The following is a 72,089-nucleotide window of genomic DNA, read 5'->3' on the forward strand; positions in this document are numbered from 1 at the left end:
CCATATCAATGTTTCGACTATAATTAATAGACTGTTAACTGAATGTTTCAACTACTAACTACTAACTCGTTAACTGAATGATGTTTTTAACTTCCAATTAATGACTTGTTAACTGAATGATGTTTGCACTGCTAATTAATAACTATAAATGAATGATGTTTTTCACTACTAATTAATAAATCGTTAACTGAATGATGTTTCGACCACTAATAACCCATATCAATGTTTTGACTACTAATTAATACATGTTAACTGAATGTTTCCACTACTAATTAATAACTCGTTAACTGAATGATGTTTTCCACTACCAATTGATGACTTGTTAACTGAATGATTTTTGCAGTACTACTTAATAACTTGTTAACTTAATTGTCTTCTATTAAATAATAACTCGTTAATTGATGTTTTCCACAACTAATTAATAACTCGTTAACTGAATGATGTTTGCACTGCTAATTAATAACTCTATAAATGAATGATGTTTTTCACTACTAATTAATAAATTGCTAACTAAATGATGTTTGCACAACTAATTAATAACTCGTCAACTGAATGATGTTTTCCACAACTAATTAATAACTGAATGATTTTTGCACTGCTCATTAATAACTCTATAAATGATGTTTTTCACTACTAATTAATAAATCGTTAACTGAATGATGTCTTCCACAACTAATTAATAACTTGTTAAATGAATGATGTTTGCACTACTAATTAATAACTCGTTAACTTAATTGTCTGCAACTAATTAGTAACTCGTTAACTGATGTTTTCCACAACTAATTAATAATTCGTTAACTGAATGATGTTTGCACTGCTCATTAATAACTCTATAAATGAATGATGTTTTTCACTATTAATTGATAAATCGTTAACTGAATGATGTTTCGACCACTAATAACCCATATCAATGTTTCGACTACTAATTAATACACTGTTAACTGAATGTTTCCACTAACTACTAACTCGTTAACTGAATGATCTTTTCCACAAATAATTAATAACTCGTTAACCGAATGATGTTTGCACTGCTAATTAATAGGGATGTAGCGAACTGTTCGCCGGCGAACTAGTTCGCGCGAACTTCGACTGTTCGCGTCCGCCGCAAGTTCGCGAACGTCGCGCGACGTTCGCCAATAGGCGTTCGCGTCAAAATCGGTCGCCCATTCGACCATTCGATCGCTAAAATCGAACGATTTTCGTTCGATTCGAACGAAAATCGTTCGATCGAACGATTAAAATCCTTCGATCGTTCGAATCGAACGATTTTCGGATGATCGAAGTTCGCGAACAGTTCGCGAACAGTTCGCAAATTATGCCGGTGTTCGCGAACGGCGTTCGCGAACACATCGGCGGCGGTTCGCTACATCCCTACTAATTAATAGCTCTATAAATGAATGATGTTTTTCACTACTAATTAATAAATCGTTAACTGAATGATGTTTCGACCACTTATAACCCATATCAATGTTTCAAATACTAATTAATACACTGTTAACTGAATGTTTCTACTACTAACTACTAACTCGTTAACTGAATGATGTTTTTAGCTTCCAATTAATGACTTGTTAACTGAATGATTTTTGCACTGCTCATTAATAACTCTATAAATGAATGATGTTTTTCACTATTAATTGATAAATCTTTAACTGAATGATGTTTCGACCACTAATAACCCATATCAATGTTTCGACTACTAATTGATGCACTGTTAACTGAATGTTTCCACTAACTACTATCTCGTTAACTGAATGATGTTTTCCACAACTAATTAATAACTCGTTTACTGAATGATGTTTGCACTGCTAATTAATAACTCTATAAATGAATGATGTTTTTCAATACTAATTAATAAATCGTTAACTGAATGATGTTTCGACCACTAATAACCCATATCAATGTTTCGACTACTAATTAATAGACTGTTAACTGAATGTTTCCACTACTAACTCGTTAACTGAATGATGTTTTTAGCTTCCAATTAATGACTTGTTAACTGAATGATGTTTGCACTGCTAATTAATAACTATAAAGGAATGATGTTTTTCACTACTAATTAATAAATCGTTAACTGAACGATGTTTTGACCGCTAATAACCCATATCAATGTTTCGACTACTAATTAATACATTGTTAACTGAATCTTTCCACTACTAATTAATAACTCGTTAACTGAATGATGTTTTTCACTGCCAATTAATGACTTGTTAATTGAATGATGTTTGCAGTCTAATGAATAACTCGTTAACTTAATTGTCTATTAATAACTTGTTAACTGAATGTTTCCACTAGTAATTAATAACTCGTTAACTGAATGATGCTTTTCACTACTAATTAATAAATCGTTAACTGAATGATGTTTCGACCGCTAATAACCCATATTAATTTTTTGACTACTAATTAATAACTCGTTAACTGAATGATGTTTGCATTAATTATGAATATCTCATAACTTAATTGTCTACTACTAATTAATAACTCGTTAACTGAATGATGTCTTACATCACAAATTAATAACTCGTTAACTGAATGATGTTTGCACTACTAATTAATAACTCGGTAACTGAATGTTTTTCACTACTAATTAATAACTCGTTAACTGAATGATGTTTCGTCCACTAATAACCGATAAGAATGTTTTGGCTACTAATTAAAAATTTGTTAACTGAATGTTTCCACTACTAATTAATAACTTGTAAACTGAATGATATCCATTTTAATTAATAACTCGTTAACTGAATGATGTTTGCAGTACTAATTATTAACTTGTAAACTGAATGATATCCATTTTAATTAATAACTCGTTAACTGAATGATGTTTGCAGTACTAACTGTCTACTAATAATTAATAACTCGTTAACTGAATGTTTCCACTACTAATTAATAACTCGTTAACTGAATGATGTTTTCAACAACTAATTTTTCATGTTTTCAACAACTAATTAATAACTCGATAGATGAATGATGCTTTTCACTACTAATTAATAACTCGTTAACTGAATGATGTTTGCAGTAATAATTAATAACTCTTAACTTAATTGTATACTAATAATTAATGACTCATTAACTGAATGTTTCTACTACTAATTAATAACTCGTTAACTGAATGTTTCCACTACTAATTAATAACTTGTTAACTGAATGTTTCCACTACTATTTAATAACCTGTTAACTGAATGATGTTTTCCACAACTAATAACTCTTTAACTGTTATGTTACCACTACTAATTATTAACTTTTAACTTAATAATGTTTGCACTACTAATTAATAACTCGATAACTGAATGTTTTTCACTACTAATTAATAACTCGTTAACTGAATGATGTTTCGTCCACTAATAACCGATCAGAATGTTTTGGCTACTAATTAATAACTTGTTAACTGAATGTTTCCACTACTAATTAATAACTTGTTAACTTAATGTTTCCACTTCCAATTTATAACTCATTAACTTAATGATATTTGCAGTACTAATTAAAAACTCGTTAACTTAATTGTCTACTACTAATTAATAACTCGTTAACTGAATGATGTTTGCACTGCTAATTAATAACTATAAATGAATGATGTTTTTCACTACTAATTAATAAATCGTTAACTGAATGTTTCGACCACTAATAACCCATATCAATGTTTCGACTACTAATTAATACACTGTTAACTGAATGTTTCCACTACTAACTCGTTAACTGAATGATGTTTTTAAATTCCAATTAATGACTTGTTAACTGAATGATGTTTGCACTGCTAATTATTAACTATAAATGAATGATGTTTTTCACTACTAATTAATAAATCGTTTACTGAATGATGTTTCGACCACTTATAACCCATATCAATGTTTCGACTACTAATCAATACACTGTTAACTGAATGTTTCCACTACTAATGAATAACTCGTTAACTGAATGATGTTTTTCACTGCCAATTAATGACTTGTTAACTGAATGATGTTTGCAGTCTAATTAATAACTTGTTAACTGAATGTTTCCACTACTAATTAATACCTCGATAAATGAAGGATGCTTTTCACTACTTATTAATAAATCGTTTTTTGACTATTAATTAATAACTCGTTAACTGAATGATGTTTGCACTACTAATTAATAACTCGTTAACTTAATTGTCTGCTACTAATTAATAACTTGTTAACTGATTGATGTTTTCCACAATTTATTAATAACTTGATAAATGAATGATGTTTTTCATTACTAGGGATGCACCGAATCCAGGATTCGGTTCGGGATTCGGCCTTTTTCAGCAGGATTCAGATTCGGCCGAATCCTTATACCCGGCCGAACCGAATCCGAATCCTAAATTGCATATGCAAATTAGGGGCGGGGAGGGAAATTGCGTGAATTTTTGTCAGAAAACAAGGAAGTCCCTTCCGTCCCTAATTTGCATATGCAAATTAGGGTTCGGATTCGGTTCAGTATTCGGCCGAATCTTTCACCAAGGATTCGGGGGTTCGGCCGAATCCAAAAAAGTGGATTCGGTGCATCCCTATTCATTACTAATTAATAAATCGTTAACTGAACGATGTTTCAAACGCTAATAACCCATATCAAATTTTCGACTACTAATAACTCGTTAACTGAATATTTCCACTACTAATTAATAACTCATCACTGAATGATGTTTTCCACATCTAATTAATAACTCTTAAACCGAATAATGTTTGCACTGGTAATTAATAACTCTATAAATGAATGATGTTTTTCATTACTAATTAATAAATCGTTAACTGAATGATGTCTTCCACATCTAATTAGACTCGTTAACTGAATGATGTTTGCACTACTAATTAATAACTCGTTAACTGAATGATGTTTTCCACATCTAATTAATAACTCGTTAACTGAATGATGTTTGCACTGCTAATTAATAACGCTATAAATGAATGATGGTTTTCACTACTAATTAATAAATCATTAACTGAATGAAGTTTTGACCACTAATAACCCATATCAATGTTTTGACTACTAATTAATACATTGTTAACTGAATGTTTCCACTACTAATAAACAACTTTAACTGAATGATGTTTTTCATTACCAATTAATGACTTGTTAACGGAATGATGTTTGCAGTACTAATTAATAACTTGTTAACTGAATGTTTCCACTACTAATTAACTCGTCAACTAAATGATGTTTTCAACAACTAATAACTCGTTAACTGAATGATGTTTGCACTGCTAATTAATAACTTGATAACTTAATTGTCTGCTACTAATTAACTTGTTAACTGAATGATGTTTGCACTACTAATTAACTCGTTAACTGAATGATGTTTTCCACAACTAATTAATAACTCGTAAACTGAATGTTTGCACTAATTAATAACTTGTTAACTTAATTGTCTGCTAATTAATAACTCGTTAACTGAATGATGTTTGCACTGCTAATAACTCTATAAATGAATGATGTTTTTCCACTACTAATTAATAAATCGTTAACTGAATGATGTTTGACCACTAATAACCCATATCAATGTTTCGACTACTAAATAATAACTCGTTAACTGAATGATGTTTTTCACTACCAATTAATGACTTGTTAACTGAATGATGTTTGCAGTCTAAATAATAACTTGTTAACTTAATTGTCTATTAATAACTTGTTAACTAAATGTTTCCACTACTAATTAATAACTCGTTAACTGAATGATGTTTTCCACAACTAATTAATAACTCGACAAATGATGCTTTTCACTACTAATTAATAAATCGTTAACTGAATGATGTTTTGACCGCTAATAACCCATATCAAGTTTTTCCACTACTAAGTAATAACTCGCTAACTGAATGATGTTTGCACTGATTCATAACTCAATAAATGAATGATGTTTTCCACTAATTAATAAATCGTTAACTGAATGATGTTTCGACCACTAATAACCCATATCAATGTTTTGACTTCTAATTAATAACTTGTTAACTGAATGTTTCCACTAATAATTAATAATCAACTCGTTTACTGAATGATGTTTTCCATAACTAATTAATAACTCGTTAACTGTGATGTTTCCACTACTAATTATTAACTTTTTAACTTAATGATGTTTGCACTACTAATAACTCGTTAACTGAATGATGTTTTCCACTACCAATTAATAACTTGTAAACTGAATGATGTTTTCAATTTTAATTAATAACTCATTAACTGAATGATGTTTGCACTGCTAATTAATGACTCGATAAATGAATGGTTTTTCTCTACTAAATAAAAAATCTGAATGATGTTTCGACCACTAATAACCCATAAGAACGTTTCAACTACTAATTAACTTGTTAATTGACTGTTTCCACTACTAATTAATAACTCGTTAAATGAATGATGTTTTCCACTACTAATTAATGACTTGTAAACTGAATAATGTTTTCCATTTTAATTAATAACTCTAACGGAATGATGTTTACACTGCTAATTAATAACTCGATAAATGAATGATGTTTTTCACTACTAATTAATAAATTGCTAACTGATGTTTTGACAACTAATAACCCATATCAATGTTTCGACTGCTAATTAACTTTTTAACTGAATGTTTTCACTGCTAATTAATAACTCGTTAACTGAATGCTGTTTTCCACTACTAATTAATAATTTGTAAACTGAATGATGTTTCCGATAACTCATTAACTGAATGATGTTTCCACTACTAATTAATGACTTGTTAACTTAATTATGTTTTCCAATACTAATTAATAACTCGTTAAATGAATGATGTTTCCCCTACTAATTAACTCATTTACTGAATGATGTTTTCCACTACTAATTAATAACTTAGTAACTTAATTATGATTCCACTACTGATGAATAACTTGATAATTGAATGATGTGTCCACTACTAATTAATAACGCATAAGCTGAATAATGTTTCCATGGCTAATTAATAAATTGTTAATTTAATGATGTTTCGACTACTAATTAATAACTCATTAACTTAATTATGTTTCCACTACTAATTACTAACTCCTTAAATGAATGATGTCTCCACTATTAATTAATAACTCAACTGAATGTTTTCACAACTAATTAAAACTCGTTAATTTTATTGTTTCCATTGCTAATTAATAACTCGCTAACTGAATGATGTTTTCCAATACTAATTAATAACTCCTTAACTGAATGATGTTGCCAGAAATAATTAACTCGTTAAATTAATTTTGTTTGCACTACAAATTAATAACTCGGTAACTGAATGATGTTTCCCTTACTAATTAATAACTCATTTACTGAAGGATGTTTTCCACTACTAATTAATGACTTGGTAACCTAATTAAGTTTCCACTACTAATGAATAACTTGATAATTGAATGATGTGTCCCCTACTAATTAATTACTTGTTAGCTGAATCTTTCTATGACTAATTAGTTTGTTAATTTAATGTTTCGACTACTAATTAATAACCAATAACAATGTTTCAACTACTAATTAATAACTCGTTAACTGAATGATGTTTCCACTACTAATTAATAACTCGTTAACTTAATGATGTTTCCACAACTAATTATTAACTTGGTAACTTAATTATGTTTCTACTAATTAATAACTCTTTAACTCTGATGTTTTGACTATTAATTAATAACTTGTTAACTGTAGGTTTCCAATACTAATTAATAACTTATTAATTGAATGATGTTTCCACTACTAATTAATAACTCCTTAACTGAATAACGTTTCCACGACTAATTAATAAATCGCTAATTTAATGATGTTTCGATTAATTCATAACCGAGCCACTGCATCTTAAAGATATAGCTGTCTGATGTGCTGGACTCTGGGTTTTACACAGCCGGGCTAGAGATTAGTTATGGTCAGCTTTTGATTTATTTTATTTTGGACTGAGCTGCACTTAAATTGTTTTATGTATAGGATCCGGTTATGTATAGGTTTAACTATAGACAATGATACTGTTGGACAAAGACAGTGGAGTCTAAGCTGCTGGTTTGTAGTAACAGGGTTTGCAAGTCTCTTTTCTATGTTAGTCCAACGTTTTTCATGTATGACTTTGCTTGGGGAATTTAGTTTTATTGGATTATGACGACTCCCACTGCTGCTGTCTTTGTGTTCATTTCACAGCTTGTGTGTTTCTGCAGCCAAATAAAGAGTGTTTTATGCAAGTTACAAGATGTCTGTTTTGTATTATTTGGACTTCTTAAAAACCTTTCCTTAAAAAAAATCTTTCAAAAAATCTATAATGTTGTTATGCTGACAGACAGATGGGAAAATGGGGAAACATGAATTCATTCAGTTGGGCTTATGTAGAAAAGCTGCATAAATAAGAATAATAGAACTACCTATTTTTTTATGTAGATATGAATGTATCCACAAACTGAGAGCAAATCATTATACATTGCCTCCGGCTTGCACCATTTCTCTGCCCCATTAGGCTGGCCGACTCAATTAACCCCTCCCTCGCCTTGTTTTAAACTGAAGTGAACAGAATTGCTGTCAACTGTATAGGGAGAAGGAAAGGTAAAAACCAATGGGGGGCATCCCCCAGGAATTCTATTTGCTTATCTGCTACGTTAGGCTGCCATTCCTCTTCTTCAAAACTGCCAACATCTCAAGCCCAACTAATTCCTTATCTTGACAAATAGAAGAAATCCTCTGCACTCAACCCTATAGTCTATATAATAACGACATTGAGATGTTTTCTCTGTTTTAAGCTACTAAAATTGCTCTCCCCGGATATTCCAAACATCAGGATGATTTTAATAAACTGACACAATTATTAAAGCAGGTTCTTGTGCCAGTTTGTCAGGGGGTTCCTATTGCTACAAGGTGATACAGTATATAGATATACATATATATACAGTACGTGAAAAAACAAACACTATACGGTGTTGAAAAAATATGTTTTATAGCACTATCCTTTGAAACAAGATTCAAGTACAAGTTACATTTGGGCTGTCTGTGGTACCCAACTCCCTTGAAGATTCTGATTGTACAAGACTGTGAGCCGTACTGGAGATGCACAATGTCACATCAGGGAAATGCAGGATCTTTCATGCCTCTTTGAACTGGGAATCTGCTTGCAAATCTTTGTCACTTGGAAGAACGGATTTTAATTCCCGGGTCACTGGAGTTGGGTCACCTTAATGGCTAATGCGGTGTTGAAGTCTAAAAAGAAGGGTCCCTCCTGGGCAGGCAGAAATGTAGTAGTTATAATGTTATAGACACCAGCCGGGATATTCTCCAGTTCCATGTAGCAGAAACCACACCTGGAAGAGAGACATGAAAATAACAGTAAATAACCCCCAAAATAATGGCTGTATTATATGGTGGATTTTTAACCCTAAAAAAACATTTAAAGGATAACCTATTTAACTTTAATATTTGCGAACAAACATGATTTCTCTTGCCTAAATTGGGGGACACAGGCACCATGGGATGAAGATCCTGCAGCTGGAGATTGGACACTAAACAGTTAAACCTTTGACTCCTCCTCCTGCTCTGGGCTTCATCCCCTGCCTCCTCCTACTAACTCCAGTTTCGTTTAGTGTCCTCAGAAGGAGAAGACATAACTTTTGGTGGCTGGAGCAACTGATCACAACTACTTGTTAAGATCACGCCACACTAAGGGGCCATTGATACTTTTCAGGTGCCTCTCCAGCTTTACTTCTTTTTTCCTATGCCCTACAGCCTTCCCGCTCTACGGAGGTCTGCAGGCTTGCTCCTCTCTCCCTGCGCTGCTTCCCGCTCTTCGGAGGCCTGCAGCAGCGCTATACACCCTACTGGATGTATTTTCTAATACAGATACAGATATATGTGGTTCATTCATATATATTTTTATTTGTGTTTGTACAGGGAGAATTTACAAACGGGCTTGGATTAGCTGGCATCGGATGGTGAGTACTATCACCTTTACCCCCTTCCAACTTGCTTCCCTGCTATGCATTCCTTCAACTACCCTCTCTGCATACGCACCGGATTAGGCCTCCCCTCCTACCGCCGCCTTATTGCGCACCTAAATAACCGCGATCTCTCCTTCGCGCCCAAACCTGCGTCTCACGCTGACACGCACTTCCGCATCCGCCCTTCCTCTCTCCGCAGCAGGGATTCCCGCGCTACCTAGGGGAAGCAGACGGCTCCGGTCCCTTGCCTCATCCACCTCGCGCTCCTGCTGCACACAGACGGCTCTCACCAGCTTATTGATCTCAGGGGGAGTATCTTCCCTATCGGAACGCACTCACCTCCACTACACATAGCGGTCAGGCAAGTAATGCGTTCTCTCAATCTCTGCCTGTTCTTTTTAGTGCATAGGCCAGGACATAGGTTTCCTTACCTCCTTGTGCCTATCTTGTCTCTACAGGTTCTCATACCACAGAGACAACAGCTGCCATCTACCCTGCTTCGGCGGGGGTCCCCTGCCTCCTTCTTTTAAATTAATAAACAAATTAAAAAAAAAAAAAAAAAAAAAAAAAAAAAAAAAGATTTTTTATTCTCAAGTAAGGAGCATTATGGCAGACAAAACGGAAGAGCCCAGGACATCCAAGTCCTCAGCTCATACCCGTTCACATACCCAGGTTTCTTTTCTGGCTTGCACAAATTGTAAGACAAAATTCAGTTCGGCCTCGACTGATTCTGTGTGTGTGGCCTGTAGACCATCAGATACCTCGCCACCCCCTCTGGCTAGCACTTCTGATTCTGAATTGGTTAAGGCCTTATCCCTCTCACTTGCAGGCATCCAACATCTAGCCCGCATCCCTGAGACTTTAGACAAGGTACTTGAACGCTTATCTCAACCTTCCAGGCTAGACGATCGCCCCACGGGCACCAAACGCCTTGCACCTCCACCCCCTGACTCCCCAGAGGAACAATTTACCCCCTCTGACGAGGAAGGTCTAGCCCTTTCCGAAGAGGACTCTGACCAGGAACACATTGATCCAGATCTAGACACTCCTAGAACCCAAAAGGAAGTTGAAGGTCTCATACAGGCGGTCCTCAGTACTCTTAATATCGAAGATACCGTTACTGAAGTGGAACCTGCTAAAAATATCTTCAAGAGACACAAGAAGTGCTCCTATGTGTTCCCAGCATACGATCAGCTTGACGAACTCATCAAAGCCCAATGGAAACACCCGGACCATAGAGTGCAGGTTTCAAGGCGATTCTCACAGACTTATCCCTTTCCACAAGAGTGCACTGAACTCTGGGCCTCACCCCCGGCAGTAGACCCACCTGTCTCCAGACTATCCAGAAATACCACTATCCCAGTGGCGGACGCTGCAGCTTTCAAAGACCCTATAGACAAACGACTTGAGGGGTTTTGCAAATCTGCCTTCACTGCATCGGGTTCAGCCTTTCGACCTATCTTCGCTATCGCTTGGGTAGCTAAGGCCATGGAGGTATGGGTGGAACAAGCAGCTCAGCTTATTGGATCGGAGGAGCCTACTACAGACAACCTCCTTTCCCAGATCGCGGACGCAACCTCTTATATTGGCGATGCAGCAATGGATGCAGCGAAGATGGTGGCTCGGGCTTCAGCACAATCTGTGGCCGCCCGGAGGTTCCTGTGGCTAAAAACTTGGTCCGCCGACCTTATGTCAAAAAGATCTTTAGTTAGCCTACCTTTTCAGGGCAAACTACTTTTTGGAGCCGAACTTGACAAAATAATCTCCCAGGCAACGGGTGGCAAAAGCACCCTTCTTCCACAGACGAGATCCAAGAGACCACCTTTCAAACGACGCCCATTTTTTCGTCCCTTTCGGCAGACCCAACGGTCAAAGCCGCAAGCGGATAAAACCAGCTCCAGCTTTCGTTCCCGCTACCAAAACAAGCAGAGATCTTCTTGGTCATCCTCTAAAGCCCCAACAAAGCCTACTCCTGACAAGTCCAATTCTGCATGAAGGGGTGCCCACCCCCGAGGGGATTCCTTTAGGGGGCCGCCTCAAATCCTTTCGGGAGGTGTGGACCAGAAAAATACGGGACCAATGGGTACTTCGGGTCGTCTCACAAGGACTATTGATAGACTTTACCCAACTCCCCCCCCACCGATTCTTCATCTCACGTCTCACATCTCGCACTCACAGCAGAACTCTGTTCCTCTCGGTCCTCCAGGACCTAGCCAAGGCCGGCACGATTCAACCAGTTCCACCGGCGGACAGAGGAAGAGGATACTATTCCAACCTCTTTATGGTACCCAAAAAGGACGGGTCTCTCAGGCCGGTCCTAGACCTCAAGGACCTCAATCCCTTCGTAAAAAAGCTCCACTTCAAGATGGAATCAATTCAATCAGTTTTGGCGTCCATGGAAGAAGGCGAGTTTATGTCTGTCATCGACATCAAAGACGCCTACCTCCACATACCCATTCACCCAGCCCACCACCGGTTCCTCAGATTCTTTGTCAACGGTCAACATTGGCAGTTTGTGGCGCTCCCCTTCGGACTATCGTCTGCCCCTCGCACATTCACCAAGGTGATGGCGGCAGCATTGGAGGAGTTACGTCTCCAGGGAATTCCCGTCATCCCCTATTTGGACGATCTTCTCGTCAAAGGTCCATCCGAAGCCGTTGCACAGCATCATACAACCTTGGTGCTGCAGGCATTGACCGACTTGGGGTGGTTGATCAACTTCAAGAAGTCCACTCTATCTCCTCTGCAAAGGACGGAATACCTGGGACTCATACTAGACTCCAGGAACGGGAAAGCCTTTCTCCCGCGAGACAAGTCAACCACCCTACAACACAGGGTGAGAACCCTCCTTCACGCACCTACCGTGACCCTTCGGACGGCTATGCAAACCCTGGGAACGATGGTGGCATCCTTTCCTGCGATTCCCTATGCTCAGTTTCATACCAGACCTCTCCAACACGCCATCCTGCGTCAACAACGCAAGGATCGGCACGATCTCGATCGCCCGATTGTCCTCCAACACCAAGTGAAGCTGTCCCTCGGCTGGTGGCTGCAGCCTCTCCGCACCGCCGCAGGCAGACCCTTCCCTCCCCACCACTGGCTAGTCCTCACAACAGACGCCAGTCTCAGGGGTGGGGAGGCGTCCTAGAACAAACCACAATCCAAGGACTTTGGGACCAGGAGGAGAGACAGCTACCCATCAATCTCCTGGAACTGAGAGCGATTCGTTACTCTCTAGAACATCTGACGTCCCTGCTCCACGGCCGAGCGGTTCGGGTCCAGTCCGACAACGTTACAGCAGTGGCGTACATCAACCACCAGGGCGGCACCAGAAGCCTGGCGGCCCTTCGGGAAGCAAACAGCATCCTCCAGTGGGCAGAGAACAACGTACCGGCCATCTCGGCGGTCCACATACCTGGGATAGACAACTGGATGGCGGACTACCTGAGCAGGGAAACCCTAGATCAGGGGGAGTGGAGCCTTCACCAGGACGTTTTTCAACTTCTCGTGGCCAAATGGGGCCTACCTGCAATCGATCTGATGGCGTCCCGGAACAACAGAAAGGTTCAAAGATTCGTGGCACGAAGTCTAGATCCACTCGCACACGCAGTGGACGCTCTGGTGATCCCGTGGCCGTTCCCCTTGGCCTACATCTTTCCTCCACTGGCGCTTCTGCCAAAGGTCGTCAAGAAGGTCAAACGGGAAGGAGCTCCAACCATCCTGGTAGCACCATACTGGCCCAGGAGGGCTTGGTTTGCGGACATAGTAGCGTTGGCCGCAGACGCTCCCTTCCACCTTCCACAGCGGAAGGACCTCCTCACTCAGGGGCCCATTCCTCACCCGAATTCTCATCAGTTGGCTTTAACGGCGTGGCTCTTGAAGCCCTAGTCCTCCGAAGAGCGGGCGCTCCTTCGACGGCCTTGCCCACCATGCTCAGGGCACGGAAACCTGTTTCTGCCAAGATATACCACAGGGTGTGGAAGACATTCATCGCTTGGTGCGAACATTTGGGCAAGGACCCTCAGCGGGCAAAGGAGAGGGAGGTCCTCTCCTTCTTACAGGATGGCCTATCTAAGGGTCTGGCAGTTAGCTCTTTGAAGGTTCAAGTCTCGGCGTTGTCCGTTCTACTCCAACAAAAGCTGGCCTTGAGGAGTAACATCAAGACGTTCATTCAGGGAGCGACTCGTCTGCATCCTCCGTATCGTTATCCGGTACCACCATGGGACCTTAACCTGGTCCTTTCCGTCCTACAGGAGGATCCTTACGAACCTATTGACAACCTTCCTTTGTCCACACTTACTGAAAAGGTGGTCTTCCTCTTGGCCATCACTTCCGCCAGGAGGGTTTCGGAACTTGCTGCTTTGTCGTGCAGGTCACCATTCACCATCATACACGCGGACAAGGTGGTTCTCCGACCTACTCCGGACTTTCTCCCTAAGGTCGTTTCTGAATTTCACCTTAACCAGGACATTGTGGTCCCTTCCTTGTGCCCAACTCCCAAGAATCCAGCAGAGTGCAAGCTACACAACCTTGATGTGGTTCGAGCTATCACGTCTTACTTAGCAGCTACTCAGACAGTCCGGAAGACGGATGCACTGTTTATTATTCCGCATGGACCCAGACGTGGCTCTAAGGCAGCCAAGACGACATTGGCTAAGTGGATTCGTGCCACCATCATCAGAGCATATGCGGTTAGGGGGAAGCCGCCCCCTCTCACTGTGAGAGCCCATTCTACTCGTTCCCTCAGCACATCTTGGGCGATTCGACACCAAGCTTCAGCAGAACAAGTTTGCAGAGCGGCGACCTGGGCATCCCTTCACACTTTCACGCGCTTCTACAGGCTTCACACACAGGCCTCAGCCGAAGCGGTGTTCGGGAGGAAGGTGTTGCAAACTGTTGTTGGTTGAACACCTTAGGGGATCACCAGTGTCCCACCCTCATGGTTGCTTTGGGACGTCCCCATGGTGCCTGTGTCCCCCAATTTAGGCAAGAGAAAGAGAGATTTTGTACTTACCGTTAAATCTTTTTCTCTTGTCCTATATTGGGGGACACAGGCCTTCCCTCCCTAATTGACACTGTTTTTTCATTGCTGATTTCATCAGTTTTGGTTGGAAGTTTAATCTTCTATGGTTCATGTTTTTGGATTGTTAGTATTCACCTATGTTAGGGGGTTTGAGGTACTCCTCTTCTGTTTTGTGGGTCATTCTGCTCCTTCTTCGGTCGAAACTGGAGTTAGTAGGAGGAGGCAGGGGATGAAGCCCAGAGCAGGAGGAGGAGTCAAAGGTTTAACTGTTTAGTGTCCAATCTCCAGCTGCAGGATCTTCATCCCATGGTGCCTGTGTCCCCCAATATAGGACAAGAGAAAAAGATTTAACGGTAAGTACAAAATCTCTCTTTCCTACATCAGTGTTTGATTTATAGTGTACTAGTGGCTCAGTCTTACACAGGATCATAAGCTTGGCAGGAGCACACTGTTCACTAGTACAGGTATGGGACCTGTTATCCAGAAAACCGCAGGTCCGAAGCATTCTGGATAGCACATCTTTCCATAATTTGGATCTCCGTGCCTTAAGTCTACTAGAAAATCATTAAACATTATAAACACAGTAGGATTGCTTTGCCCCATTAAGGATTACTTATCTCTTAAGCTGGCCATAGATGTTGAGATTTTTAAAAGATCAGATCCTGATCGTGAGACCACTATCTTCTCAGAACGATCGTACGATCTTACGAATTTACCATCAACTAAAAAGACCAATTTGCCAGGAAAACAAAGGGGAGCTGCCTGCTTGGCCCTGCAAACATAAATAGATTGCACTGGGACCGACAAAGATTTTAATGCATGGAACACTTAAGGTATTGAAAATATGTTGCAAAACTTCCCCCCAGAATCCCTGGATAAGTGGGCAGGTCCAGAACACATGCATATATGAGCCAACCTCCTGATTACATTTCACACATTGGTCTGGGGTCGTTGGGTATATTTTTCCAGGCTATACGGAGAAAGATACACTCTATTCAAAAATTTTGCTTGTATGTATCTATCTCTAATTGACATTGTAATGTCAGGAATCTGTTTAAGTGCATCTTCCCACATTTCCTCCTCCAGTTCCGGGAGGCCCGGATTTGTGGAAAGGCCACCTAGGCCCAGGCCTAGGGCGGCAGGATTTTAGGGGGGCCGCATGCTGCCCAACCACACCCACATTGGTTCAAAAACACTGGGGATACACTGGTGATATAATAATTTTTTAAATTTCCCGTGCGCCAATCCCTATTACTACTGTCCCCCTGGAGGGGGCCATGCAGTATGGCATCTATTTGTTTAAACCACTGACTCCGCTGTGCTATAGGTGAATTATGTAAGACATACAAAAATTACGGTAACAACACCATTTTAAACAGGTTAATCCTTCCCGGGGGGGGGAGGGGGGGAGAGGCAGCTGCTGCCAGACATCTGTCTTAGCTTAGCTATTAAAGCTTTAACTATAGGGGTCATATTATGATCCTCAAGTTTCTTGAAGACTAAATGGATCGTCATCCCTAAATATTTGAAGGTCTAGGTAACTTGTAGGCAGCTGATTTGTGGTGATGATCCCACACGTAGTGGATCGGTTGGACATATGACCGACTTGGTACGATTTATGCAGAGGCCAGAGAATTCCCCAAATTCCTCTACTCTCAAGGCTGCCTCAAGAGCACTGTGGGAGTCAGCTAGATACAGGAGCACATCGTCTGCATACAGAGATATCTTTTCTATGATCCTTCCGACTACAAGACCCTCCACCTCCTGGGATTCTCTAATCTTATTAGCTACGGGTTCTATGGCTAGGGCAAAAAGCATTGGGGAGAGAGGACAACCCTGTCTCATCCCTCTCTCAAGTTGAATGACCTCTGTGAGCATTCCATTAACCAGAACTCTAGCCTTGGGGTTGTGATATAGTGCCTGTACCCATCCTAGGAACCGTGGAGCAAATCCAAATCTGTTTAAAATTTCCCATAGGTAAGTCCAAGAGACCGTATTGAATGCCTTAGCAGTGTCCAGCGACCCCACTATCCTATTCCCACTATTAGTGTTTTCTAAGGCCAAGTTATTAAACAATCTACGAACATTTATATCTGTGGCTTTGTTTGGCATAAATCCAGTCTGGTCTGGATGTACCAATTCTGTTATGACCTGTTTGATTCTGTTTGCAAGTACTTTTGCTAAATATTTTAATGTCACAATTTAGCAGGGATATAGGGTGATGCGAGTCACAACTGTCAGGTGGCTTTCTTGTCTTGGGCACAAGCACTATATGGGCCATATAGCACGAGTCTGGAAGGGGAATGGTTTGTGATGTTCTATTAAAGAGCTTACAGAGCTTAAGGGTTTAAATTTTGGCATGACCCTTGTACCACTCGGCTGGAATACCATCAGGGCCAGGTGACCACCCCGCAGGCATATCCGCTATAGCCTTACTTATCTCCTCCTCTGACATATTGACCTCTAAATCCTCTATTTGTTGATGGCTAAGGTGTGGGTCGGATTTGTATCTTGTCTAGATAGGAGAAAAGGTTCTGAGTAGAGGGTGGGGAGGGGGGTGCTGCTTAACTCCTTTGGTAGTATTGCCTGAATCTATCTACCAATTTTGGCCTATCAGTGATCAAAACTCCCTTTCTCACCCTCTCCCTTTACACCCTGTATTATTGTATGTGGGACCTCTCCCTTGGCTAGTATGGCCAGTAGTTTCCCATTCTTATCTCCCTTGTCAAACCATGCTGCTTTCCGATATACCTCCTTCTGAGAAGCCTTTTCGGTACCAGACTGCACTCTAAATATGCTAGGTCAGTCCTGGCAGAATCCAGGTTAGCCTAATTTTCTCTCCTTTTAGCTGAAATTAAAGAAATATAAGTACCTCACTTGTGAGCTTTGCATGCATCCCATATCACCAGAAACAGTCCCCAAGTTGTCCTGCCAATAGGCCTCAAGTAATGGGGTGCATTTCTCTATGACCTTCTCATTGGAGATCCACTTAGGGGCAAGTCTCCATTGTCGTGGGGCAGCAGTGTCTTTTCCTGCTAATGTTAGTATTATAGGGGCGTGATCTGAACATACTCAAGTGGAGAAGTGAATGTTCTCCAGGGCCTATAAGACGTCTGCACTGAATAAAATAAGATGTATTCTGGATAGTGCTGAGGATGAGATAGTATAACAGGAGGATTGCCGAGTATGGGGGTTTCTCCACCTCCAAGTGTCTTATGAGGTCAGCCATCTCAATCCATTGCGCAAAGACTTTATTGTCACATTGAAATGGGCCCGAGTCTATCCATACCAGGGTCCGGAACCATATTAAAATCTCCAGCCCATATCAAATTTGAAATCAATATGGCCACTCCTCTAGAATAGATGGAATATTCTGAGAGGTAAACATTTGTGATCCAAACCGTTTAAGGTCCCTAACGCTCTGTCCCACAAGGTGGGTCTCTTGTAACATAATAAGGTCTGCTCTTGATTTCAGTATCTGTTCTAGCATCACCGACCATTTAATCTTATCATTTAAACCCCTAACATTCCAAGACAGCAAAGTAAACTGCCGCTGCAGCGACATTATCCCTTACAAATATGTAATTGGGAGGGGCAGCCCGGAGACCTCTGCTCTAGTGTAGGAGTCTCCTATGGAGACATCAGAGGATTAAAGAGAGAACTTGTGCCCCCGTGTGTCCCCCCTACCATTGCAGCTCTATATGGCCCATATAGTGCTTGTGCCCAAGACAGGAAAGCCACCTGACAGTTGTGTCTTGCATCACCCTATATCCATGCTAAATTGTGACGTTAAAATATTTGCAAAAGTACTTAGAGTAATTAAACGGGTCATAACAGAATTGGTACATCCAGACCAGACTGGATTTATGCCAGTCATACAACACATATATACAGTGCATACCTGGCTCCATCCTGGCTAAGAAAGAAAAGCTAGCAAGAGATAGACATGAAGAGTTCCCAAAAACATATTCCCCCCACCCAGTATCCTCCCCTCAACTTGGAGATACATTATTCCCAAACAAACTCTAATTCCAGGGGTGTGCGGAACGTTCTGAACTCGCCTTTTACGAGGTGATTAACTTATTGAATAGAAACTGGTAGGAGTCTGAGCTCGCTCATACATTCATTAGAAATTGTCCTTAATGTCCAACTGCTCAAAAAAAAACTGTGTGTCCAGTGCAATAATCAAAAGTGTCTTAGTGGCCCAACGTGGCGTCATTAGAATCGTGGGCAGCTGTGGCGGCTGCAGCCTCCCTCCCCCTGCTGCCTAGGCATCCCGGTGGATTTAGGATCAAAATATTGTATGCCTAATTGCCCACAAGCGTGTATATATAGAAACAAGACTCAGCGTTCAAGTAGTGATAGCAAATGACTTAGCGTCCAGGCTACAAAACTGCAGTGTTCATATGCAGAGCCCCCCCCTATTGGCAATGACAAACGGGCCTTGAGGAGCTATGTGTTATAGGGGTTAAAGGCTCAAATTGTTAACTCTACCCCAGACTTGTTACCCGTATAGGAGAAGATCTTTACTGGGCCCGTGGACTACAGTTTCCAGCACTTCCTCTGACCGGTCAAAAAATATTGGCTTATCTCCCTCGATCACTCTTAGCTGGAAATTTCATAGAGTAAGTGATGCCCAAGTCACAGAGTTTCCTCTTAAATCCAATATATGAGCTTCTCTTTTTCTGCACGGCCGCCGAGTAGTCAGGGTAGAGTGAGACTCTGGCTCCAGCGTAGTGTAACTCTCCCTTGTTCCTTGCTTCCCTTAATGCCGCATCCTTGTCTCTAAAATTTAACATCTTAATGAGGAATGGGCGAGGTGGAGGACCCGGCAGGCCTGGTCTGGTCGGGACTCTATGGACACACTCCACAACATACTGCGCAGAGAAAATTGCTCTGCCCAGGATTTCTTTAAGCCATGTTTCCGCAAATATCTCAGGAGTAGTCCCCTCAACACAGATATTCAACCTCTGCTGAAGTATATATTGGGTAACATCTGTACATTAGGTATTGTAAGGTTCTGCTTGAAATCATGACAGGGACTGATACAGCAGTGTTTTCTTATATCTGGTACGTTCTTATGAGCTGAAGGGAACTTGACTCAATGTTAGACCCAAAGTGGGGTGCCCTATAGGTATCAAGTATCCAACTTATTGGAATTATTTGCATATATAAAGGGGGGAAGGATTGATGTTACCTGTAGTCACCGCTGCTCTTTTTCTGGAAACCAGAGGGCCCAGGGTCTCCTGTAGTCGACACTGTAATGACTTCAAAGCCAACACTGTACTGTCTGTATGAGAAAAGCACACAATATTCACTGCAAAGAAGCCATTTACTAAGCCATGATTACATTTCATTTCAATATATCTGAAATCAATTTATATATCAATGGTAATCACCTGGAGCTGCTCTGGACATTCACAGGTCAGGAACCTGGTCTTTAAAACCATGGGAATCAGCATTTCCATAAACTTTTAACATATATTGGCTGAGCTGTGAGTGCCACTGAAATGAATAGGAAGTGATTTGGGGCATTTCACAAGTCACAAGCAGAGGTATCAATCCACCCAGTGTCATAACCAAATTGAACAGGGGATCAAGGTTAAGTTTGTATCCTACGATGGGGTCACTAGGAAGTTTCTTGTAGGCAGTAGTCCCAGCTCAGTAGTATTTCATATCTAAGAGTAAATTCCACCCCTTTTATTAGTTTGTTTGCAAAGGTCTTTGTCAGAATTATACATTTTTGCTTTTCACTCTGCCTTAGATAAATTGCTCTAAGTCTTACACCTCCCCAAAAAGGATTGTGCCACTTTTTATTTGCAATCGTGCTTAGTAACCAGGCAAAATCAGCAATAAAGGAAGGGGTATTGGGTGGAATGAATATGCTTCAAGCACAAAATCTCATAGTGATTGGTTCAGCTTAAAAGCAATACGTGTGTAATTGTTAAAAGGGTTGTTTATCTTCCAAACACTTTTTTTCAGTTCAATTATTTTCAGATCAGAAATAAAGACTTTTTTTCAATTACTTTCCATCTTTTATTTTTTACCGTTTTTTCAAAATCTCTAGTGTTTGAGTCTGGCAGCTCAGTAATTCCGGTGCAGACTCTAAATGGTTACAATTTTGCAACATTTAGTTGATACATTTCTCAGCAGTATCTCTAGAGTATTAGCAACTATTGTATCAATTCCAACAGCTGCCTGTAATGAAACTCAGGGATTCTGCTCAGCAGGGACAAAGATGAGAGATGTAGCAACTAAATGTATCAATTTAGAACAGTTTACAGGGTCAGCGACCCCACCCCCTCCCAGAGCTGCTTTAGAAGGTGAAAAATGACAACTTACACTTCAATATTAGAAAAAAGGTCACAAATAGAAAGTACTTGGGAAAAGTCTACATTTCTGGTGAACTATCTGAAACCAACTGAACTGAAAAAAGTGAAGTGAACAACCCCTTTAAGTAAGTAGCCAGTGTTACCCATAAGCATGCACTAAGCTCATATTATATAGGATGTGTTAATATGTTGTTGTTTTTTATTATAGTTTTTGGTATTTTAAATTTGTACCAATAAATCCCTTAAAGGAAAACTATACCCCCCAAACAATGTAGGTCTCTATTAAAAGATACTGAGTAAAAAAGCTCATGTGTAAAACCCTGCTTCATGTAAATGAACCATTATCATAATAATATACTTTTCTAGTAGTATGTGCCATTGGGTAATCATAAATAGAAAATTGCCATTTTAAAAAATAAGGGCCGCCCCCTGAGATCGTAAGATTCACTGTGTACACATACAAATCACATGTAAGGTCACATGAGCCAATTAACAGACAGAGTTCTGCCTTTTGCTTCCTCACTTCTTCCTGTTACAGTTAGTGTTGTAGTATTTCTGGTCAGGTGATCTCTGAGGCAGCACAGATAGAGTCACAAAATGGTGGCTCAAGGCAAGAGATGTAAAAGGGCAATATTTACTTAAATATATATTCCAGTTTGGTAAGATTCTTTAATATGTCATTCAATTTGATATAAACTGTTGCTTAAGTATTCATTTTGGGGGTATAGTTTTCCTTTAACTTTTGGTTAGGATCCTTTTCTTTTATCGAGAGGGGGCTTCCTGTTAACCCCACTACGGGTCTAATATGACAGGAATCAATTTTTACCATCAATGGGGATTATTCACTTTTTTTTATTGTTTTATTCCCCTTATCTTAGTTCTGTGGAACTGTGGTGAGAGAGTGTTCTTATGCAAAATGCAAATTATTAGAAGCATTTCAGGAGGCTTTGGGCTTCCCAGATTGCCCATATAAGGGTAAAAATAAATTGACGATTTTGATCAGATTTTACCACATCTTGCCATGAAACAGCACAATATTTTGTAGGGTATTGCAGATGCACTAACCTTGGTCCTCTCAGCTCTATTAACAAAGGGCCAGATTTCTCAATCTGAAATTGATACATTGGGTTATTCTTGTGGGTATCGCGAAAATTGCCGCATCCTCCTGCGCTCTGACCTTTCCACTGTCCATTAATCTAGAAAAGGAATCATTACACTGTTACATCTTCAAAGGAAAACCAAGGTTACATTATAACTATTGTAATTATTAAAAGGCTTTTATCATATTGTTTTAGGAGAAAAGAAGAAAATTCAGACATGATGTCAACCATATTTGGGAGCTAATTTTTTTAATGGGTGCAATCAGATGCCCAATAAAGATGTAACACAAATGCAGCCGTGGTTCTGTTGCAGCTTTATGAGAGAAACTTGGCAAAAACCTGATACTGAAATAGATTAATAACATTTGGACTCATTTTGTTTGCACAATCTTTATAACTAACCATAATCCTTTTTACAACGGATTCATTTTGAGGGGAGAAAACTATAAGAAATAATAACCAAATTCTGAAACAAATGACACACATTTTAGGGATTTATTTGGCCTAAAACTGTAAAACTGTCTCTGATGACTGATTCATTCTGGTGCCCTCTGAGCTAAAAAAAATACAAAGTTTATTAGTGACCTTCCCTCAATATCAGTTTTATGCTTTTTCTCTCAAAATCGCAGCGGTTTTCTTACCCGTTTATTTATTATGTAAGGAGTTGGAATCTTAGTGAATGTAAACTTGCAAGCGGAATATACCTAGAAAAAATAAAATACATTAGCACAAGGTTTCACATATACAGTTAATACATATATAATATATACAGTAGTAAATCATATTAGAATTAAATTACACGGTTATCACTGTTGCAAGAGCCTATTTTGCTTAGTCCGTATGTCTAGCCTATTTTGCTTAGTCCGTATGTCTAGCCTATTTTGCTTAGTCCGTATGTCTAGCCTATTTTGCTTAGTCTGTATGTCTAGCCTATTTTGCTTAGTCCGTATGTCTAGCCTATTTAGCTTAGTCCGTATGTCTAGCCTATTTTGCTTAGTCCGTATGTCTAGCCTATTTTGCTTAGTCTGTATGTCTAGCCTATTTTGCTTAGTCCGTATGTCTAGCCTATTTTGCTTAGTCTGTATGTCTAGCCTATTTAGCTTAGTCTGTGTGTCTAGCCTATTTTGATTAGTCCGTATGTCTAGCCTATTTTGCTTAGTCTGTATGTCTAGCCTATTTAACTTAGTCTGTGTGTCTAGCCTATTTTGATTAGTCTGTATGTCTAGCCTATTTTGCTTACCAAATAACTACAACGTTTATAAATGAACTGAAAAGTAAAAGTTCTGTTCTCAATCAAATGCTATACACAGGTCACAGGACAACACATAAATATTTCTCTTACCCTAAGTGTATAGTGGATTGTGTTCTGCTTCTCATACTGGGATACCACCAAAGTAAATGTGTGGGTACCAGGTGAGGTCAGAGTCATTTTGGTGAGATAATGAGGGCTGTTGATTCGGATTCCATCTATGTACGGGGCAGGGTCAGCTAAACAAAGAAAAACAACATCTTATCACTCTTTCTTGTAATTAATGTTACACACACGGCATTACACATCCCACCCATGAGCATAGTTCCACCAGATATGGCAAAATCTGTGTGTTATTTTCTTTCACTTTTTTATATTCAATTAAAGAAGCAATAAGCCTCACCTACAACAACTTAAAAGGTGTCTTGGGTAAAAATTTATATACAACAATAAAATCCCAACAGTTTTGAATGGTATTTAGAAGTGCTATGTGGAGGAGCACAATCTATTCGTCATTTAAAGGATGTTTATATATAACGGAGAGAACTGTAAAGGTCACTTTCCCTTGGAGTTAATGGGAACCACTACCAATTATGACACAGGCGTAACTAACTAGTTGCAATGAAGTGGAAATATGCAGTTAGCAATATATTACTGACAGTCGCTGCAGCGGTGCACTGAATTTAGACACAACCTTACCTGGGTAGTAAAGTTTTTTGCCTTCATTCTTGTAAACAACCAGTGTAATAAACTCTCGATTGTGTGCAAAATCATCCTGGAAAATAAAACAAATGATATAGTTATGTTAAAGGGGTTGTTCACCTTCAAAAAATTTCAGTTCAGTTGGATTCTGATAGATCACCAGAAATAAAAGCTTCTTTTCTATTACTTTCTATTTTCTATTTGTGGCTGTTTTTCCAATATTGAAGTGTAAAGTTTAATTTTTCACCTTCTAAAGCAGCTCTGGGAGGGGTTGCCGACTCTTTTACCGTTTAAACAGATGCATTTAGTTGATACATTTCTTATGTTTGTCCCTGCTGAGCAGAATCTCTGAGTTTCATTACAGGCAGCTGTTAGAATTGATACAATAGTTGCTAATGTTCCACAGATGCTGCTGAGAAATGTATCAACTATAAATTTAGCCAATTCTAACAGTTCAGTATCCGCTCCTGGATCAATAAACTACCAGACTAAATAAACCAGAGACAAGAAACTGTAAACTTCAATTGTGGGAAAACAATAAAATAAAAAATAGAAAGCAACTGAAAACAGTATTTGTTTATGGTGAACAATCTGAAAACAACTGAAATGAAAAAAAAAAGTGTTTGGAAGACGAACAACCCCTTTAAATGAATGTACACAGCACATAGGTAAACATATTGCCTATATTTAATGCTGAGAATGTAATTGCTCAGAGAGATGCAGAACAGTTCAAAGTCCAGTTGTTCATTCTGCCATTAAATAGATGTAAGAGTGAGAGGAGTCACCGCTCCTTTGTATTTCCAGCAGATCCAATAGCACAAAAGCCTGTGGCCATAGTTAGTCATATGATACATAGGTACAGTCATATGAAAAAGTTTGCATTATAGTTTACTCCACTTTAAACAAAAAAGATACCAGTGGTATGTCTTTCATTTCCCAGGAGTACTGGGGTGTTTTCTGAACAAATATTTTTAGTGAAGCAGTATTCATTTGTATGAGATTAAATCAAATGTGAAAAACTGGCTGTGCAAAAATGTGTAATTTTGCTAATTTGAATGCATGTAACTGCCCAATACTGATTACTGGCAACACCAAATTGGTTGGATTAGCTCGTTAAGCCTTGAACTTCATAGGCAGGTGTGTCCAATCATGAGAAAAGGTATTTAAGGTGACCAATTGCAAGTTTTCCTTTTATTTAACTCTCCTCTTAAGAGTGACAGCATGGGATCTGCAAAAAAAAACTCTTAAAAGATCTGAAAACAAAGATTGTTCAGTATCATGGTTTAGGGTAAGGCTACAAAAAGCTATCTCAGAGGTTTAAACTGTCAGTTTCATCTGTAAGGAATGTAATCAGGAAATGTACGGCCACAGGCACATTTGCTGTAAAACCCAGGTCTGGCAGGCCAACACAAATAAAGGAGCGGCATATGTGGAGGATTGTGAGAAGAATGGTTACAGACAACCCAAAGATCACCTCCAAAGACCTGCAAGAACATCTTGCTGCAGATGGTGTATCTGTACATCGTTCTACAATTCAGAGCAATTTGCACAAAGAACATCTGTATGGCAGGGTGATGAGAAAGAAGCCCCTTCTGCACTCACAAACAAACACAAAAACAGATTTGCTTGTTGTATGCAAAAGCTCATTTAGACAAGCCACAGTCATTTTGGAACAATTTGCTTTGGACTGATGAGACAAAAATGTAGTTATTTGTTCATAACTAAAAGCGCTTTGCATGGCGGAAAAAGAACACCACATTCCAAGAAAAACACCTACTACCTACTGTCAAATTTGCTGGAGGTTCCATCATGCTGTGGGGCTGTGTGGCTAGTTCAGGGACTGGGGCCCTTGTTAAAGTCGAGGGTCGGATGAATTCAACCCAATATCATCAAATTCTTCAGGATAATGTTCAAGCATAAGTTGAAGTTACACAGGGGTTGGATATTCCAACAAGACAATGACCCTAAACACACTTAGAAATCTACAAAGGTATTTGTGGAGTGGGAGAAGTACAATATTCTGGAATGGCCCTCACAGTCCCCGGACTTGAATATCATCGAAAATCTAAGGGATGATTTGAAGCAGGCTGTCCATGCTCGGCAGCCACCAAATTTAACTGAACTGGAGAGACATTGTATGGACAAATGGTCAAAAACACCTCCGTACAGACACTCATCAAAGGCTATAGGAGGCGTCTAGAGGCTGTTACATTTGCAAAAGGAGGCTCAACTAAGTATTGATGTAATATCTCTGTTGGGTGCCCACATTTATGCACCTGTCTAATTTTGTTATGATGCATATTTTCTGTTACTCCAATAAACTTTGTCACTGCTGAAATACTACTGTTTCCATAAGGCATGTTATATATTAAAAGGAAGTTGCTATTTTGAAAGCTCAGCCAATGATAAACAAAATATCTTATGTGTGACTTTTCTTTAAGACTGTATTATACCTGACCTGCAGAGTCTTTCATAGAAATAGTCAGGAGGTTACCGCTTAATAAGGTATTGGTGGCAAGGCTGCCATGTGTTGCATACATTCATGCAAAGATGAACTGATCTACATTGCTTTCAAAGAAGCCATATTCAAAAGTTAATGTTCTCGGCACAATTAATAATGAGCCTCTAGCAAATGGCCCTTTAGCCTAATTAATAATAGGACCCGGAAAACTTAAAATAATTGCTTGGGTTTGTCTTGCACATACAGATTGTGAAGATAAATGGCACCATCCTGTAAATTCACCTATAGAGCTCAGCTGGGTGTTTTCTATGTTACATTGCAGTGTCTTATAGCATGTTAGTGATTACATTTACTGGGTATATTTATCACAGTATATAACACATAGCAATAGCCCCTGAAAAATTCTTCCACTCCAGGTTCCCTATTTAAGTCTTGCTCTGCCCTATCCAATATCATGAACTGATACTAAAAGCACCAGCATCAGTCACACAAACCTTGTCAGTAATGTGCCTGCTCAGCAATATCCACACTGCAGCTCCTCCTTTTGGACAATGGACTTCCAGCTTATACTGTGGATTGTTAGCTAGGCTGTAGGCATCTTTTACTGGGCCTTGCTTTGCATCCCATGTGCTGTAAAAAAAAAACAAAAAAACTGATTTGCACAAAAGGATCAGATGTTTGTTTGTATAAAGCAGATGCAGTGCATGGCTTCGAATAGTGATAGAGCCACACTAATTATACTTAAAATATTTAAAGAACATTTAACAAAACCCTATTCTTTCACAAAGCAAAATTACTCAATTAAAAAAAAAAACTAGTTTAAGTACATTTCCACTTTATTTTGCATTCTGTTAATTGGTTATATAAAACATTACTATTAAACACCTTTCTAATAAGCACATTTAAATCATCAGCTCAAGGGACATGAATGGATCAACACTGTTATAAGTTTTCTGTACTTTGAATATAGCATATGGTTTTGCCTTGCTTTAATTCCCGAATTTTTAGTTCCTGTATAATAAGTATAAATGTCTCATTCATACCTGTGTATGCAGGTGGATTCTTTGAAAAGACTTGGGTTCCAGCTCAAGTAGATTACATCGTAGTACTGACAGAGATCTTCCCATGTTATCCAGAAAATACCTGCAATGACAGAATGCAGTGAATATGTGGTTTGCTTTAACAACAACTACTTTGTACATTAGGAAACAGATTTATAGCAGTGTGGGTATTAGTTTAGGATGCATGTGATTAAGTATAATGAATTGAAAACGGATCCTGTACTTTGTTTATTTTACACTTGAAGACAAAATTCAGCAAGCACTCCGTGGTCCACTTGTGATTAAAACAATAAACTTCAGCTTGTTAAAACAGACTTTTGTCTTTAAGTGTATCTCACCTCTAGCTACGGTTTCGGGGCAATTCACCCAAGGTACTTGTCCGATGAGTGTGTCTCTCTTTACTACTTACATGCCTTTTTGAAGCGATAGCGAACCCATAAGTGAGGGGCCTGGGGTTTACACACCCGGGTCATCGTGGAATAGTGGTGAGCAGGATACGCTACCACTTTTTAGCAGTTATAGCTAGGTTATGACTATATATATATATATATATATCTAGAAGAAGCAGTTGAAAATACATTTTTGAAAATGTTGACACTATGTCCCTGTTTGGTGCTGTTTCTTTTTCAGTTATAATCATTATCGTTTTGAACCAGCACACAGGCATTGGATGTCGATTCACCATGTGCACCGTTCCTAAGTTGACTGATATATATAGATAGGTAGATAGATAGATAGATATATTCCAGAAATCATAGGAGTGATTTATCTATAGCGACTGCCATTTATATGAAAGGAATAATACCAAGACAATTTGGTTTGTTAATTGTTTATGTTACGCCTGGTCAATGTCATGGCTACTTGAGCTGAAAATATATATTGGCTATATTACCATTGTCAATTTTCTGTGCTGTCCTGGGATCAAAGTTTAAGAATTTCTGGAGTTCTGGAGTCCAGCTTCTTTCATCTTTCTCACAGAATCTTCCTTTCCATCGTAAATGGCTCCAGGGATTCTTTAGCTGAAGAAACCTTAAAGACTGGGAAGCAGACAACATAACCAAAAAAGTGAAAAACAAGTAAAAAGACCACTCCAGACATTGAAACTGCTTATGATAGCGTTTCATTGCTATATTAACTACAATACAATTAACTAGACCAGAAAGTGCCAGGTCTAGGATACTGCCTGTACGGTCATCATTTCCAACACGCTTTTCTTTACTACCCAGTATTAAACTTATACTTAACTGTATTTCATATGGTTTTTCACCCCCGAGTGACTGTATTCACTTACCTGATACCCTGGGCTAGTGCTCCTGTTAGCCAAAAACTGCACTGGCCATGGGGTACTTGCAAATGAGCAATCTTCTTACTTGCTTTTTTTGGCTTTTCACTCACTCATTGCCCCCGGTGCAGCCTTATGCTAACAGAAGCACTGGCCCAGGGTATAAGGTAAGTGATTACAATCACAGGGGTTGGGAGGGCGCCTAACAATTGGCACATCCCCTAGTGATTGAACCTTTCCTTCTCCTTTAAGACACTCAACAAGAAACCATCCCCACAGCCTTATCAGCATATTTTATTAGACTGTGGGGTCAAAAAGCAAAAGTAGACCTTGTATTCTCTTATGTCCAAGACAGCATATGCATGGGTAGGAACCAAGCCTCTTTTTTCTCCTTCTTCTTCAGTCATAACCCCTGTAGCTGTGGTAATAAGAACATCACCTTTATGAAATCTGAAAGAAATAAAACAGAATAATTGTGCAAGAAAGCTATAACCTGTATCCGGCCATATGCCCATTAAGTGTTATATTCAGACAAAGGTCACTTGGGCAAAAGAATATTTGTGCAGGGCCATCAAGATAGGGTAGGGCAATCATCAGCCCTTTCATCTCTATTACCTTTTGAATGAAAAGATTAATAGCAGCCTGAAGAATTCTACAAAAATAACTTTGTATTTTTTATATGGTTCTTTTTTCAGAGTAAAACTACAGAAAAAGGTGGCCATTCAAGTCCCTGATTTTTTCCAAAAAAAAAAGTGTTTAACATTTTTATTAGCACTGCATATTTGGCACAGACTATAAATAGAAATAAATATGAGGCCCTGCTTGAGCTTGGTCCATCTGCCTAGAGGTTATGTAGAATTAATACAGTCGAAGTCCTAGAATATACACATACAAGACACCCCATGGATGGGTCAGGAGGCACTTTGTGTGCTCAATTTATTTATACTATTCCTTTTAACATATTTATTTAAATCAGAGTATTAAAAGTTAAATTAGGGAATTAATGGCACAAATTTGTTGGCCCTACCATGGTATCATTTGCCTGAGCCAACAGTGTCTTAAATGGTTCTACATGAAGGAGCACATTTCACTAGATTCTCTGTTTATCAGTATTTTAGTAAACCAACATATATCTGCACACTCTGTCAAAAATGTAGTAACACGGTTTCACACTCCCTCCCCCCAAAGAGAGGGTTTTTATTAGGGATTATTTTGGAGTTGCTATATGTTTTATCCATTGATAAAATATGGATAAAACTCACCTATGGATATCCTCACCTTGTTAATCTGTAAATATGAATTCTCTGAGAATTATGAAGACCTTAGATCTCAAACAAATGCATAAAATAGTGGTGGTTGTGGGTCTTGGAAGACCCACAAAATGTAATAAACAAATATGGAATCACCTTTGTGTCCTGTAAAGTTGTTCTTAGTGTATGCATTCATGCAGTTTCCTAAAACTTGTGCAGTCTATATAGCCAGGTGCAAATATGATGTAGCTTTAAATAACAATAGAAAAATAGATACAAATAAAACTGTTATTTACTACAGGTGGCTCCCTTTCATATAACAACAGCACGAGGGTCATGCAATGAAGCTTCTCTGTATCAAAAGCATTGCCACTGCTTTTGCTTTTTGATAACATCAAATACACCTAGTTTAAAGCCTTTGTTTTAAAATACCTTTGGTATAACATTCTGAAAGTGCTCTCTTTATCAAAGGATTGATTGTCTGAGTGCATAGCAATTCTCTCAGGTATCCATCCAGTAAGTGCATGCAAGTCAATGTTCTGCAACACAAAATAGTTGGCTATGGTTAGCTCATTATTATGACAACGATAAAAGCTTCGCCCAACTTCGATTACTAGTTTAATTTACATAAGCCAGCAAAATTAAATGAGAATCACAAAAAGAAACTTTGCCTCTCCGATAGGAATGTGCAGTACAGGTATGGGACCTGTTATTCAGAACGGTCGGGACCTGGATCTTGCCGTAATTTGGATCTGCATACGTTAAGTCTACTAGTAAATCATTTCAACATTAAATAAACCCAATAAGCTGGTTTTGCTTCAAATAAGGATTAACTATATCTAAGTTTTGATCAATTACAAAGTAATGCTTTATTATTACAGAGAAAAAGGAAATCATTTCTAAACATTTGGATTATTTGAATAAAATGGAGTCAATGGGATATGGCCTTTGCGTAGCTTTCCGGATAGCGGGTTTCTGGATAATGGATCCCATACCTAGCATATGATTGGCATACTTTGTATAAGTACAAGTGAAAAATGAAAACATATTCTTTCTGAACATAGTTAGAAAAAAAATGATAGTTTAACACCCGTGATAACCTTTGTTGACCTCCTGGGTGGGACCTTATGGGTCCAAGGGATAAATAATGGTTAGGCCTTTCCTTCTTTATAAGCAGATAACTGGAATACGTTTTTACAGTAAATTGCCACCTACCGAATTTGATCCAGGAAAATCATATCCACCCATTACTTTCATGTAGGCCTTTTCAATCAGTGACACCCACAATTCATTCTTGTTATTAGAATAGGAACAGAGGAGCTCTCCGCTGTGATCCACAGGCAAAAAATCATCTATTATCACCTATACAGAGAAACAGATATTATTTCATCCTAATAAATAAAAGCCCAACTCTAATAACCAGCAGATAGCAAAAATAAGTCTTCATATCAAGCAGGTTCGGTAGTTGCAATACCTCACAATGTAGATGCAGAAGACTTTGTACAATAAAACTCACATTCCCACAAGGGCATAATTATTTTCAGGGGGAAATGTCAGCTTATAACAGAAAAGTAAAAAAGCAGCAAGGTTAGTAACGGCATCCACATTTGGTATGCAACTATAATTTTATATATATATCCCCCCTTTCTCTTTGTATGTCTGTGAACTAATAGTGGGTGGTGTCAGAAAGAGTTAACATTCTATAAGAGTGTGACCTTGGAGGGTTATATAACTCTGTACGCACTGAGTCTGCATTTTATATCTCTTGAGAACGTGCACATGTGCGAAACGTGTAGAGGATCAAGCTATTGGTGCGAGATCTCTCAATGCCGCCCCTGGTTGCCAACTGTACCTGCAGCCATTTTGGATATTGTACAGTGGTGTGAATTGAGACTATTTGGAGATATGCTGACTGAAAGAAATCTCTCGTAATATTTATTCCTGGTCGGGAAAGTGAATAGTTTTTAGCAGTGTTTAGTCTTTGAATTTATTTGATTTATTTTATTGTTGCACCATAAAGATCAAGAGACTCAGTACATACAGGATCCAAAGTGTAATGACATCTTATTTGGTATACTGGCTAATGATAGGACTTCAGTATATATTAGGGATGCAACGAATCCAGGATTCGGTTTGGGATTCGGCCTTTTTCAGCAGGATTCGGATTCGGCCGAATCCTTCTGCCAGGCCGAACTGAATCTGAAACCTAATTTGCATATGCAAATTAGGGGCAGGGAGGGAAATCGCATGACTTTTTGTCACAAGACCAGGAAGTAAAAAATGTTTTCCCCTTCCCACCCTTAATTTGCATATGCAAATTAGGATTCGGCCGAATCTTATGCAAAGGATTCGGCCGAATCCAAAATAATGGATTCGGTGCATCCCTAGTATATATACTGTACACCTCACTATTAGTAATAATGCCCTTATTATTGGTGATTACCTTTTAGAGTTTTATTAACTAAACTAAACTAACTTAAGTAATTTCTTCCTACTTTAACTAGAGGCAAGTAGAAACCATTGTCGGAATAAGTATTATATGGCAGTGCAATTTTAAAGTGATCTCAGGCTGTATATTCACCTAAAGTAACAGGCTATGTTTTTCTACAACATATATTTTTTAAATGGAAATAAACTGATTTTTAACAGAAGGTGTCTTCTAACACTCTAATTTTATGGGTGTGCTGTTTTTCATTTAGATCCATCCTTGTGCCACTTTCTTCTTATTTGTAGACATTTTTCTATTAGCAAAAGTACTGTGGAGGGGCCCGGTGTGCATGTAAGCCTTCTACCCAGCCCTCCCTCACCCCCTGCTGGAGCGTGTCCTCGCCCAATCGCATTGCTGTAAGAAAAAGCTGCTGCGGATTACTATTGACTATAGAGGACACCGGGGTCTGGGTCCCCTCTCCCCCAGCCCCCTCAGCAACAGTGGGGTCTGCTTCCTCTATAATTACGCCATTGCATTTTGCCCCAACAGCTTGACAATATCCATTGAAAGTCCCTCAGAGCAGATACAACAACTTACCTTTCTTGGGACTCCATTAATGTGCAGTTTCACCATATACTTCCCACAAGGATTATATTCAGGCTCTCCTTTTTTATTCTGTGGAAAAATTATGCTGTACAAAAAAAAGGAAACACACACTATCAGAAACAACATATTGTGAATCATTTGAACATAAAAGGGATGCATTAAATTCAGGTTATGGTTTGTGATTTGGCCAAATTCAAGAAAATGCCTTAGGATACAGCTGAATACTTTGTGCCCAACCACACTCAATCTGAAAGTCACATGACTTCAAAGCACTGGAAAACTCAGTAACATCAACTAGAAAACAAACTACAAAAGTATTTAGTAAGCACAAGTACTTATACAAATATCAATACATATGCCATTTATCAACTAAATCTATTTTATCTAGCTTTGCAAAGTTAGGTTTAGCTGTACCCATAAAAGCCTGCATTTGGAACACTTCTCTAAACACTGTATGTGTGTTCTCATGTAACCCGACGAGACACAAACCAAGGACAAAAGTAGTCTTTGCTTTATTAGGCAGCATGTCCCTGTGGACAATTTTGCTTATTTGATAATTTAGTATTTGGAAGTAACTTGCCATACAACTCGTAGAACTACCTCTATGCTGCAATATGGTCACTGCATAGCACAGATTTTGTGAATGTCTTTTTTGTTGCATTGTGTGATAAATTCTGTGTGCAGGTTAAGTCACATCAAATACTACAGGTTAAAAATCTCATATTATTAGTAAAAGCTGTTACCTTGTGATGAGCTTCTTGTTGTAGCGCCTTTCATAAGCAGCACTGATGGCGAGTGAGGCCACAAATGAACAATCAGATACAATGGTCTGTTTGAAAGCAAGAAAAAAACATTTATAATTAGGAGATTTTGGTCACACACTATGGTTATGCACATATATGTAATGTCTACATTAAAAATGCATTGTAAGAATGATTTGCTGAGTAATATGGTGGTTCCATACAAATAAAAACGTATTTACTTGCATATAGAAGTAAACCTTTGTAGCAATGCGCATGTAGTTATATTAGGAAACCTTAAAAGCAGTTTTTGCAGTACTCTCTAATGCAAAAAAAACCCACACATCTGTCTGCAGTGGTACATCCATTCAACACTCTAGACAAAAAAGCCTTTAGCAGCAGTGAAACATTTGTACAAATTAAAGGACCAATAACCTTCTTTATAAGTTTGCAGGATTTTCTTTCTGCAGAGTTCCATGTATTTAAACCAGCTGTAACAGGCAGAAAGGGGGTTTTAACTACAACTATCTTCCACGATGGCTAAGGTCAAAACACTCTGTGAGCTACAGCCATAACTTTGTAATGAGTTTATCTATGCCAACATGACAGATCCCATTTAATGCTGAACTGACATTCAGAAACTAAAAAGCAGTGACCACACATATGTTTATACTTGGAGAAAAAAAATAATTCAATCTTTCAGTCAGTAGCTGTAAAATATGGTACTGAATCGGTTGACCTTTTCATATTTATTTACCCTTAAAGGACCTTGCCTGAATGAGCCATTAACACAGAAATAAGATCCTATTTACAGAATACTTTCTCAGAGCAAAGGGTTTCTGAAGATGTCATACAACAATTGTGTGTCATATTGGAGTACTGACATAACTAGAATCTCACCTAACCAACCAAAAACTAAGGGTTTTTTATAAAAAAAAAACAAATTTCTTTGTATGAGTGTCTACCAGCATGAGAATCAATACAGTACTAAATGAATTGCAGTAACAGCATATTGTCTCTTAAAATGTAGCATACTCTATGGAAAATCAGTAACAAGGGTCTAACTAAATTACCTGCTTTATGCTGAAACTTGACACAGTGTAAATCATAGTCGGATTGTTTGTAAGATCGTCTGGCCTCACCCATCTAGAGAATAGGGCTTTCTGCTTGGGGGAGAGCGCCAACTTGCCCAACTTGTCTCTAATTAAAAAAAAATGTCATTAAGTCAGTTGTTTATCAATTAATATTTTTACCAAATAACCTTAAAAGCCTAAATAAGGCACACACAAAGAAATGGAATGTTTAGTGGACATTTTAATGGGTTTACTGTGTGTCGGATTTTCTGCTTTCTGGAAAGCTCCCAACAGGGTTTTCCTGTTATTTCAACTACTGTGCCTTAAGTCTACTTAAAAAATGTACTGAAATATAAAACTGCAATTTCAGTGTTTTTGCATTAGCATGCATTTATAGTGGCTTGTTTAATATCAAGTACAAGATACTGAGCTTCTATTAGCAGCGTGATTATAAGACACAGCACCATAAGCAAATCTGCAAGTGAAATGCCATACATGTAGATATATATACAGTATATAGTTGAAGTCCCATGGAATGACTAGTGCATCCATAAAGGCTGTCCTTGGTTCTGTAGAAATATACAAGTAAGCTAACATGTCTGGCTGGCTCCATCTGTGGACAATCTCCATAAATTTATCTGACTGAAATAACCACTCTCTCTTTTCTATAGTTGGTCTACTAAGTAGTAGTTCCTCTATCAACTGAGCATGCCCAAGATCAATAATGCTGAAAAATTCTCTCTACCCAACTGAGCACACTGTACACCTCCACTATGGCTGCCCTGCTGTGTATAACCCCCCACTTGTTGATGTATGCACACAGCAGAATCATTTTCCAACAGTATGCGCAATGGTCTTGATTTCAATGTGGAGACAGCACTGCAGACTGCCCCTATTTTCCCGATATTCCAGTTTTGTATAATGTGCTAGTAGAATTGGTTTGAATGAGAGACATTCTGCTTATAATGCCACTATAGTTGTACCTGAGGCATGGAGCACTGTCTATTATCCCTGTGAGTTATGGCTTCCTAGAAGTCAGGTAATTCTTATTAAACCCTGTTACTTAGCTAGCTTGGATTGCAGAAATTGGAAGCTCTGTTAGCTCTATGTGACCATTCCTTTGTTTTGTTGATCAAGTAGGGCTGCTCAGCATGCCCAAAATGTATATCTGGAGGTAGTAATAATAAGTAGAGTTACTTTGTATGCTCCAAGGGCCCTGGCAGCAGAAGTACACTTACAATTACCTGCTCTGTTATATCTGTGTCCTGAAAACAGTAAATGGCTCTAGTTATAAGTAGGGTGCTCTGCTACCTCATCTCATCACAGAAAAGCCGTGTCCTATATAAAGAGCGACTCAGCTAGCTCAGCTGTATTGTAGCCCATTAATCAATTCCAAACAAGACTTGTTGTAGAAACTTTCCCTAATTTTCTGTGGAAATACAAATGGAGTATGGGAAGTAACTTCTGCTCCAGTGGTGAAGGACAACTTAACCTCTAACATTTACAGTTAGAGCAGAGTTACAGTAGAGCTGCTAGAGAAAATTATTTGAAAAATACTTAATTGTATGTGGAAGTTTTATTCTGAGAATTGTCTTTTTATCCTTTACTTTAATCTTTTATATCCTTCTCCACACCTTGTTCAAACATACAACCACAATGAAAAGGGTTCAGCAGTAGTGTCTAATATGATGCCAGCATGAACATCCTATAATGTTTATTTCTAGTGGGTAACTATGCACTGCCTTCCCACTTTCTACTTGGCACTTCCAGATGTAGAGGTCTCTGACTGAGCTAAGGGGTGGAAAAATTCTGACATGTAAAATGAAAAGTTCTGTATCTTGCAATGCTCACAGCTCCCATGGATTCAATCAATACTGTTACTAACAGAGCAGGAGTCTGTGCCACACACCTACTGAACAAATATGAAAATGGGACAGTCATGCAATAAAAAGCTCTGTGAGTTTAGTGCAGTTAGTTTATTCATAAATAAATGTGCTTACTTACGAGAATGGCATTGGAAAAGCAAAACGTTCTCTCAGGTCAACACTCATAAAAGGCACATACTCTATGCCATTTATCTTTGAAGTCTTCCTGTTAAATAAATACAATAAACAAACACCAATTGTTAGAAATAAGACACACTGGGCCAGATTCATTATCAAGAGAAAAGCTCATCTCATAAGTCAGTTCCAGATTTTCCCCATACAGCCTGATGTAATTTGATGATATCATGCGAAAACTCTGATTTAAAACATAAAAACATATAGGTGAGAGTCAATTTGATGAGAAAATACTTTTCTCCTAATTCAGTTCCAGTTTTAACCCTAGACTTTAAATATTTGGCAATATTTTCCCTGTATTATTATGTGGGCAGTGGCTAATATGTCTGCAACTCTTAGCAAGTGCATTAACTACCTCTTTTCTTCCAGAACTAAAAATGGTTACATCTTTTAAGGAAAGACTGTCAGAGTCTCCTGCACACCCCTATAAAATCATGGTTGGTTAAAACGGAATCATTTTAATAATGTAATGTAATGTTAATATCCTGATAAGCAAATCCAGAGTCACAGCTTTAAGATACAAATAAAACCTGTATTACAAATGCAAATGCAGACCAGGCCTTGAAATGAAGACTTTTAAATTGAAAACATGTGAGAATTGGAATTGTCAGGTTTGATGGCCTACTACATAACATTTTCATACAGAAGATACCTGTGTATTAAATAAATGTATTCATTAAGGAGGTGTTTATTTTATTTTTAAGGTCACAAAGACATAAATATTGTCATACCTGAGCACTTCAATCTCTTCAGATGTATACCTAGGACGAGCAGGGTCATTACTTGATGTTGGCCTAGTGCTTTGTGGTTTATCATTTAGGCTGAAGTCTGGTCCAAGAGGAAAGAAGGTTCTCGTTGGCTGGCTGGGTTTTGCTGCAGCTGCTTTGTCTTTAGCTGATAACTTGGACATGGAATCTTTTAAAGATTCTGCTCTAAAAAGAACAAAAAAAATCTTAATATGGATTTTTCTTTGTTTACAGGTTACTTACAACTGCAAGGGCAGTGTGAGATTTGAATGAAAGTCACCATGATTCTGACATAATTGTGTCTGGGAGGGGGAGTCACATCCAACGTTTCAAATGCACACAATTGGCCCTGCAAATTGACACAAATTGGATGCAATCTTACTAATCTTTCTAGGTCTGGATGTCATAATTTTTTAAAAACGATGTCTGTGCCAGATTCTTTAGACACAGTTGCTCTGTGCATATTAATGCTGGCCACTGTGGAAACCCTGAAGTTAGTGGAAGCGCTAGGGTACACCAGCATCAATACTTATGCATGAAGATTTGGACCAAGTTAACCCATTGCAAATTGTTCAACGATAAAAATGTCTGCATACCACTACAAGTTCATTTGAACAGAACTTCCTCTTTAACAAAAATGACATAGCCGTATTGTAGATTCTGATAGGAGAGTTTTACTCACCTGTCTAAGGCTTGCCGTGCTAACTGTTTGAGTTTTGCTTGTAGGTTTTGATCAACAGTTTCGTTGGACTATGAATAGGTATGAAAAACAGAGAAAGAAAGTTAAAAAAAATAAACGTTATATTCAGGTGAAGACAGATAAATGTTTCACATGCCATCAAGACTAGGCATTAGTAGAATGTATCTACACTGGAAATAGCTTATGTGCATGCAGCTCTTTGTAGCAGTGAGAATTCTTTTTCTATTTTCCATGAAAGATTTGCCTGCCTTCAAAAGTGACTACATTTTATTATTTATATAGATTTAATATAGAGTTTTTGACCTTTTTTTGCCAAGGCGTATGTTTCATTTGAAACTGCTAGGGGTTATTCTGATTATTACTTACACAACTGCTCACTGATTGGTATACTTTCAGTGTCAGCACTCTGGTGCCATTGCACTGGATAGCTAAATAGAGGAACAAGTCATGGCAAGTTATAAATTACCCACAGAGATAACTCAAAGTGCCCTTAAAGTAAAACTTCTATATTTTGCCAAATTGGTAAGTACAGGTATGGGATCCGTTATCTGGAAACCCGTTATCCAGAATGCTTCGAATAACAGAAAGCCTGTCTCCCATAGACTATTTTATTCAAATACTCCAAATTTTTTAAAATGATTACCTTTTTCTCTGTATTAATAAAACAGTACCTTGTACTTGATCCAAACTAATATGTAATTATTCCTTATTGGAAGCAAAACCAGCCTATTTGGATTTATTTAATGTTCAAATGATTTTCTACTAGACTTATGGTATGAAGATCCAAATCACGGAAATATCGGTTATCCGGAAAGCCCCAGGTCCTGAGCATTCTGGATAACAGGTCAATACCTGTACAACATTATTTACAATGTATATGAAAAGTCTGTACTGACATAAAATAATTTTTTATACCGTATTTATACACAGTTCCACTGCTTCTGAGTAGAGTTCAATGGCCTCTTCAGCATTGCCTTTACCATCTTCATCAAAGGCCTGAGTGACAAGGAAATGGGCTCGTTCAAGGTCCAACTGTTGCTTTGATTTTAATGGGCCAGCATTCTGTGCTTGAACTATGGCATTAAAGAAAATTAAAATCTGTTTAAAATTAACATACAGCCATAACATGAAAGCCATACAGAAACAATACAAATAATTGCCTTTAAATTTAAAAACATGCATAATTGAGTGTTTCTGACATTCCCAGCCTCAGGTCACCAGCTTTTGCTATAGATAACATGCTTCCTATTAACAAATGTCAGGCAGGGAAGGGTGTCTGGTGTGCCATAAACCCTACAGAATATATATTAAGCTCTCTATTTTCTTAATGCAGTCATTGGACTGATTCACAGCTAGGACCTGGGTAAGGTGAAAGGTAAAAACAAAGCTGAATAGATGTTGGAAAAACCATGAGCTGTTTATTCACCAACTATATCAGTGCTCTCAAACCCCTATTCCAGTGATCACCAACCAGTGGCTCGTGAGCAACATGTTGCTCTCCAACCCCTTGAAAGTTGCTCCCAGTGGCCTCAAAGCAGGTTCTTATTTTTGAATTCCTGGTTTAGAGACACATTTTGGTTGCATAAAAACAGATGTACTGCCAAACAGCGCCTCCTGTAGGCTGCCAGTCTACATAGGGACTACTAAATGGATTGCCAGCACTTATTTTGCACCACCAAGAAACATTTTTCATGCTTGTGTTGCTGCCCAACTCTTTTTAGACTTGAATGTTGCTCATTGGTAAAAAAAAGGTTGGGGATCCCTACCCTATTCTAACACAATACACATCTAAACAGTAATCCCTGATAGAAAAATAATACAACATATAGGCAACAACCCAAGGAGCATATAGAATAGTCAGTCATGAGTACCAGGCTATTGAATCCCTATGCACTCTTCATAATAATAAACCTTTACATACAGTATGTGTATTTACATATGAATAACCCCTCCTGAAAACATTTCATTCTGTGAAGACATGTACTTCCTCCTAAGAAATGCAGAGCAAGTCTTCCTGATCAGTTACATGCCTTTCAGCTGGCTCACCATTGTAAGAAACACTCCTTTTTAAACAATCGGTATCTCTGAGTTAGTCTTAGCTGATAATTTAACACTGCTTGGTACAGTTCTCTGTACACAGTGGAATATCTACAATACAGCAGACCCTGAGACTGGGGGAGCCATATCAAGGACCCACCCCTACTCCCTCCTACCTGAGTGTGTATTGCACTCGTACCTGCATTGTAAAGTGCTTCAACTCTCTCCATGTACTCATTTATTTTGCCTTGAATATTTTCTAGAGTTGATCCAGCCATACTGGCATAAATTAGGGCTTGTGCTGCTTCCTGCAAATAAAAAAAAAAAGTTAGCCATTGTTCCTGATATGTGATAGAAAAGGTCACAGTGCTTTTCATTTCTTTATAATAGGATACCCATGTACTCATGAGCATTTATGTATGCCTTTCAGTTCTAATGCAACAATGCATGTGTAAACTGATTTTATGGTCTATATACAGGACAACAGGAGGCCAACACTGAATACAACAGATTTTAATATTTTTCTGTGTTCAGCGTTGGTCTCTATCCCTGTGGGTTCAGACCTACATTGAAGCATGAGATTAGTTAACACGTATGTTGCCAAGTGCTGTTACACAGAAAACATATTTAAATAATTCCTGTGTACAAAGGATAAAGTGGATGAGCATCAATGTGCATCAGACTATTCCATCTTACTGAAGGATTGAAAAGAAAAAGAATTGACCTATTGCTTTGCACCTTCCCATCCCTCTTAGTCCAAAAACACAGACATATGTCTACCCCACAACATGTGTACATAATAAATACCATTAAGAAAGAGAAAGAAGTCCAGATTAACACCATTAAAAATACGTTAGGCACAGGGAGCCGAGATGCCACAGGATAGTGGGTTTAAAACAAATCTCTGCTGCAATATATATGCCGAACAATCCCACAAAATAATATGGTGTCGTGTTGTTGTGTACTGGTATCAGCCTTATATACATAGACAATGGTAATACACCATGCATAGCATCTTATACATTTAATTTGATATTACCGCAGCATATAACGTCTAAAATATTAATATCATAGCAGACTGCTGTGTTTAGACTGAAAGAGGCACTATCTAGGTGCGACTCTTAGATTTATTGCGGCGGTAGCAGAAGTTGGTTCCGTTTCCCAACCGAGCCCAATCCAAACCAACCCTTTCACCCACAGTATAAACCTTCCCAGGTACTAAAAGAGGTAATAAGTGAGTGCAGCTCTATGCTTGCTGCGGCGATGAACTTATGATTCCATTTACCCTCTGTTGCCAAGCCAACCCCTTCTCCCGCAGTGAACACCCTCCCGGTCGTTAAATAGGAGCAAAAAATGTACTCGATGGTAAAAACATTAATTGTGTTGTAGGATATAAAAGAAGCCGGGCCCAGCACCACAGCCACACCAACCCCTTCATCCTGTTGCATCTCGCCTGTATTTTTAATGGTGTTAATCTGGACTTCTTTCTCTTTCTTAATGATATTTATTAAAAGTTATGTTTTAACATATGTTGTGGGGGTAGACATATGACTGTGTTTTTGGACTAAGAGGGATGGGAAGGTGCAAAGCAATAGGTCAATTCTTTTTCTTTTCTATATTGGTTTAATTATTTGACCTTGGACAACATCGCTTGTTTTCTATTTGATGGGGGAGCTCCCCAGTACTCCTTACTTATTGATTTACTGAAGGATAGCACTGCACTGAACCCAGCATAACCCAGTTAACAGAACTGGATCACAGTTAAAAGATGTCAGAAATATGTCAGAAATACTGTAATAAGAATGCTAGGGTGAGGAAATGAGCTAAAGGAGATTCTGAAAAAAATATCATGCTTTACTACTACTCACACACATTCCTATCAATTGTATTTTTATTTATCAAATGATTGTAAATACAGAAAGGGTCTCTACACCGGTAACCAGCCTCAGCTGAGCAAGGTGAAGGCTTCAAGGCCTGACTACAGCAGTATTCCTATTATTCCTTATTCATAAGTAATATTATATACGAGGATTCTAGAATAATACTTGCCCCAACTGTTCCCAAATCAAAAAATGAAGGTATTTACCAAATTAAAATAATATGTATTTAGTACATTTATACTTATGATATTTCTGAATAGCCATATACAGTAAGTATAACCTTACTCTGCATGTACCAAAATGAAATATTATTTGATTACACAATGCAAATATATATCCTCACAGTTTGCATTTTATCTATTTCAGTGTGTAAACAAACAGGAATGCAGAAATAGGTTAAAACAATACAGTTGTTTTCCTGTGTGTGTTTGGGTTCCTAGTGATGTCTAAAGCTGTGTGTGTGTCAGGATTCCTAGTTTATTGTAGTGTGTTTCTAGCGTCATGTCTACATTCCGGTGTGTGTCAAGGTTCCTAGAGTCCAGTTTAGAGTCCTGTGTGTGTCAGGTTTTTTAAAGTCCAGTTTAGAGTCCTCTGTGTGTTAGGGTTCATAGTGACCAGCTTACAGTCTTGTGTGTGTCAGGGTTCCTAGAGTCCAGTTTAGAGTCCTGTGTGCGTGTCAGGTTTCTTAGAATCCAGTTTAGAGTCCTGTGTGTTAGGGTTCATAGAGTCCAGCTTAGAGTCCTGTGTGTGTGTGTCAGGTTTCTTAGAATCCAGTTTAGAGTCCTGTGTGTTAGGGTTCCTAGAGTCCAGCTTACAGTCGTGTGTGTGTGTGTGTGTGTGTTTTTTCCTAGAGTCCAGATTAGAGTCATGTGTGTGTCAGGGTTCCTAGGGTCTGAATAGAGACTTGTCTGTGTTAGGGTTCCTGGGTTCATGCTTATGGTTTATAACAAGCCGGGTGTATCACTGTGTCTAATCTATCTTCCCTGTCTGACATCACTTCCTAATCAAAAGAATGGGTAATGCAATAATGACTATGGTCAGATGGCATTTACTGTCCTATGTGGTGCTTGTCCAACTGGATTTTCTAGCCTTCTCTTGCATGACCAGCTTTTTCATGTACTCTGTCACCATAAAGTCAGCTGTACAGTGAAAAACTTCACCTGTATAACAGATTTACTTAAGTAATGCTGCATAAATAAAGAAAATACCTGTAACTTTAAACCTTATTTTAACAATTTATAAAGTTTCCGCTTTTTTTCAGATTCTGGTAGAAATAAGAGGAATCAACTATAAATGAACAATAATCCATGGTTAATGGATACAACGATGTGAGAGGTTGCCAGGGAAAACAGTTTTCTCTTTCAACATGCAAATATAGTACAGGTATGGGAGCTATTATCCAGAATGCTTGGGACCTGGGGTTTTCCGGATAATGGATCTTTCTGTAATTTGGATATTTATACGTTAAGTCTACTAGAAAATCATGTAAACATTAAATAAACACAATTGGCTGGCGTTACTTCCAATAAGGATTAATTATATCTTAGTTGGTATCAAGTACAAGGTACTGTTGTTCTCATATGACTCTCCAGGGTTTTTGTTACCCACCCTGCATGAACATTCCAAAAACTTGTTTTAATGACATGTTTTCTCCAACAGGCTTTAGCCAGTTAATAACTAAGTCAAGCAGATATACATTCCACCACATGAAAAATTTGGACATGGTTCCATTACCTGCCAGCAACAGAAACTGCTCTACAACATCAGAAACTGCGCTACAACTTCTAGCACGCTCTGAATAAATATCTGCGGTCAGCTAGAATGTAAATGCAAATGAAATACAGGGCATGCGTTTCTACAAGTGAGGCATAAACATATTCCTAATAAACTGTTCCACACCTAGGTTTACCTATTTACAGTGCAAACTTTAAGGCACAATACACACCTAAAAAAAAAACCTTTGCTAAAAATTAGCACGTTAAATAGGACATTTGTTGAGATTACACTCTGCCTATTGCTTTAATTATGCAAAAAAATCCATAATTTCCTAATTTTTGCCATTATAAAGCACCAGTTTGTTCATTATCAGGAGTATTTCAGTAAACTGGTGATTAGTTTTTATCAGTGCCTTTGAGTACCATATGATCCGGAAGTGACAGAAAGTACTGAAGTGAAACTGGGTTCATATTCTTGTTTAATGCCAGAAATAACAGAAACCATAGATATTTTTCAATTAACACAACAAGCAATAAGTATGTTCACCACAGCCTTATTCGTTCAGCTAATGGTGTATACTGTCCCTGTAATAAACAAAGCAGGAACTAGACATACAAATATTAAAATGTAAATGATATTGTGAGTAACTGGTTTATTACCCAGAAAAGCTTTGGAATTATGCCATACTTTAGCAACCAATTAAATTACCAGTGGAAACATGCGTTTCTTTGCCTTGTGAGGAAACTTCAGGCAACTTAGAAAACAAAGCCAAAACAAAGTATAGGACTTACTTATAATTAGGGGCCTTGCAGTGGCACATGAGTTTACATATTTTGGCCAAAGTGATTTACTAACACCTCATTTTTATGTTACAGTTTAGTAAATATTAAAGGCAAACTGTGCACTGGCAATCTTTCTCCTTCGTTATGTGTTTCATGCAACTTTAGCAGCTTAATTACTGTAATAGCTAGGCGAAGAAACACAAAATTTCCATTAACTGCCTGGAACAAATTCCTAATTTTATGACTATGGATTAAAGTTCTGTGTTTTATACAAAGAAAAAGGTGCAATGAGTCAGCACCTGCTGATAACAAGGCAAGATTACAATTAATTTTTGCTTTAATTTTTTTTATTTGGTTCAATTACATCTCAATTATCAGAATGGCTGTGCATTGCTACTTTTTTCGTTGGAACAAAAGGCAGTAGAAACAAAGTTTAACTACGCAATCTACGTCACTGATAGTTCACTCTTAAAGGGGTGGTTCACCTTTAAGTTAACCTTTAGTATATTATAGATTGGATTTTTCTAAGCAACTTTTCAATTGATCATTATTTATTTGTTAGCTTTTTTATTATTTGCCTTCTTTTTGTGACTCTTTACAGCTTTCAAATGGGGGTCACGGACCCATTTAAAAAATCTCTTTTTTGTGATTTTGGATTGAACTGTTATAATCAGCAGTTATCTGGTCGCTATCAACAGTTACCTGGTAGCTAGGGCCCGTTTACCCTAGCCAGACAGTGACAGACTGGAAGATGAATATGCGAGGGCCTAAATAAGTAATAGAAAGTAACAGTAAAACTGTAGCCTCACATAATTATGTAAATATCATTGCAAAAAACAGTATTTCTTTATCCCTACTTGTTCTCTGGTTCTGACTCTTGAAATGGCAGAAGTAGGTTCTCCATGTCTGTTGTTACTTGCTATGCTGCATCCTTTCAGGAATCAGAACAAGAAGTGCAGAGAATGTAAACAACCAGGCAGATCCTGCTTGCAAAACAATTACTTTAATATCACTGAACATGTTTTCTCTCACTAAAAAAAACAAACAGGTTTTGTGTGGAAAACCCCTTTAAAGCTAGTGTTTAAGCTGTTTACTTTTGTTTTGTATTGTATATTAATCCCAGACCATGACACCATGACAGCCTGCAGGTGTATAAATCATGAAACTAGCAAACTAGAACCTTGTATAAGGTCACATTGCCCCTTTCACGAATAAAGGTAGTCTCGTCTGATGGATCAAGAAGCGTTCCCCCACCAAATGAAAAAAACAAATTATGTTTGCCATTGGAATAGTCCAGTGTTAAGATTATTGACAAGAAATAGCAGTCCACAAATGTAGATGGAAGCTACAGCATTTTACAACTTTTTCTTTTCTGGACAGGAAGAGAAGGCGTAAATATGGAACATGGTTAGAGGTATGGACTTAATCCATATAAAGCATATTACTAATAAAGCACTGGATAATCAATACATAATGAGATTAGGGTTGCCACCTTTTCTGGAAGAAAATACCAGCCTTCCTTTATATTTATCTTTTTTCCCTATTAATAACATTGGGATCAACCATCATTTTAAAATACCGGCCAGGTGGCAACCCTAAATGAGATGCATTACCCAGAGAACAGAATATTTACCTTGTAATCGGTATTGATGCACAAAAACTTCAAAGGGTTTACACAAGCTGAGAAACAGTGAAGTTTATTAGGAATATCTAACGGTGGCCATAGACGCACAGATAATATTGTACGAAAAATTTTCGTATGATATCTGGAGCGTGTATGGTGGGAAAAGAGATTGGCAGAAGACTTGGATATCGGTCTGGTCGTTGATCGGGCTGGATGGAAAATTTTGATTGGGTGCCCAAAGATCGTCCATTGTTAGTGCTGAATTGTCAGATACAGGTAGAATTCTATTGTTTCTCCCTGTATATCTGATGGTACACGTGTGTACTGAAACTAATGATCTTTCTTGAAAAGAGCTTTTCCAAGAAGGGTCGTAATTGTTACTCCTATTGCCACCTTTACCCATCACCTGATTCAGTATCGGATTTACCCGCAGACTTCAATGTAGTTTTAAGACAATAAACCAGTGGGGGTAAGAAGACCTGGGGGGAAAGGGCAGCCGGGGGTCTGCTCTGCTCTATGGTTCGCTGTTCCTGGACCCTTTCATCGCTTTAAATTACCTGCGCCCCCTAAAGAAACCAGAGGGGAGACATACAGGAGAGCAGCGGGGAGGCAACCCTGTGGCTATGAATGGAACCTGAGCCTCTCAAAGATTTTTTTCCGTGCGGGAGCAAGTTACACTGCTTCAGAAAACCATCCAATATAGTTGTGGATCCCAATAGAGAAAACACAGAAATGGAAAGATTGCCCATGTGCAGAGTGACAGGTCAGTGATTAGTGTACATTGGGGGCTTGTGATACAGACTCGTGCATCTCACCTCTGCCTTGCATGTAGAGTCTCTATGGAACCTATTGATAGGCAGCTTTGTATACGAATTATTTGGGAGTGGCTGCAAGGAACTCGGTAACACAAACATGGTGCAATTATTAACCTATTATTAGCAGATCTCATTGACACACTAGACCGAGCTCTCTCCTCCCCGGTGTAGAAGAGAATGGGCAAGAGAGGCGACTTACCTTGTAATAAAACACGGCTTCCTTGTACCTCCCTCCTTGGTCATTGAGCACTGCCACTTTAGCGAACTTCACCGCATCCAGCTCCAAGGCACAGGCATCCATTGTAACACAGGAGTGATGGGGTTTGGAGAGGAAAGTGAGTCGAAAAGGGAAAGAAACTGAAAGTTAATCAGAGGGACAAGAGAAAACAAATCGGAGAATGACAGCTCATGCGTACAGACACTGCTAGGAGTACGGTGTCCATGTTAGGACATTTGAGTGAAAACTGACAGTGCCTCCTGCTCCCTCCCTTGTCTAAAAATCTCTGTGTAATTGGAAATTGTTTATCGTGCTGCCTCCCCTAGTTAAGCTCTGAGTAATCTCCTATGTGTAAGCGATGGTTCCGGGCTGCAGCATACTTCCTCTGTCCTACTCTCTCCTCCCTCCCACACCTCCCTCCGGCCTGCTCTCTGCTCTCCCAGGGCACCTCCCTCCTTCCTCCTCCCTGCTTCTTCCGTGCTGCAGATAGTTCCGGGCTGCTGCTCACATTTATTTTTTTCCTTTCAAATCCCTACTTCGTCCCTCCTGCTTCCTGATTCATCCATTCATCCATTCTACCTGCTTCCTAAATCATCAGGCCTGTCACTCTTACCCAACACCATCCCCAAAGCCCTTGTATTATATTTGTTAAAGGAACAGTAACACCAAAGAATGAAAGTGTTTTAAAAGAATGGCAATATAACCAATAAAACACTTTGAGATAAATTCAGTTCAGTCCCTCTTAGAGAGTATAGTACAGCCTGTCTTGGTGATTTTTTGTACTCTTGCCCTGCACTGGTAAATCGTTGTGTTTGCTTCAGAAAAACTATTATACTTAACAAGTTGCTGTGCAGCTATGGGGGCAGCAAGATACGTTTTGAAGGATCCCATTGTATACTATAGAGCAGGGATCTCCAACCTTTATTTACCTGTGAGCCACATTCAAATATAAAAAGAGCTGGGGAGCAACACAAGCATGAAAAAGTACCTTTCGGTGCCAAATAAGAACTGTGATTGGCCATTTGTAGCCCCTTTGTGGACTGGCAGCCTACAGAAGACTACTCAGTTTTTATGCAATTAAAACTTGCTTCCAAGCCTGGAATTCAAAAACAATTACCTGCTTGGAGGCCACTGAGAGCAACATCCAAGGGGTTGGTGAGCAACATGTTGCTCCCAAGCTACTAGTTGGGGATCACTGCTGTATAGCATATCTGTTGCGTATCCTGTGCCTTTTCTCCTTTTTCAGCTTTGAATGGCTGCCCCCATGGCTACACAGCAGCTTGTTCATATAAACTATAGTAGTGTTTCTGCAGCAAGCACATCAGTTGTACAAGGGCAGAGCAACTGTACATTATATTTTCATTACTTTAATGCACTTTCATTTTCTGATGTTACTGTTACTTTGAGTCATGAAGCACTAGTCAATGGATCTTTTTGCTTTTAAATAGGCAGGGCAGCCATCAGGGGGGGACAGGGGGGAGAGTTGTAGGGGGCCCAAGGGTAAGGTGGTCCCGGCCATGCCACACTTACTTGATTAGCCGGCCCCCCCATCTTTCTGAGAGCTGCTGACTTTGGGAAGGCATGGACGTTTAAGGGGCCCTGGCCACCAATTTTCTTATAATGTGGGGGGGGGCCCTGGCCACCAATTTTTTTTTCTCATGTGGGGTCCTAGCCACCAATATTTTTTAATGGGGGGCCCCGGCCACAAATGTTTTTTTATGGGGGGCCCTGACCACCAATATCTTTTTATTTTTTTATTAACATGTGGGAACCCTAGCCACTATATTTTTTTTGTTTTTTTACTGTGTGGTGGGGGGCGGACCTGTGGGGTGGGGAGGGCGGACCTGTAGGTGGGGGCCCAGGAAACGTTGACGTATGGGGCCCTATGATTTCTGATGGCGGTCCTGTAAATAGGGATACTGTTACGTCTCTTGTAACTATTATATGCTGTTTTAACACTCAAATTAATGGCTGACAGAGCTCAAAATAAAAGTTGTAGGTGTGTGCTCGCCACGCACTATGTGCAGGTAGAATGAGGCATGTGACAAGCCAGATTAATGAGGGAGGTGGGTGGAGAGAGTAGGAAACATAACAGATGGAGCAGACCCCAGGTCTACTTTCTTTGCATAGGGAGCCGTGATATTACAGCTCACCTGTGACTCACCCACAATTTTTAGTGCATGGCGGATGATCCACTATTTTGGTGCAGGGGAAGTTTGGCCTGCAAAGATAGGATAGGACCCAAAATTAAGTAATGGAGGTTGGCGGAGGAAGTAGGGAAAAGGTCGGAGAAGGTATGCTACAGCCCAAAACTATCCCTTACACATAGGGGGAGAACAAAGAACCAAACTTGGGAGGCACAATAAAAATGTGTTAGTAACCCAAAAGGGAGAGGGTCATACTGTCATTTTGCACATACTTCTATCAGATAGTCCTTGTTTTTGATGGTGGTGCCTCCTGAGTGCACACGGCAGTGTACGGATTAAACATAATTAAACAATGTAAATATTCTCTTCTCTGGTTAATGCATCTCATTATGTATTGATTATTCAGTGCTGTATTAGTAATGTGCTTTATATGGATTACTTCCATACCTATAACCAAGTTCCATATTTACACCTTCTCTTCCTGTTAGGAAAAGAAAAAAATAAAGAAATGCTATATCTTCCATCTACATTTGTGGGTCTGCTATTTCTTGTCAGTAATCTTAACACTGGACTATGCTAATGGAAAATACAATCTGATTTTTAATTTGGTGGGGGGATGATTCTTGATCCATCAGACAAGACTTACTTTATTCGGGAAATGGACAATGTTTCAATACACAAGTTTCTAGTTTGCTAGTTTCATGATTTATTCACCTGCATGGAACAGACCCTTTTTCCTTTGGGGGCAGGTCTTGTTTATATAGGGGGCCCATGACATGTGAGGCATCACAGGTCACCCACAATATTTAGTGCATGGCGGATGATCCTCAATTTCGGTGCAGGGGGAAGTTGGGCCTGCAAAAATTATTTTGTGGGTGGGCCCTAAAGTTATGTCACTGGGAGGGAGGTGTAGGGAGCAGCAGGGATTCTGATGCCAAGAGTCGAGTTTGGAAACTCGCCTCAGGCAGCAGCAGCTCCCGAGTTACCAGGGTTGGCAAAAGAGCCGAATTTCCGGCTCGCAATTACTCTCTCTGCCCCCCCCTGGACACGCTCCTGTACAAAAAAGTAAGCGCTTGGGAGAAAGGGGGGTGGCATCAGAGGAGCCATCTGAGGTGGCAAGAGGCATAGAATTGCCCATGGGAGACAGGTCATAGAAAGTAAACTGCAGTCCAAAACTATCCATTATACATAGGGGGAGAACAAAGGATCAAACTAAGGAGGCATGATAAAAACAGAAAGTAGTAACAGAAATTTTAGACTGAGAAGGGAGCAGGTCACACATTTTGCACATACTGAGCTGTGCTCAGATTAATATTGATCCAGTTCTGCCTTTTAGTATTAGCAATATAGACATGGCCATCATGTTTGTGTAGCACACCCGTAGGTGGGCCTGAGATATGTGTTTGAGTAGTGTGACTTGCTGCCAGTGTGCCCCAGCACCCTTGGATTATGAGCAACTCCCAGCGGGCACTGATAAACCAGATTGAAATATACTGCAGCTTGGTGGTTGCTTTAAACAAGATTAACTTCTTTATTGAACAAACAGGCAGTTTAGAAGCATCACAGTTGTTAGATAGTAACCTCTTCAAAACATTCAGATCAGGCAGTGGAAACCATCACACTTTGAGATAAATTCAGTTCAGTCCCTCTTAGAGAGTATGGTACAGCCTGTCTTGGTGATTTTTTGGCACTTTCCCTGCCAATGTGTGCTCTCCCTATTAAACTTTTAAATACTGCCACCTACTTGGCAACAAAGAACCAGATCAGATTCCTCATACATCCAGGAACAGGGTCTTTCACCCAGGGCTCACTAAGGCTATGGGCACACAGGCTAATGGATCCAGCTGTTGTCAGCCTGCGTATTTTTGCAGGCTGAGAGAAGCAGATCTGCTCAGTTCTCCTGCTTCACTGATTTGAATCAGCCTGTGTGCGCTCACAATAATGAAGAAAAAAGAAGAAGATGCACTTATCCAATCAAAGACGGTGTACTTAAAGTACCTCCAACACTTTATTGGTTGCGGAAAAATCAAACGTTTCTGGGGCTTCTCATCCCCTTCGTCAGTGATCAAATACACACACACATGTGCGCTCACACACAGCGGAGCTGAAGCCTCCAGACTGACCTCAACTTCAGCTCTGCTGTCAATGGAGCAGGGGCACAAAACAGACCTGATCAGCCTGCAAATCCACTTTTACCTTTACAAATATTGTTTTCTATTAAAGTCATTTGAGCAGAGTGTTAAAAGCCCCACACCATTACAGTATGTGATTACTAATTGGTTTATATGTTTTTGCGACTGCATTTTAAAAGGCTGTTTCTTTTCAATCTGCTTGTTTTATGGTAAAACTTCAATAATATATTTGAAACCAAAAAGCCCCACACTTGGCTGCCCATAGGGTTTTGGCCACCTAGGTGGGCCCTAAGTGTGGTCCTGAGTCATTGGTGGGAAACAGTTTCCTTTCTCTGGGTTAAAGTAGTGCCTGGCAGTTCCTTAGTTGGCCAGAAGGGGTATGTTCTAAAGCAACCCATGGATGTTGCTCCCGGTGGCCTGGCTTGAAGGCAAGTTATGGTTGCATAAAAATAGAGCCTCCTGTAGGCTGCCAGTTCATATAGAGGCTATCTAATAGCCAAACAATGCCTTTAGTTGGCATCCCCAGGAATGTTTTGCAGGCTCACTGACATGGGGCTAGACATATTGTCAATTTCCCAGCTGCTCCAAGTCATGTGACTTGTGCTCTGATAAACTTCAATCACTCCTTACTGCTGTATTGCAAGCTCGAGTGATATCACCCCTCCCTTTTTCCCCCCTGCAGCCAAACAAAAGAACAATGGGAAGGTAACCAGATAGCAGCTCCCTAACACAAGATAACAGCTGCCTCCTAGATCTGAGAACAGCACTCAATAGTAAAAACCCATGTCCCACTGAGACACATTCAGTTACATTGAGAAGGAAAAACAGCAGCCTGCCAGAAAGCATTTCTCTCCTAAATTGCAGGCACAAGTCACATGACCAGGGGCAGCTGGGAAATTGACAAAATGTCTAGCCCCGTGTCAAGATTTCAAAATTTAATATAAAAAAATCTGTTTGCTCTTTTGAGAAATGGATTTCAGTTCAGAATTCTGCTGGAGCAGCATTATTAAGTAATTCATTTTGAAAATGTTTTTTTTTTCCCATGACAGTATCCCTTTAAGTTCAACCCCTCCTAATGAACCCCAGTGCACATATATACACACACTCATACCAAGCTAACTATACCTTCACAAATATAAACTATATATACCAATATCTATAATAATTGTAGAATTTAGTGTCACAATAGCCTTGGATATTATGTCTGTCCAAAAAATAATCCAGGCCCCTCCTAAAGGCATTAACAGAATCAGCCATCACAACATTATCACAGCATTCCACACCCTCACTCTGAAGAACCGCTCACACTGCTTCAAATGAAAATTCTGTTCCTCTAGTCTAAAGGGGTGGCCTCTGGTGGGTTGATCCTTTTTTTAATGGATCCTTTTTTTAATGGAAAAAAAAATACCCCACTATCTGACTATAATGCCCTCTAATGTACTTGTAAAGACTAATCATGTCCACTCGCTAGGTGTGATAGTAAGGAGTAGAGTAGCTAGCGAGTGGCTTGAGCCCCACACAGGGGCGTAACTATAGAGGAAGCAGACCCTGCGGCTGCAGGGGGCCCCAGGAGGTATAGGGGCCCCATGAGGCCCTAATTCATATACAATTTCAATAAATATTGGAGAAACAAGTCAACCTCTAAACATTTTGGGGGCCTGAAAAATAATTTGCTGTGGGGCCCAGTAATATCTAGTTACGCCACTGGCCCCACATAGGAGATTTAGTATGGATTTGAGTCCTGGGTGCACTATCTAGTGTACATATCTAGGGGTAAAATTGTCCAGCCTGCAAGGCCTGAAAGCTTGCGAACATGATGGGAAAAATCTATGAATCTATAGATATGAGTATATGCAGGGTAGGGCTGCCACCTGGCCATTATTTTACCGGCATAGCCGGTAAAACACCTTCCAAGGCCGGTATTACAAATTTACCGGCAATGTGGCTGCTTTTAAATTTGTCATACCCTTAAAAAGACCCCCTTGGCCAGCCCCCAATCCCCTGGAACTTACCCTTTGTTCTCCTTCTTGAAATGTCAGTGGCACGGCCCACCCCCTTTTACGTCATGGCCCCACCCCTTTTGATGTCACTACCGCCCCTTTTTGGTTCCGCCCCCCCACCAGCCAGTAAAAAATTTAGGAAAAGGTGGCAACCCTAATGCAGAGTGATTGCATCCTATCTGTTGTGTCTAGTTATCTGAAATGTGAATCCTGTCAGTGGCGTAAATAGAGTTTGGGATCCCCCCGCAGACAAACATGGGGAGGGCCTAACCAATAAAGCACATGCTAGCCAGCATACCTCCCAACATTTTGGAAACAGAAAGAGGGATAAAAAGATTTGCCGTGCCCATTTTTGTGGTCACACCCCCTAATTGACAAAAAAGAAAAACTTACACTCGCACACCCTGGCCATCCGAAATCACACGAGTTCCAGGTGCTAGATGTGAAGAGGAATTGGACAACCTTGAAAGCAGCATAGACACAAGACACACCAGCACAGCATGGACAATTCTAGCAGGATTAGACCTTGCTCGTTTATTTGCGGATGCAACGTTTCGGGGCGTGACCCCTTGAAAGGGGTCACGCCCCGAAACGTTGCATCCGCAAATAAACGAGCAAGGTCTAATCCTGCTAGAATTGTCCATGCTGTGCTGGTGTGTCTTGTGTCCACACCCCCTAATTACCATGTCCATTTTACAAAATTTGCCAGGTTATAATATGAAAGTTTGAACACATTTTTATCTTTATATATTCAAACACGAATTTCCTGGAGTCCAGCAGGAAGTAGGCACAAAACAGCAGCATCCTACATAGAAAACAGGGCCAGAGCCCTAAGGACATGATCTGCCTTCCTACACTTCCCCTACCCTGTGTATCTCTCTCCCAGTTGCTTGCTTCCAATCCCCCTGCCCCAAACTCTTTGTTCCACCTCCAGCCCTCCACCCTCCCTGTTTACCTCCTCTCCCCTCCCTTCTGAGGCTCCCTCTGCTCCTGCACCGTTGTGCCACACCCCCGCCCTCCCTCCTCCTGCCTTGGCATGATGTCACTTCCGGGTTCTTGCAGGCGCAGCATGAACCGGAAGTGGCAGCAGCGGGGGTCCAGCAGTGGCGGCAGGCAGAAAAGGTCCCCTCAGTAGTGGGGCCCCTTCAGGACTCGGGACCCCCCACATTGCGGGGTCTGCGACCTTAGTTACGCCACTGAATCCTGTCAATAGAAACTTTATTGTTAAAGGGGTGGTTAATTTTCCTTTTTCTTCTGACTCTTTCCAGCTTTCAAATGGGGGTCACTGACTAAAAACAAATTCTCTGTAAGGCTACATATTTATTGTTTTTGCTACTTTTTATTACTCAACTTTCTATTCAGGTCCTCTCCTATTCACAATCCAGCCCTTTATTAAAATCAGTGCATGGTTACAAGGGTAATTTGGACCCTAGCTACCAGATTTCTGAAATTGCAAACTGGAGAACTGTTGAATAAAAAGCTAAATAGCTCTCTACAGCATACTTAAATTTAAATCAAAGGCGAACAACCACCAATGGTGCCCATTTCTTGATAACAACTTCTCAGGTATGTAGTTCTGTAACAAACTGCCTCCAATTTATGCGACGGCTTGCCCCTGATGATTAAGAGTAACATGCATAATATTTGGCAAAGCTCCCTGGAGCAGCAGTTACCTCAATTTAACTATCCCCAGGGCCGGAACTAGGGATAGGCAGAAGAGGCACCTGCCTAGGACGCAACAATTAGGGGGCGCCTGGCAGGTACCTATTAAGCATTTTCTGCCTACCCCTAGTCCATGTTCACTGCCCTCTCTACCTCTCCCCTCCCTTGTCCCCTCTCCTTTACTACCCTCTCTCCTCCCCCTCCACCTCCTTCCACTTGCCCTAGCTCCCCCTCCTTGCCCTCCCTCCCTCACCGGCGCTCTTTTACTGCGCGATATGTGCAGTCTTCGTCTGGTGTGCAGGTGCGCGTTCGGGTGCACGCACAGTGGGTAGCGGGTTGATGTCTGGGTTGCCTAGGGCGGCCGGTCGGCTTGGCCCAGCCCTGCCCCTTACAATAACGGGACTGGTGTCTGCAGAAACCTAAAGATCTGGCCACAAATACTCAGACTCCATATATATAAATTGTAATTTGAAATCACTGTGCTAAATCCACAGTACTGGCATAATTTGCCAACACTGCAATGAAAGAGGGTGGGTAGGGTTACCAGGTCACTTGAAAATTTAGGGACACATCTAGAAAATCCAGCTAGAAGGCTTGTACCTATTAAGGCTTGTACCAATTAAATTTAATTGCCACCAAGCAACAAGGCATTTCATAGAACTGCCCTCGATTTTTCACGCGATCTGGTAACTTTAGGGTGGAAGGTTGGTTGATAGCACATAAGCGCCCCCCTCCTTTATTCAAGAAAAAACATGGAACCCCGACACACAAATGTGAATATACACCAGAGTATTTTCTAAGACCTTGAATAGTCTGGATTTACTTAAGAAAAAAAAGTTGTCAGAAAAAACAGCGAGTTTGTATAGAAGTGAATAACAACTTTATTTATTGCTCCAGTTTATTAAAACATTTGAGTTTTTCAGTCCCTTTGAAAATGGATAGAACAACGTGATTCTCACTTGTGTGCTAGTTTTTCTTCTGTGAAAAATGCAACTGAGAATATTCTGCTATACTTGAGAAAATAAAAACACTTTTAAAAAGTTGCGTGCGTTTTGTTGCTTTTTAAAATAAGATTCAGTTTTTTTTTCCAGTTTGGAAAAAGTGGATTTGTAATTAGGCCTCCCCATTATACAAACCAAACAGAACCATGTAACTGGAAAGGGCATGTATCTATACTCAAAAATGGGAAACTTAATAAATACTAAAAGACAATGAAGAAAACTTAGAAAAAAAAGTGTATTTCCAAGTAATTAAAATATAATGTACTGTTGCGGTGCACTGGTAAAACTGGTGTGTTTGCTTCAGAAGTACTATAGTTTCTATAAATAAGCTGCTGTTTAGCCATGGGGAAAACTATTCGGTATGAAGAAGAGTATTTTTCCATGTTACATAGCAGCTCTGTAGACTACAATCGGGTTAGTTCTTACACATAGATAAAAAAACATTGTATTTTACAGAGCTTATCTGCTATTTAAAATGTGCCATTAAGGGTAGTGGCACATATTGAGATTAGACACCCGCAATAAATCTGCTCCCCGTTATACAAACCAAACAGAAACAAACAGACAACTGGAAAGGTCATGTCTCTGTACTCAAAAATGGGGAACTTAGTAAATATTTAAAGACAATGAAGAAAACTTGAAAGAAAAGTGTTTCAAAGTATGAAAATATAATAATGGGTAACCTGTAGGAAAATCAATATTAGTTAATCATTTCAGCATAATTTTGGAATTTTAATTAATTTAAGAGAGCTTATTAAAATGGATCAATAGAAAAAGAATCAACTGTTGGTTAATCACATTGAGCACTTGAAATTGGATGAGAAATTGATCAGTTTTATGTAGAATTTGTCTAAGCAAAGGGTTCTTTTCTCTCCGAGGCCTTTCTCAAAGTTTGAGAAAGGCCGAAACGTTAGTCTTTTGTTAATAAAACATTATCTAATTTTTAAGTCCTGAGAGTGCGGACTTTGTTTATTGAATATATATATATATATATATCTCAACAGTGAAAACACAGTGACATTTGCAGCACAGTACATATGAAAGGTCACAAAGTTCTATGATCATATCATCTGCCATGCTTGTTCTCTTACTCATCTAATGTGTGACTATAGATTGCAACACTGCTCTAATATGTCATGTCTGTGTTATCAAGCAACCAATCAGTGTTTGCTATTCTTTTCCCGACCGGCTGTTTGTTCACGGCCGTATATCCAACACTATTTACAGCTATCTATAGGTCAAGTTAAACAGTAACTTGACTATAAAAACTGCAATGTTTGTCACCAAACAGTTTAATATATGTTAATCAATGCCTCTTAAAAATTAATATATTAATAAATAATATTTAATAATATATATAATATAATAATAAATAATAATAATTATACTTGTTATTGAAAAATTGTCAAACATGCCCAAAACCAGACTTTACAGCAACTGAGGGCTTGCCTACCATAAACTACACCTATTCCTATTGGTTTATTCAATGTTTTTATTAATTTAAATTGACTAAAAGTATGGGGATCCAAATTACAGAAAGATCGTTTTTCGGAAAATCCCAGGTCCTGAGCATTCTGGATAATAGGTCCCATACCTGTATTTTTATTTTATATTGCTTACCGTACATTAATTTGTAGGTCCTCACCATTCATATTCCATTCTGACCTCCAAACTGCTGCCATCTTGCTAGGGCAAAAAATGTAAGGATTTCAAATACCATAAAAAATTAACACTAATCACAAATTATCTTAAGGTGGCCATACATGGGCCAATAAAAGCTGCCAACAGACTTCTTATTGGGTCATGTATTAAGGCTCTTTGACTGACCTCCCTGGGATCAAGCCCACTATCACCCACCTCAAGGTGGGCATATCGCTAAAACATCCGCTTGTTTGGCAACCTCTCCAAAATGAGTGGATCTTTGCATGTATGGCCAGTTTTACAATACTGCTGCCCATATTAAAGTAAAAGTTAATTTTCACGGACCCTTAATGGGCACTGCCAAACTATTGTTATATATTATTTTCTATTATTCATTGCAGTTAATTAACCCTCGATATTCCACTTCGAATAACGAAGTCAAAGGATTTACCGCAAATACTTTGATCGAACGATCGAAGGAAAAATCGTTCAAATCAAACGACTCGAAGGTAGGTAGTCGAAGTTTTTTTTAAAGAGACAGTACTTCGACTATCGAATGGTTGAATATTCGAACGGTTTTTAGTTCGAGTCAAAGTCGTAGTCAAAGGTCGTAGTAGCCTATTCGATGGTCGAAGTACCCAAAAAAATACTTCGAAATTCGAAGTTTTTTTACTTCGAATCCTTCACTCGAGCTTAGTAAATGTGCCCCTAAGTGTTTTTTTCTTTGAGACTTTTAAAACAGATACTGTATGCCCCGTTGGAATGTATGGAATAATTTTTTCCAGGATTAAACACAATGAACACATTAAAGAGTTTTAATGAACGTTTTGCACGGGATTGTATTTTTTAGAAATGCAAAATGGGAAGTTGAGAAATCAACCTCTGTTTGTTGTCTTTAATGTTAATAATAAATATTAAGTTAATATATAATCATGATTTTAGATTTTTTTCATAGGACGGATATTACAGTTTACACCATCATTTATGTAAATAGCCTTTTAAATAAAATACTGAATGGGGACCACTAGGGGTCAGTATTCACATAAAGATAGTGCATTTTGTGCATTATTACTATGAAGCAGTAAAAGTAAGATTTTACGGGATCTCAAGTTTTAAGTGCTGCAAACCTTTGGGAAGATGACTTATTTATCGGGTTGCCACCTTTTCTGGAAAAAAATACCAGCCTTCCTATATATTTATCTTTTTTCCCGGTAAACTACTGGGCAGGTGGCAACCCTGCTTATTTAACAACACTGTATATAACTGCACAGCTAACAGGATGATATTGTGCTATCTACGCTCAATAGCAGGGGCACTGCGCCATTGAGGCAAGCTGAGAAACTCTGCTAGTTTCCAGGGGCAGCAAAAATGCAGCTCCTGGTAATGATAAGAGCAATTGTGCTCTCTGGGTGGTAGTATCCTTGTCTCTCCTGGATCGCCAGCATCATAAACCTCCCCCCCCCCCGTCTCGACCGCAAAAAAGTGAGCGCACAGGGGAGGGGGGATTCCTGCTGCCTTAGGAGGCAGAGGGGCCAGAAACGCCCCTGCTCATTAGTTTTAGAGACTACAGCTGCTGCTGACCAAGACTAAGCATTAGGGGGCAAATTCACTAAAGGCCAAATTTTTGCCTGTAAAGGCTTCAACACTTTGCGCCACTTCGTCAGGAGAAAATCCGTTACAACTACGTTAATTCACTAAAATGCAAAGTGGCATCTTTTTGTAAATCTGCCTTGGGCACGCACTCCATTAACTCCTCGGATGCAGTGTAGGATCAAAGAAAAAGTCTTTATTTCATGACAGGTAACACCTTACGCGTTTCGTGTGTTTCCACACGTAATCAATCAGCTCAAGCATTTCCCACTAATGACTAGTGGTCATTTCTGCTTAGAGAAATTTCGTTCTAACACTTACGCTTAGGTTAATTTGAAAATGGCGTGTGCATATATGTTGCATAGACATTATTAGAGATGTTGGTGCAAATGCTTGAAGTGGCCACTTATTATATAAAAATGTCCAAGGAACCATAGTAAAGACATACAAGATCCTCTAATGCCCTAGACACGAGCCCACCCTTAAACAAATGTGGCATGCCCCTCAAATGGTTGGAAAAAATGTTCAAACAAAAAGCTTTAATAGTTCCAACTTTTAAAGACAATACCACTTTAAAATATGAAAAAAAGGCCAGCTTTTTTATAATTTTTACGATTCTTCGGCATATAGAATATGATGTCACTGACATCAGCTTGAGGAGGATGTAACTTCATCTTATCAGTTTGCCAGGTCTTTGCTGGCCAAAGAAGCTCTGGCGAAAGAGGTAATATTATGTAAATGTAGAATTTTAGTGAATTTGAAGAGTAACGATCTTTGGCCTGAGCAAAAATTAGTCTGGCGATAGAGTGATAAACTCTTTCGCTAGTGAATTGTCCTCTACGTAGTGTCGGACTGGTCGGACTGGAAAAGTCCCGGTGGGCAAGGTGTCAGTGGGCCCTTGTGCTGCTAAACATTTGAAAACTTCAAAAGCAGCTGGCAGAAGCCTCGACCCACGAAGTAGTAAACCCGGAGTTAGATTGTAAAAGGGTAAAAAATGCTTGCATTTTATTTTCCATAATTAAAATTTTGCTTCTTAATTATGTGAAATCCTTTTTAACCCTTTTACAATCTGACTCCGGCTTTACTACTTTGTGGGTCCGGGCTTGTGCCAGTCTATATTTTGAAGTTTTCTGGTGTTTGTTCCCCTTGCTGAAGGTCTGGTGGCGTGTGCACCCGGGCCCACTGTACACAGCGGTAAGCTCAAACAAAAGCGTCTAAACGTAATATATACTGGTTACATAATTGTACTGCTAAACATTTGGCCTATTTCATAGTCATTCCCTACTTCTATGAGAAAAAGAGGCTAAATAGATGGAATAATCAATTATAGTATGTAAAGAAAAGAGACTAGGAGAATAGAGGTTGAAGAATAATAGTACTGAGGAAGAATAATAGTACTGAGAGTGGACCCCTGATCTTAGGTTTTTGGGTGGGCCTTGGTGTTCCAGGTCCGACACTGCCTCTACGCCTGTTTGTCCCTGTGGATGGAATTTCTATCAAATTTTCGCTAGCCACGGCCACTTCACCCTTTAGTAAATCTACCCCTATATTTAGTATACAGCCTAACAGATAATTTTTATTGATTAAAAAATATTTGTAGAGTGTGCTGATATGCTCCTGTAGCCAATGTGATGCCATGTATCGGGCGGTCCTCGTGCTGCCGTGGATTGACTGCCAGTCAGTCTGGGTGTGTGACCGTGCCATCCTGTACTGACTAAGAATAGGACAGTGTTAGGTTAGTGTTAGGGAGGTCAATACCACACCCCCATCCCAACCCCAAATCTGAAAACAATCCCAATTCCACAGCCAGTCTGGGTGGTGAAGCCAGCCATCCGCAAAGACTGGCTTAGAGTTAGGGACTAGAATAGGGACAGTGTTAGGGGCAGTATCAAATTGACAGGAGTCACGCACACTTTTCGTTCCCCAATAAAAATATTTCTTCATCATTCAAATAAAAATGTTGTAGAGTTATAGTCACTAATGTGTTTAGATGCAGAGATGTTTCTATAGATCTTTATGTTCTTATGGTGGTCATTTTAACTTGATGCAGTGTGAACAAAGGTGCAAAAAGTCATTTTTATAGTATTATTGAACATACAGGGGCGGAGAGGGGTGGCGCCGACGGGGGCGACCAATGTGCCTCCGTCACTTGCTTGGCACACAGGTTGCTCCATTGCCCTCTTGCTTGCTCCAGGGTCATCCTGAAGCAAACTGAAGGGACCCGTTGGCAATTTTTTTACTTCTATCTTTAAATAGTGTTGTACATTATCTACATCCACATCTTTTTTTACACATGACCAAATATACTGAATATTTTAATTATTGTTTTAGATTTATCTCTTGATATAACTAACTGTCTTATGGGTATGCTTTTGCAAAAAATGTTATTGCATATCAGGTTTTATTATTGTTTGTCCCGTTTATTGATTAAAAAAGTATGGAGAGAGAGAGTGCTGGTATGCTCCTGTAGCCAATTTGATGCCATGTATCGGGAGGTCAATCTGGCGGTCCCCGTGCTGCTGTGGATTGACTGCCAGTCAGTCTGGGTGTGTGACTGTGCCATCCTGTACGGACTAAGTATAGGGACAGTGTTAGATTAGTGTTAGGGAGGTCAATACCACACCCCAATCCCAAAAACAATCCCAATCCCACAGCCAGTGTCGGACTGGGCCGGTGGGACACCAGGAAAAAACCAGGTGGGCCCCAGGCTCTTGTGGGCCCAGATCCACTTCTTAGTGTCATGACCCCTCTTTGGCAGGGGTAGCAGTAAAAGAAAAATTTTCCGTGTGTGCACTGACGTGGCACCATGCGCATGTGCACTGACACGCATATGAACAAACCCGGCACCACGTACGTATGCACAGACACAACGATGTGCGGCGGAGCGGCCAGAGGGGGGCCCTGGGGCAGTAGCCTCGGTGGGCCCAAAGCCCCCCAGTCCGACCCTTCCCACAGACAGTCTAGGTGGTGAAGCCAGCCACCTGCAAAGACTGGCTTAGAGGTAGGGACTAGAATAGGGACAGTGTTAGGGGCATGGCATCAAATTGACAGGATACAGCAAAGGAATTCCAACGGCACACAGGACTGTGAGAAATCTTCAAAATGTATTTCAATGCGGAGTGCGATGCGATGTTGTGGGGCTGCCGAACCTCTGCCAGTGAGCACCAGGCATATTGCTGTTATCTGTTGGGTGTGCGGGGTCCTGCTTTGTTCCTAGATCAAATTGACAGGAGTCACGCACCCTTTTCACTCCCCAATAATTAAAATTCTTTATCTTTCAAAAAAATTAAAATACTTATGTATATTTATGTTCACTAAGAATGCTTTTAGAGTGTTAGTATGTCTTTTTGATGTTTCTATAGATTATGTTCTTGTTCTGGTCATCTGAACTGGATGTAATATAAATATAAATGCAAATTGGCAAGTTTAGAGTCTTATTGCACATATAGGGGAGGAGAGGGGTGGCATCGGCGGGGTGACCCGTGTCCCTGCAGCATTTGCCTGGCGGACAGGTCTCTCCAGTGCCGTTTCTTTGCTCTAGAATCATCCAGGAGCAAAGTGAAGGGACCCACTGGCAATTTTTTTACTTCTGACTTTAAATAGTGTTGCGCTTTGTCTACATCCGCATCTTTTTTTTTACACATGACCAAAAATATTCAATATTTTGATTATTGTGTTGAATTCACCTCTTGATATTACTGTCTTTTGCCATAAATTTTTAAGATATACTAGCCCTGTGCATGATATATTAAATGGACAAAGGCAAAATATAGCATCCTATCTGAAACAACATCCATGATAATTATAATGATCTAATTATTGTTATAAGAGAACTCACTTGTTCTACTAATTTCCTACAAGACATGAAATCACTTTATGGACAGGTTTTTATTTTAATAATACTGATAAAAAAAAACGTTTTAGTTGGAAACATTGTCAACAGTTATTTCATGCAACAGATTCTTTGTTTATTGAGCGGGTTATACTTACTTATACTCATTTCTGGATATCATATATAAAACATACATTTTGGTGGCAGACACATTCATATATAAGGCTGCACTAATATTGTTGGTTTAAAGTGGTTCTGCTTAACCAACTTTCATGGGGAGGGATGAGAATTCTATAACTCATCTGATACAGTAGGTCAGATATTCCTTTATATGCCACACACAGTGAGGCGGAAGCTGTACAGTATTCACTAGACCCAGATGCTCACTTCTAAGCGATGGATAACAAAAATGGTAACTTCCTGTCACTGTCTTATACAGTTTCTTTCCTGGCTTATAAACAGTTGAATATGTTGAATGACAATCTTGCCATTATAACATATACTGACAGTATATCAGTGAGTATGCAGACAGATTCTCAGTAATGTCAAGCTATGAGGACTAAAACCTATGCAAGGAGAAAGAAACATAAATTCGACTAGATTTAATTTTCTGACTAGATTTACTATGTTAAATCCATGGGAAATTCAAACAATATTTAATTTTTATAATCCCAGCCACACCCCCTAAATACCACATCCATTTTACAACATTTTGTCAGGTTGTTGAAAGTTTGAACACACTTCATAGGGTGTTGGGGTCAAGTTTTATGTGTTATTACAGCTTTGCTAATGAAGGTGAATTTCTCTTTAAGCTGTTAAACTGGCCATAGACACAACAATCCCATCGTACGAATCATGGATTCGTACGATTTTCGGACCGCGTGTGGAGAGTCCCGACATTTTTCGTCCGGCGGAGATCGATTGATATTATCGGAGATAATATCTGTGCATGTATTGCTGATAGTACGATTTTCAGTGGAAGACTGTCACTAGCTTTGTCAGACATAGCTATCGTACGATTGCTGTCAGGGGCAGAACATCGGCTCATCTGTTCTTTTACTACTTTATTTGATCTGAATGGTAAGACTTTGAATTGAATGGTTAGTGGCGGGTCGGGAGATCGGAAATTCTGATCGTACGTTGATTTGGACGATCGGATCTTTGCGTCTATGGCCAGCTTAAGTCTCAATTCTCCCACTGTATTTTTTTTACAGATGTATCTAAGTGAAGGTGCTGATTATTCTAGGCTCTCTGCCAAAAGCCTCTTATTTAATTACATTTCAGAAACATTATATCTTTTGCTGGTTGTTCAGTGCAGGAGATCAAAGAGAAACATGGGACATTTCAGTAACAATCTGGGATTGTGGGCTGTCCCGCAAAAAACGGGACATTTGGGAGATATGTCTTAATTATTCTGGGTTATTTTTCATAGAAGTTTAACTTGCTTTAACCGAGGGCCTTGTCCTTCATTTATTGAGGTCCAGGGTTGTCCTAGGCCTATCCACTTCTCTCAGTGATCAGCTTTTGCACAGACATGGGTATCCCCTGTCTCCCTCACTCCACTGCTGGATTTAGCTGAAAATATTCAGTATCGTGCATTTTTTTTTTTTAGTGTGCTTTATTTTATTTACCATATAGGCACCTGTGTGCTTCCTATCACCCATCCAGAGGCTGCTACCACCTGGGGCAGGAGCCCTGATGCTGTCCCCTGCCATTCCATGCTCTCTGCAGTAGGACTCTTAAAGGGGTTGTGCATCTTTGAATTAACTTTTAGTATGCTATGGAGAGTGATAATCTGAGACATTTTGCTGCTGGTTTTCTTTTTTTATTCTTGGCAGTTTTTTTTAGTTATTTAGCTTTTCAATCAGCAGCTTTCCAATTAGCAATTTCAGAAATCTGGTTGCTAGGGTACAAATTACTCTATCAACCATGAAGGGCCGGGCCACGCCACTTAGGCTCCCAAGGCAAGCTGGTGGATACAGTGCCGGCTTAGCGTGAGTGTGCATGCGTAAGGTGGTGCTTACATGTGCATGTGCAAGAAAAACTGTGTTTTTTACTTCTTTTTGCGCTCCTGCGCATGCGAAATTGGTGTGAACGTGCGCATGCGTGATTTGTCGCAAGCTTGTGTTCGTGCACATACGCAGGAGCGCAAAGAGAAGTAAAAACCACAGAGAGTCGGGCACAGAGGGGACTGGACTGGGGGTAGGCGACAGAGGAGGTACGTGCCTGGTGCCCCCCAGCTTTGCGCCCTAGGCACATGCTGATTCTGCCTACCCCTTGGCCCGGCCCTGCAACCATGCATTGATTTGAACAAGAGACTGGAATATGAATAGGAGAGGGCCTAATAGAAAGATGAGTATTAAAAAGTAGCAATAACAATACATTTGTAGCCTTACAGAGCATTTCAAATAATGACCAATTAACACCAATAATGAAGACCAATTGCAAAGTTGCTTAGAATTTGCCATTTTATAATAAGCCCACCTAAAGCTGCTGCCTTGAAAGTGTGATACCTGGGACCAGAGAATTAGAAAAATAGAATCTCACTGTAGGAAAAAAAAACATTTCAATGTTAAAGGGCTAGAAATTGACATATTAACATGTATTTATATAGCGCCAACATATTTTGCAGCGCTGTTATAGACCCTTATTCTTTACATAAGATTATAATTGGTTACTTGTCTCTTAGATTCTCATATTCACGTACTGCAATCCATCCAAAATCCAGCAGCACCCTCTTAAAAACCACTTTACTCCTCCTTACTATTAAATTTTCTCTCCTGGCTTCTGGTGAATTGGCACTTATAATATAAACATTTACCCCTCTAATACAAAACCTTTAATTCCTGTGCTTCTCTCTGCTATCTCTTCTGAACTGACATTTTTCTTTGCACTCAGGAATATTTTTTGGGGCAGGGACTATTCTAACTGCCTCTACTCATCCTCGGCTACCAAAACAGAACATTTACCAATAATTTGCTTTAAAATAATGTCTTGGTTATGTTTTTTTGTTAAATCTCTGCTCTTGTATCCTATTTTTTTCCACTAAAGAAATACAATATTAAATTCATAGATGTATGTATGAAGCCATTTTGCCTTCTATAGTTAGAGAATTACTATATACTGGTTGTATATTTTGTCTGTAACGCATATTATTCCCACAGGCACAATTTTATACTGTTGTTCCTTCCAGATAAGGTAATAGAAACTAAATCCTACATTTCATCCTGGGACTCCAGGCATTCCGGTGGGACCATGCAGAACAGCAAGATTTAATTAGCAGCTTGTACAACAGATACATCTTTTCATGTTCTGAGACCCACAAGCAGTAAACAAACGTGATGCTCTGTTTATACATGTTTAATGATTCTCTTCCTTTGTTTAGCCAATATCCTTATATGAAAAAAAAATCACATTATGGATTTCAGTGGCTGCGAGAAAAGTTCAGACTTTAGCCTCTCATCTTCACTGTTTTATTATAAATATTTGAAAAATGGTGGAACAATTATTTTGGTTTTAATGTCCAATGAATGACAAATTCACTCTGTGCTCATTTGTTTGGCAGCCTCACAGTGAGTCCTTTTTATTACGATTCACTCTGCTTACGTATTTCTAGTGGCACTACCATATATAGTTGCTTGCTCAATGCTTTTTAGTACTGTGCACAACTAAGATGATTTTTGAGTTTGTGCGCATTAAAACATACCACGACTCACTGAAATATTGTTATTTATAAGAAATGATTGACCTCCTGCTAAGAAATACGACAAAAATAGACTTGTATTAATAAAGGAAGCAGCTGGCATGTCGCCTTCTTCCTTAATGTGTGATATATTGTTTGTTTCTTCAGCCTGCCTGAACCAATACATCTTGGCTATTTTTTAGTTTTAGACCAAGCCCTTAAAGGAGAACTAAACTCTTTAAACAAATGTGGCCAGAATGCTATATTTTATATACTGAATTTATACCAGTCTGAAGTTTCACAATCTCTATAACAGTAATGACACTTCAAAGTTTTCACAGAAGTTTCTCATCTTGGAATTTGTTAGGAGTGTCACTGACACTCAAATGCTCAGTTGTGGTCTGGGCAGCTGTTGAGAAGCTTAGCCTAGGGGTTTTCCCAAATCATCAAGCACAAAATGAGGTTAAAGTGTCATAGAAGCTGATGCTACAGGGCTGATTATTGGATTGTGGGGGCAAATTTACTAAAGGGCGAAGTGACTAACGTGTGCGAAAATTCGCCAGCGTGACATCATTTCAGTATTTCACTGATTTAATAGCGGTCACTGGTGTAACTTCGCGATCGAATGAGATAGACTCTAGCAGTACTTCACTCCCTAACGCCTGGCGAATTTGCACTCTGGCGACGTAACTACGCAAATTCACTAAGATACAGATTTTACTGAACGTTACCTCTTGCACCAGACTTGCCTTCGCCACCTCAGACCAGGCGATGTGCAATAGAATAGATAGGAGTTCCTAAAAAAATAGTTGAACATTTTTCTAAGTCCCAAAAAACGCTGGCATCTTTTCCTTTTTCAGGGTGATAGGCTGAAAAAGAGCATTCTTTTTTTGGGGTAACCGGCTTCCCCCCTACATTTCCTAACATATGGCACATAAACTATACACTGGGCTCATGTAGGGCAATATAACAACTTTATTTTATTTTATTAAGGTTTCCCGGGCTTATGTAGTGTAATGTATTTGCTGCAACATATACGTCCATTTAACTTTAACTAGGCAACACTAGTGCAACTTCGCTTGGCGCATGTAACGCTAGCTCAACTTCGCCAACATTCTGCACCCTTGATGCAACATCAGATTTAAGTGAATTAGCGTTGTCCTGTCAAACCTATGCCTGGCGAAGTGTTGCGCTGTGAGCAAAGCCGTCTGGCGAATTTTTCAGAGGTAAGTGTCATAGAAGCTGATGCTACAGGGCTGATTATTGAATTATGATGTTAACTGTGCTGATTTCGGAGCTGCTATGTAATGTGAATCTGAATTAATTACAAATCAACCTTGTATTGTGACTTTTATATTCTATACAAGTATGGGATCTGTTATCTGGAAACCCATTATCCAGAAAGCGCCAAATTAGGGAAAGCCCATCTCCCATAGACTCTATTTTATCCAATAATACAATTTTTCTCTGTAATAATTAAACAGTACCTTGTACTTGATCCAAACTAAGATATAATTAGTCTTTACTGGAAGCAAAAACATGCTATTTGGGTTTAATTATGTTCTAGTAGACTTAAGGTATGAAGATCCAAATTACAGAAAGATCTGTTATCCGGAAAACCCCAGGTCCCGAGCATTCTGGATAACAGGTTCCATACCTGTATACTGTATACATCAGGGGTGGCCAGAAAGTAGATCGGGATCTACTGGTAGACCTTTAGCTGGTGATCATTACATCTGAAGACACTGTCAGCAAACAACTTGACTTAATCACCCTCCCATTTCATGCTTTTCATTCAGATATTAATTACGTTAAGGTTACATAAGAAGTAGTTGTTAAATATAACAATAAACATTTTCTTATAAATTGGTATTTAAGTATTCCATGGTTTTCCATGGAACAGAATGCTTACAATGCTTTTATGGATGTAGATCATAATGGGACATCATCACTAAAAGTAGATCCTCACATTATTAAAGTATGGGCGCTCCTGGTATACATTATATTATGCATTGGTCCCTAAGTTCAGGTAACTGACAGCCGCACAGAGCATGTGCTGTAAATCAGCAGAAAAGAAGATGGGGAGGTACTAGGGGCATCATCAGAGGCATAATAACAGAACCCCAAAACACAATATGCAACATTTCTACCCTGCATCTTTGTTAAGCTTTAGTTCTCATTCTACATTTCAAAAAAAGTTGAAATGTGAGTGCTAGAAAGATCTATAAATATTTAGAAAGAGTCTAATCTGCGCCTCCAGTTCACTGTTATCCTAAATTAATGCTGAAGGAGTCTGGTTTGTCACAAGGGGATCTCGGAGCTCCCTCCTACTTTACCCCCCATGCCAAAATACATTATAATGGCCCTCTCCCAAACTGAGGGAAATGGTATTTGATAAAACCTTACATTAGCGATTAAATTCCCCTCTCAAACTGAATCATTTTTGATAAAGAAAAATATAGGTAGCCGCTATATTAGAGTCAGAGAATTCAGTGTTCAGCAGCTTTTCTGCTTTTAGGGAATCTAATCTGCAGAATGAGGTTTACATAAACAAACATCATATCCACTACACTAACAAATACTTTAAAGGTTTCTTGATTTGCGTGAGGGCTTACAGAGTAGTGGCTAGGGGCCAACAAGGCATTTAGAGCTTTTTTCATGTGCAACGTTTACATTATATTATTATGGTCTATTATCTTTTCTCCTCTGATTATGCTGCTCCTGCTAATGATTTAGCTCCAAAAGCATCTCTCTACAGCAAAAAAATTGCATATTATTTTAAATTTTACATTTGGAAATCGGATATTCTTGTAGAGCTTTCTGCAGTAATATGAAACGCCATATTACCAATTTGTACATGAAGTACTATAACCCTTCTTTCTCCTTTTAACATTCATATATGGCATGTGTGTTGCATTCAATAGATATCAACTTAGACATCAGTGTAGTGTAGTCAGTGAGCAAGGCCTAGTCCTCACTTGTATGTTTTCAGAAGTATTTGCCATTTACAGGGAGAGGAAGGACATAGGAGATGCTGGCATGTATTCAATAAAACTGCTACACAGACATCTATTTAACATATCTCAGTAAGACATGGAGTCCATTTTCTGAAATTTAGACCTGTGACCCACACCTAGATACACAACTGCAATTTTTACTGTTTGGACTTGCTACCTGATCCGCAGCCACAAGTGATGAGCCAATCTGTCCTGTTTCACTACCCAGAAAAATTCATGAAACTACTGAAAAATTAATTAAACGCAGAACTATTTGCAAAAGTTTTTTGTTGCAAACATTTTGTTGTGCGACAATTTTTTGTTGCACATCATTTTTGTAGCAAACAACATTAGAATCTATGGGTGTTTTTTTGTGGCACTTTGCTTCTGCTTTGGGGCTTCCAATAAAAATTAGGACTGCAAAATCACGTGCATTTTGTGCTCAGTATACTGCTACACACATGCCCTACATTGTTAGGAGACATCCTATCCTCTATGCTTTAACTGCTGTCTATGATTTTTTACATGACTGTGAAAGGCCTGGAGTGGAGGGAATATAGGGCACCTTATACTTACCGGCCCAGCGGGACACCGGGAAAAAACCCAGTGGGCCCTGACCCTCATGGGCCCCTGCCGGGCCAGACCCCCTCTGCAGATTTCGGGATTTGAAAAAACTCCCCCTGGCAGCGACCAGGGCTGGACTCCCTTTTTTGGTGCCCCTAGGCTGCCTGGGTCCTAGCGCACGCTGGGAACACGCACAGTCGCGCATCCCCCTGTGAGCGAATGTACCGCCCCCTAGGCTGCTGAGCCCTATCGCCCGCAAACACATGCAGATTGCGGCTCCCCAGTGTTCGTCTAGATGCGGTTGGTCGACTTGCTGCCCCTCGAAATTTGCCGCCCTAGGCCCGGGCCTTTGAGACCTCACCACAAATCCAGGCCTAAGCCTTACAGAGTTTCTGTATTTTAGATGGGGTTAGTAACCCGGGTGACCTTGCCCCCCAAAGCCTCTCTCCCAAAAAAGCATTTCCTGTTGAATAATGATGGCTGCAGCTTCTTTATTAACTTTTTCATGCTCAAAACATTTAACCACCAAGAAGCTGTAATAATTATTAACCGTTTACAACACAATTGACATTTTAACATACATAACATTCAATATCAGTTTTGTAAACCTACTTATTTCTGACCTGTCCTGATTCCCTTGGACAGATGGTCCTGGGATTACCACAAATCCACAAAATCATGTTGCCAGGTTTTTTGACCATTGACTAAATTTCTTTCTCAGGCTAGTCTTAGGATGGGTAGAACATGTGTGTCGTGATTCTCAGTCAGGCTTCTTAGAATGTTTGAATCATGAAAATTTGTTACTGTTGCCAGCTAAAATTTAAAGGAGAACTAAAGCCTAAGTTAAAAAACCCTACTCCCCTACCCTACATAGACCCCCTCCCTCCCCCCCCCAGCCTAAGTGTTACCCCGGGTAAATACCCCAAGTCTTTACTCACCTCTACCTGCAGATTCTGTCCAGCAGAGTTTACGGGTGCCATCTTCAGCCGTTTTGGTAATCTTCGGAATGAGACCATAGCTTTGGCAATTATCGTGTGTTTCGGCGCATGCACAATTGTCGCAAAACAGTAAATTGCTCCAATTGTGCCTGCG

At 39.5% G+C, this 72,089-nt stretch overlaps 2 protein-coding genes across 5 annotated transcripts; one reads left to right on the top strand and one right to left on the bottom strand.

Annotated features, from left to right (window-relative positions):
• Positions 1–8,855: 8,855 nt before the first annotated feature.
• On the bottom strand, positions 8,856–48,178 carry capn7.L (calpain 7 L homeolog). Of its 3 annotated transcripts, XM_018267495.2 has the most exons (21): positions 47,733–48,175; positions 40,916–41,024; positions 39,595–39,752; positions 38,662–38,729; positions 37,965–38,165; positions 37,178–37,264; positions 35,174–35,300; positions 34,104–34,189; positions 33,352–33,445; positions 31,542–31,688; positions 30,759–30,865; positions 29,406–29,526; positions 28,687–28,831; positions 27,777–27,876; positions 27,228–27,363; positions 24,270–24,345; positions 23,664–23,809; positions 22,963–23,025; positions 22,287–22,417; positions 20,087–20,179; positions 8,856–9,233 (listed from the first exon to the last, which is right to left on the bottom strand). In XM_018267495.2, the coding sequence occupies exons 1-21, from the start codon at positions 47,832–47,834 to the stop codon at positions 9,089–9,091; spliced, it is 2,442 nt and encodes an 813-aa protein (XP_018122984.1). In that variant the 5' UTR covers positions 47,835–48,175; the 3' UTR covers positions 8,856–9,088. The 3 variants fall into 3 exon arrangements, with proteins under 3 accessions (XP_018122984.1, XP_041421969.1, XP_018122985.1); XM_041566035.1 differs by lacking the exons at positions 23,664–23,809; positions 27,228–27,363 and having other exon boundaries at positions 47,733–48,178; XM_018267496.2 differs by lacking the exons at positions 39,595–39,752; positions 40,916–41,024; positions 47,733–48,175 and having other exon boundaries at positions 37,965–38,160; positions 38,662–38,730.
• LOC121394614 (lamina-associated polypeptide 2, isoforms alpha/zeta-like) lies at positions 9,475–11,861 on the top strand. 2 transcript variants are annotated; one of them, XM_041566036.1, is made up of 2 exons: positions 9,475–9,860; positions 10,325–11,861. In XM_041566036.1, exons 1-2 carry the CDS (start codon positions 9,751–9,753, stop codon positions 11,859–11,861), a joined length of 1,647 nt encoding a protein of 548 aa, XP_041421970.1. In that variant the 5' UTR covers positions 9,475–9,750. The 2 variants fall into 2 exon arrangements, with proteins under 2 accessions (XP_041421970.1, XP_041421971.1); XM_041566037.1 differs by lacking the exon at positions 9,475–9,860 and adding an exon at positions 10,188–10,227.
• Positions 48,179–72,089: the final 23,911 nt, after the last annotated feature.

This window comes from Xenopus laevis, chromosome 6L (assembly GCF_017654675.1).
Source record: "Xenopus laevis strain J_2021 chromosome 6L, Xenopus_laevis_v10.1, whole genome shotgun sequence".
NCBI lineage: Eukaryota > Metazoa > Chordata > Amphibia > Anura > Pipidae > Xenopus > Xenopus laevis.

Bases quoted from the DNA above. Each gene is read 5' to 3' on its own strand.
- LOC121394614 (XM_041566036.1), top strand. From the start codon at position 9,751: ATGTATTTTCTAATACAGATACAGATATATGTGGTTCATTCATATATA. The intron at 9,861-10,324 runs GTGAGTACTATC...TTGTCTCTACAG, and splicing joins GGATTAGCTGGCATCGGATG to GTTCTCATACCACAGAGACA.
- capn7.L (XM_018267495.2), bottom strand. From the start codon at position 47,834: ATGGATGCCTGTGCCTTGGAGCTGGATGCGGTGAAGTTCGCTAAAGTG. The intron at 29,527-30,758 runs GTATTTTAAAAC...TATTTCTTTCAG, and splicing joins TTCAGAATGTTATACCAAAG to ATTTCATAAAGGTGATGTTC. The intron at 9,234-20,086 runs GTAACATCAATC...TCTCTCTTCCAG, and splicing joins AAGAGCAGCGGTGACTACAG to GTGTGGTTTCTGCTACATGG.